Below are 72,089 nucleotides of genomic sequence, written 5' to 3' on the forward strand. Positions count from 1 at the left end.
CTTTCCATACCGCTATAAATATGAGGCTAGGGCTCACAATTTATAACACAAGTTTCAAAGTATTCAAAGTGAGTTTTTGAGAGAAAAATTCAAACACACATCTTGCTCAAATTGCCGAAATTTCATAGTACCTTAAGGGCGATTCTAGTTGGTCAATCTTAAGGCGGATCCGGACGTGCTGTGGACTATCTACGGAGGGACGACACTTGGAGTCCTAAAGACTTGTTCTTGTTCGGTTCGGGCGCAGCTAGGGAAGGCACGCAACAAAGAGTATGCATCTATTCTATGCTAAATGATTATGTGTAAATAATATGTTTTCCTGGGTTTATGGTTTTTCCGCATGATTTATGAATTGTCATATGTATCATAACCTAACAGTGGTATCACGAGCCCCTTATTATTTTCATAATCTAAATTGCATGAACATGGTTAAATATTACAAATTTGCAAGAATTAAAAGGGGTGATTAATTTTCGTAATTGTTAATTAATTGCAAATTGCGTTTATTTAATTATACGTACGCAGTTTTTCGGCAGTTTCTTCGTTACTCATCCAAATCGAGTGATTTTTGTGTCAATTCCGCATGTAAAAGGCATTCTAAAATTTTGACAAAAATAGTATTTTTCTGCCGAACCCAGAATTCTCAAATTCGAAGCCTAACTATGACTTTTCGAAGGTTTTAGTTTTTCGAATGCAAAATTTCGTAAATTTAAGATGTTAAATTAAATATTTGCGATTCTTGTTGATAAATCTTGAATTTTTGATTGACCTACTGCATATGTTTAACAAGTTTGAATGCCTAGTCTTGTTAATTATGCAATCTAATTTGTAATTATGATTAATTTGTTGAAAATTAGAATAATTTAGAATTAATTTGATTTTCATAATTAATTGTAATTTAATTAGAAACCTATGATTAAAAACCACCATAAAAATTGTAAATTTACGATAAATTTTAAATTTTTATGACCTAGACTTGAATCCATAACAATCGGAAATCAATTGGATAATAAATTTTCGATTTTTCGCCCTAAAATTATGAAATTAATATTATTTATTAATTTGTCATTAATTTTATAAATTTTAAATTTTTATGCGATTCGTTCATATAACTTGCACGCACGAAGCAATGGACGCTTCGTGTTACCCTTAAGGGGTGTTGTATAATGCGGGCATGCGACGACGAGCAAGGGAGCTCGTCGCCCGTGCGGCACGAATGCAATGAGCAAGGGCGTAGTGCACGAGCACAAGGCAGCAGCCCTGCCTTGTGTCGTGTGCCACGAGCAATGGACGAATGGGCATGGGCGAAGGGCGAGCCAAGGCAGTCGCGTGTGGGCAGCAAGCGAGCTGCGCCACAACGCGCGCTGCCTCGCACAAGAGCGCGCAGCCTCGCGCGCAGCGAGCGCAAGCTCGCGTGCCACGAGCGCTGCGCCCAGCATTACTCGCGCGCACAGCGAGCGATGTCGCCCGCCCAGCGAGCGATGTCGCCCGCCCAGCGAGCGATGTCGCCCGCCCAGCGAGCGATGTCGCCCGCCCAGCGAGCGATGTCGCGCCCCAGCGAGCGATGGCTCGCGCGCCCAGCGAGCGATGTCGCGCGCCCAGCGAGCGATGTCGCGCGCCCAGCGAGCGATGTCGCGCGCGCGCACTGCGAGCGATAGCTCGCGTGCGATGAGCGCTGGCGCGCGCAGCGAGCACCAATGCGTGCGGAGGCTTGCGATAGGGAAGCAGCAGCTATGCGACGAGCGCATGGGCTGCGCGCACATGGCCAGCAATGGCTGTGTGCGTACGGCCCATGGGCGTGCAACGCGTAGGGTGTTTGCGTTACGATTAGATCGTTTTGAATGTTTAATTTGAAAATTTCAGTTCACGTAATTTTAATTAATTTTAAAATTAATAATTTGAATTATTTTCTTGGATTTTAATTTTGAATATTATAATTATAATATATGTTATTTATTCTAATTATTTTACTAAAATTAAAATCATGAATTAATTTAAATACGACTGAAATTAAATTAAATTTTTGGATTCAATTATAAATCGATATGAGCTTTAAATTTTAATTAAATTTGTATGTTTCCGGTTGGACTAGAAATACATTTTTATGTTTAAAAATTGGGAAAGCATATGAATTTATTGGTTTAAGTGGGAGCGCTTTTTAGTCATAAACTCTTGATTAGGTCTACAAATCCTTAAGGTTAAAACAACTTGATTAGAATTAATAAGGACTGAATAATTGGTAGATTATTGGTGCCCTTGATTAATTGCTGCAAATGTTTACGTGATGCATAATGTGTTTTACTAACCAGCTATGTGGGCCATTCATGATAATGAATGGGTGAATGGTATATATTGTATATGTACTGTTTTGCAGGTTATGAAGTGACTAGTATGGCCCAAATAGGATAGAAAATATGGTCTGCGTACCATTAATTTGAATGTAATTGGTCTAAAGTACCAAAGTTATTTTTCAATTCAAATATGGTCTGCGAACCATCAAATAGTTGTAATTAGTTATAGCTTATCCTATTTGAAGAAAATGGTGCCTCCCACGGAGATTTTCAAGACGGACTTTGAAGTCAAAGCTTCAAGATGAAGTCGGGCCATACTAGATCACAAATATCTTATGCATGTTTTAAGTTATTTATTGTTTTAAATATGTCTTAAAATGCATGAGATCAAAAGCTTGATTATGTTGCATGATTAAGGATTTTAGTTCACTTAAAATCTAACCAACATAGTAAGAGCCTTAAGTTCCAAACTTAAAAATTGAGTTAAAAGGTGCCATGCCAAAATATACACTTGCTTGGATATCCTTTACATCAATCTAGTAATAGTTTTCGCTCAGCGAGGTGTTACTTATTGGTCCTAAAGGGGCAAGGTACACAAATAATTGTGAGTACATGTTAGTTTTGGTGAAACTCAACGATATAAGTAAGGAGTCCTTTTATGTCGTGGCAAATTCGATAGGTTTACCTAATAAGTTCTTAGACGTACCTATCAACCAAGAATAGTTTCTAGACTATTAGCAAAAGGCTTTTGCTTACCTAAGATGTTCTAGGATTAAGTCGACAAACTGTGCTTAGTTCTTCAATGATTTTAGGATCTTGGAATCATTTTATTCACACCTGCCGGAACACATAATTTGAATAAAATGCTTAATAAACATTGAATTATGCATGTATGCTAGAATTTAAGTTTATTAAGAGAAACTGTGAATGGTTATTTATTTGTTTATTCTTTTCAATTGTAGTTTTTAATATGGCAAACAACAATTCATTCAACATTCGATCAATTCTCGAAAAGGAGAAGTTGAACGGGAAAAACTTCCTTGACTGGCAAAGGAACTTGCAAATAGTTCTTATGCAGGAAGAAAAGGAGTATGTCCTAGATGAGGCGATGCCCGAAGCTGCAGGCGACGGGGTCACTCAGGCAGCCCTCAATCGTTGGATTGATGCCAACAAGGATGTGAAATGTCTAATGCTCGCCACCATGAGTGCGGATCTGCAGAAAACGTTCATCAACTCAGATGCTTTCACAATCATTAGTGAGTTGAAGAACATGTTCCAAGATCTGGCTCGAGTCGAAAGATTCGAGACTCATAGGCAAATTCTTGAGACCAAGCTTAAGAAAGGCGAGCCCGTAAGTCCACATGTTCTCAAAATGATTGGACTCATTGAGAATATGAGTCGGCTGGATCAGCAATTTTCTCAGGAAATGGCTATAGACACCATCCTCCATTCTCTTCATAGCGGGTATGATCAGTTCAAACTGAACTACAGTATGAATAGTCTGGACAAAACGCTCACTGAGCTTCACGGTATGCTGAAGACCGCTGAAAAGACGCTCAAAAGTGATAAGCAGGATGTGCTTATGGTGCGTGGGGGCAAGTTCAAGAAATCTGGAAAGAAGAGGAATGCTAAGAAAGGTGGCAACAAGGCCAGCCCAACTAAGCAAACTGGCGCCAAATCTGCAAAGAGGAAGGTCAGTCAACCCACTTCTGAATCCGAATGCTTCTACTGCAAGAAGAAGGGGCATTGGAAGAGAGATTGCTTGAAGCTAAAGGAAGATCAGAAGAACGGAACAGTCGTTCCATCTTCAGGTATTTTCGTTATAGACTGTATACTTGCTAATTCAACTTCTTGGGTATTAGATACAGGTTGTGGCTCACACTTATGTTCCAATCCACAGGGACTAAGAAGAAGTAGAAAGTTAAGCAAGGGTGAAGTCGACCTACGAGTGGGAAATGGAGCACGGATTGCTGCATTAGCTGTAGGAACTTACTATTTGTCGTTGCCCTCCGGGCTAGTTTTGGAACTGGAAGAATGTTTCCATGTTCCAAGTCTTACTAAAAACATCATTTCAGTTTCTTGCTTAGATGCTAAGGGATTTTCCTTTATAATAAAAGACAATAGTTGTTCGTTTTATTTTAAAGAGATGTTTTATGGATCTGCTAGATTAGTCAATGGACTTTATTTATTAGATCACGACAAACAAGTATATAACATAAATACCAAAAAGGCCAAAAAGGATGATTCAGATCTCACCTATCTGTGGCATTGTCGATTAGGCCATATAAACTTGAAACGCTTAGAAAGACTTCAAAAGGAAGGAATTCTAGAACCATTTGACTTAGAGGATTATGGTAAATGCGAATCATGTTTACTTGGCAAAATGACAAAGCAACCTTTCTCTAAAGTTGGAGAAAGAGCAAATGAACTATTGGGTTTAATCCATACAGATGTATGTGGACCAATGAGTACAAATGCTAGAGGTGGTTTCAGCTACTTTATCACTTTCACTGATGACTTCAGTAGGTATGGTTATGTCTACCTAATGAAGCACAAGTCTGAATCCTTTGACAAATTCAAGGAATTTCAGAGTGAAGTAGAGAATCAATTAGGCAAGAAGATCAAGGCACTGCGGTCTGATAGAGGCGGTGAATATCTGAGCTATGAATTTGATGACCATCTGAAAGAATGTGGAATTCTATCAGAATTGACTCCTCCTGGAACACCACAATGGAACGGTGTGTCAGAACGGAGGAACAGAACCTTGCTAGACATGGTCAGGTCAATGATGGGTCAGGCCGAACTTCCATTAGAATTTTGGGGACATGCACTAAATACAGCTGCACTCACTATAAATAGAGCTCCGTCTAAAGCTGTCGAAAAGACTCCATACGAATTATGGTTTGGAAAGCCTCCAAATGTGTCTTTTCTTAAGATTTGGGGATGTGAAGTATACGTCAAACGATTAATTTCAGACAAACTTCATCCAAAATCTGACAAATGTATCCTTGTGGGCTATCCAAAGGAAACAAAGGGGTATTACTTCTACAATACATCTGAGAACAAAGTGTTTGTTGCTCGAGATGGTGTCTTTTTGGAGAAGGATCACATTTCCAAAATGACAAGTGGGAGAAAAGTAGACCTCGAAGAAATTCGAGTCGAACAACAAACTCTAGAGAATGCTCAAGATGACATTCAAGATGAAACTCAGAGATCTTTAGAAGAATCTGGTGAGAATCATGGTCAATCTAGAAATGTTACCCCGCGTAGATCGCAAAGATATAGATCTCAACCGGAAAGGTACTTGGGTATTTTGACGAACGAGAGCTATGACGTTCTATTACTTGAAAGTGATGAACCTGCGACTTACAAGCAAGCTATGACGAGCCCTAGCTCCAAGCAATGGCAAGAAGCCATGCAATCTGAATTAGACTCCATGTCTGAAAACCAAGTATGGGATTTGGTCGATTTGCCAGATGGCTACCAAGCCATTGGAAGCAAATGGGTTTTCAAACTGAAAAAGGACAAGGATGGGAAACTTGAAGTTTTCAAAGCTAGATTGGTTGCAAAAGGTTACAGGCAAGTCCACGGTGTGGATTACGATGAAACCTTTTCACCAGTTGCAATGCTAAAGTCTATTCGAATAATGTTAGCAATCGCTGCATATTACGATTACGAAATATGGCAGATGGATGTCAAAACTGCTTTCTTAAACGGCGTTTTAACAGAAACTGTGTTTATGACACAGCCTGAAGGTTTTGAGGATCCAAAGAATGCTAAAAAGGTATGCAAGATAAAGAAATCAATCTACGGATTGAAGCAGGCATCCAGGAGCTGGAATATACGTTTTGATGAAGCAGTCAGTGACTTTGGTTTCATCAAGAACGCGGACGAATCTTGTGTATACAAGAAGGTCAGTGGGAGAAAAATTGCTTTTCTAGTATTATATGTCGACGACATATTGCTTATCGGAAATGACATTCCTATGTTGAACTCTGTCAAGATTTGGCTTGGGAAATGTTTTTCGATGAAGGATCTAGGAGAAGCACAGTACATATTGGGCATCAAGATTTACAGAGATAGATCTAAAAAGATGATTGGACTTAGTCAAAGCACTTATATAAATAAGGTGCTTGATAGGTTCAAGATGGCGGACTCCAAGCGAGGCTACCTACCCATGTCTCATGGAATGACTCTAAGCAAGACTCAGTGCCCAAAAACACTTGATGAGCGTAGACGAATGAATGGGATTCCATATGCATCATTGATTGGTTCAATAATGTATGCTATGATATGTACACGCCCGGATGTTGCGTACGCACTCAGTGCTACGAGCAGATACCAGTCAGACCCAGGAGAGGCGCATTGGACTGCTGCCAAGAATATTCTGAAGTACCTGAAAAGGCACAAAGATGACTTCCTGGTCTATGGTGGAGATGATGAATTAATTGTTAAAGGCTATACGGACGCAAGTTTCCAAACCGACAAAGATGATTTCAGATCACAGTCTGGGTTTGTCTTCTGCCTCAACGGAGGAGCAGTAAGCTGGAAAAGTGCTAAGCAAAGCACCATTGCGGATTCTACAACTGAAGCGGAGTACATTGCTGCACATGAAGCAGCAAAGGAAGCTATATGGCTAAGGAAGTTCATAGGAGAACTTGGTGTAGTCCCCTCCATTAAAGGACCAATAGCCCTGTATTGTGATAATAACGGAGCTATTGCACAGGCAAAAGAGCCTAGACACCACCAGAGAGTCAAGCATGTACTTCGTAGATTTCACCTTCTACGAGAGTTCGTTGAAAGAAAAGAAGTCGAGATAAGCAAAATTGGAACTGATGACAACATATCAGATCCATTAACTAAACCTCTGCCGCAAGCGAAGCACAACTCGCACACTGCAGCTATGGGAATCAAGCATATTGGAGAATGGCTTTGATGTCTCTATTTAATGTTTTAAAGTTTTAGAGTTTAAATCTTTGTAAAACATTATTGGTTAATCATTCACAATAAATGAAAAGAATTCATTTTTCCATTTAATTTGTGGTTTATTAAATGATGAGTCCCTTCAACTTGACGATATATTCAAGATAGACTGTCAGGACCAGTCCTGTGACTAAGAAATGTCTATCAAGTGAACTTGAATGTCAAAGGTTGAAAATGGTCCCTAATCGGAGTTTTCTATAAAATTGGACGCATAGAAAACGTTAGACGATTAGAATGCAAGATGACTAGTAGTTCTGTTTCTTGAACTATGTGGACATGGCAATGTCATAATCATTTGCATAGATACTTACTTTGGGAAGACTAGTATCGGACAAGACCTATGAAACTTTACTGTAAGAGATGAAAGTCTGTCATAAGTAAATTTCATTAAATTATTAGACACTAAATCCTCAATACCTGAGTGATTTGAGATTACTTGTTTGAGAACTGGTTGCTTTGACGTTGACCAACCGTCGCACCGTAAAAGGAGGCTATAAAGGCAACGCTCAGGTAATCACCTATCAAACGAAGTCTAATCTCAAGATCGCAAGATTGGGATTGTCCTCCCATAAATCGGGATGAGATGCTTAAAAGTTGTACAAGGCCACTCGGAGAGCTAGAAACTGTGAAATGCATGGCCGTGCTCGGATGAATCATAGGCTATGATTATCTGTTTATTTGATCAGTTGAACTCTGAAACCGAGGAACACCTCTGGACATAATAAGGATGACAACTCTTACCTTATGTTCAAGAGCAAGCATCGAGCGACAAAGGAATTAGGAAATGCACACTTGTCCCTAAGGACAAGTGGGAGACTGAAGGAAATAATGCCCTTGGTCCAAGTATGCATTCTATGTTAAGTCTAATAAATGCGGTTCAGTATTAATTGACAAGTTAATAATTCAGTGAGATCAAGTGAGCTGAATGCCTAGCTAGAGGCCGCTTCAGTTCAAGTGGAATTAATGATATTAATCCACAGCTTACTCTTGACTGAACCCGTAGGGTCACACAAATAGTACGTAAACGGATCAAGTATCTAATGGCATTAGATACTCTATCTATGAATATTCGGAACCGACGGATCTTGGTTTCAGTGGGAGCTAAGATCGTCACAGGCAAGAAATGAATACTCCGGAAACGATGATATTGCTGGAAACGGAAATATGGATCGTATCGGAAATATAAATATTATCCGAGTCGTAGATGTTGCCGGAAACGGAAACATGGTACGTATCGGAAAATATTATCGGAAATGGAAATATTGCCAGAATCGGAAATATTGCCGGAAACGGAAATATTGTCAGAATCGGAAATATTACCGGAATCGGAAAATAATTCCGGAAACGGAAATATTAAATATTTGTTCGAAACGGAAATTAATTCCGGAATCGGAAATATTAAATATTGTTCGTACCGGAAATGAATTCCGGAATCGGAAAATTTAATCGGAAGCGCATCGTACGAATAAGCATCGGACGAGGCCTGCCGGACGAGGCCCAGCACGAAGCCAGGCCATCGCCCAGCAAGCCAAGCGCGCCGCACAAACAGCAAGGCCAGGCCCAGCAGGCTGCGCGCAGCGCGCGCGGGCGCTGAGTGGGCTGCTGCTCGCGCGCACGCATGAGGCCCATCGTGGCTGTCGTGCGTGTGTGTGCAAGTGTTTGTGTTCGTGCACGTTTCCTAAAACATGCAGAGTTCGGTTAATGATTAAATTCCTAATTCTATTTGATAAATTAATTAAATTAGAGTTCTTGTAGGATTCTAGGTTTGATTAATTTGTATCTGAATAGGATTTCGATTCCCTTTCCATACCGCTATAAATACGAGGCTAGGGCTCACAATTTATAACACAATTTTCAAAGTATTCAAAGTGAGTTTTTGAGAGAAAAATTCAAACACACATCTTGCTCAAATTGCCGAAATTTCATAGTACCTTAAGGGCGATTCTAGTTGGTCAATCTTAAGGCGGATCCGGACGTGCTGTGGACTATCTACGGAGGGACGACACTTGGAGTCCTAAAGACTTGTTCTTGTTCGGTTCGGGCGCAGCTAGGGAAGGCACGCAACAAAGAGTATGCATCTATTCTATGCTAAATGATTATGTGTAAATAATATGTTTTCCTGGGTTTATGGTTTTTCCGCATGATTTATGAATTGTCATATGTATCATAACCTAACACTAATGAAGTAAAATAATGAAGAGTCATTGTTGAATTGTTTAATTGTTCAATTGTTTGTATGTTGTGTCTTGTGTAGAGTCTTGAGTCGCCTTGAACATAATATACTAATTAACGTAAAGTGTAACCCAAAGAGCTTCAAAACTCTTGGAACGTATATACCTTGAGTACGAACAATGGGGGGAGTCTTGCCGGAAAACTTGTACTCCTAGAATGATACAAGACGTTGTTTCATTCTTCTTTTATGCCGTTGTGCATTGAAATTCCTGTCGGTATGGCCCGACTGTCGGTGTATGGTTGGCTCCCATCACCCTTTTCTTTCCTTTTGGGGATACTTTACTTTACCCGTTCGAAGCTACTTTTTATTAATCTGTGAGTCAAGAGTCGTGTCAAGTGTCGAGTCTTGTCTCCATGGTTGTTTGTTTATTACATGGCTTTTGCATGTGGATTATTTAATTTGTCGAGTGAAGCATGTTAGGATAGAATGTTGTTCTAGCTTGTTCGTGCTCAGCTTTCGCTGACTCCGTGCTTCATGTCTTCTCGTCATGGCCTTTGCCTTAATTACCCTATGATGATCCATCAATTGCATTTGCGTTGTTGGGGAGTAGATTTATAATAAAGCAGGTTGTAGAGATAACTTGCGAGAGAAGTTATCGTGGATTCGAGTTGAGAGTTTATTTCTTCCGTATTTTATAAACTCTATTTTTATTTAGTCATGACTACTACTAATACTACTATTTACAGTTAATGGATTTGAAATAGGCTAATACTTTGGATTTGGGCCTCAACGGTTCCAACTTGTTTTAATGACCATTAACTTGGTAATTCCTATGTTTTAAGTTGGAAAATATTTTATAAAAACCAAGGAATTATTAGGGTGTTACAAAGTGGTATACTAGAGCTTAGTTTCAGTCCTTCTTTGTAGTGAGTAATAATACAAAGTGGTATTTGCAGAGCTCTAGTTTGAGAGCTGCTTTGCATTAATTAATAGTGCAAAGTGGTAAATCCTTAAACTACGATTGCGGAACTTTAGGAATTTTTCGAAAATTATTTTCCTAAAGTCAAAACGTGTTTTTGAGTACTCAAAATTTTGAAAAGCCAAATACCAATTATTTCAAGTTTTTGAAAATTACTAATGTTATTTTAATTATTCGAGTTTCATTAAATTCGAATTATTTTTTTTTTCGAATTCCGAAATATTTTCGGATTTTTCAAAAAAAATAAAATAAAAAAAAAAATCCGAAATAATTAATTAATTAATTAATTATTCCTTTTAATTATTTTTGAAAATAATCGAGTTAATTAATTAAAATTATTCGATTACTTATTTTAAATTTTCGATTTTAATTTTAATAATTTCGTGTATATTTGAAGTTATTTATTTAAATTAATTTCGAAAATTTTTATTTACTCTAAGTGAGGAAAGGGTAGATTAAGAAGGGCATATTTAGACTAAGTATGCATTTAAGTTAAGTATGCATTTTAATCAAGTGTTTATGTGATTATGCCTTGATTATGTGATCTTTTACTTAAAGTTTGATCATGTTTTGTTTTGCTTAGTGTGATTAATTGCATCACGATTCATGAATAAGCATGTACTTGTGCATTGAAATTGTATGGCTCAAGGAACTTACTTTGTTTTTGGAACACTTTAGTAAGACTTTGTAGTTGCTAATTTTCAGGATTTAAGATGTTGATTTCAAAGTACGCAAACCTAGGAAACCTAGAGAAGCTAGACTGTGAAACCCCGCACATTTATGTGAAGAAGATCGAGTTTGCTTGCAACTATTTTGCTACAGTGGAGAACCTGCCCGAACTAAGGAAGAAAGATGTTATGGCAGAAATGGTTATTCGTTGCTTACCTTCTAGGAACCCATACATAGAGCTTAAGAATCGATTTCGTGATATGCATTTGGAAAATGGTATTCCTAACTATTACAAGTATGGTACTCTAGATGGTAGATGGAGATATGCTTTGGAGATTATGACCACAATTATAGAGCATGAGGAGGAATGTTTTGATGATGGTAAAACTGTGGAAAACATCAACCTTACAGGATTAGATAATGACACAGAAACTCAGATGGATGAGGATAGTGATGATGATGTTGTTGAGATTGAGAACCCTAATCCTATCATCCCTGAGCCTACTATTGAGATCTCTAGTGAAACAGAAATTGAGCCAGAGACTAACAATGATGAAGTGAACAGTGAGCTACAACAGAACAATGAGGATATGGAGTGTGAGTCTGATCAAGAGGAAGACTTTGATGACTTTGAAGGCCATGAGCACTCTTCACCAGTTTGGGGAGGAGGTTGGATAGTAGATTAGCATTTTAAAGACTTTTCTAATGTAATAGCTAGTGCTTGAATTTTAGTGAAGTAATAAAGTAGTAAACTACTATTTATGGTTTTAGTAGTTCAGTTTTGTGGTTTTTCGAATAAAGTACGATCCAAAGGATTGGTTCGAAATTTGCTCGATTCTGTTGAATAATTAGGTTAAATTCCGACTTATAGGTATATTCTATTTTTTTGATTATTTTTTTCATTAATTTTGTTTTTTTTCTCTTAGATCTCAATGTCTTTTTATAATTGAAACATATACGGAAGGTTTTGTTGAATGTTATGTGTTTTTAATGGTTTATTTCAACAAATTGTGGTTTCTGCTGGTATTTTTTCTTCTGATTGTTGTCTTTGCAATTGTCGATAGATTATTAAACTTGATTTTTTTGGCTTTGTGTTTGCAGGTGATTTCAGGTTGGATAATTCATAATTGCAACTTAAGTAATAATTCCTCTCTTCTTTCTCAAAAGTTTTATTAATCAGATTTTTTGTGAATTTATGCTTTTAATTGTGCCTTATTGTCTAAATACAAGAGAATATAGTTTGTTATTATATGAATGTTGAATTTTTAAAGAGTTTCATGTGTAATTGAATTTGATCGAATTAATATCTTATTACATATTTGTTTTAATTTCTATCTGGATTGAGTTTTTTTGGTGTATTTCTATATAATTTTGATGTTACATTGCATTCATGTGTGACAGAGAGTACTCACGAGTGCTGTTATATGATTTTGATGTTATATTGCATTCAGGAGTGTTGTTATCCTAGGAAACTGCTAGTTCAATTAACAATTTTTGATTTGCTTTGTTTGGCAGAGAGTACTCCATGCAGCTGAACGCATCTCGGATTAAGGTCCTTCAAGCGCAAGATGATTTAGTTAACTCCATGAAAGAAGAAGCAGCCAAAGAGCTGCTCCGTGTCAGTGGTGACCATCATCATTATAAAAGGCTTTTGAAAGAGCTCGTTGTTCAGGTTAGTTGATATTTTCCATATGTCTAGTCTTGTATTATTGACTTGCATGGAATACCTTGGTTGCTTACTTGCTTCCATGAGCTTTTCACATTCCTTTTCTGCTGGTATATGGAATTCCTTGTCTAAAGTGATTAGTTGAACTTGTACTTGAGCTGTAATGATGTCATTTCCTGTTATATCCCTTGAATGCTTCTTAATTATAAAGTAGATGACTTCTCCAGCTAGGTGATTGTTGGCAGTTAAAAGATAATGTCTTGTGATTTTTTCAGCTACATTTATAATGTTTATTTTTAATTGAAATAGCCCGGGCTGTAATAATCCGTTAAAATATTCCTTTTCCTTGTTGACAGAGTTTGCTTAGATTGAGAGAACCTGGTGTCTTGTTGCGCTGCCGAGAGGATGGTGTGCACCTGGTGGAGCATGTTCTCAATTCAGCTAATGAAGAATATGCTGAGAAAGCAGAAGTAGACACTCCTGAGGTTATTGTTGATAGCATCCATCTCCCAGCAGGTCCTATTCATCACAAGGCACATGGTCTTCATTGGTAAGTGCTAGGAATAGTACGAGATAACAATCTAGACAAAGCACACACAATATTAATAACGTGGTATACCCACGTCCCAACTTGTATTATTAATCAAAACTGTTATTAATAATACAATCAATCAACCTCACAGGTGTTTCTCTCAAACTTTGCTCAAGCTCAAGATCTCAAGCATATCAATCATAATGGTATATAAATCCCTATTTATATACCCCAACTTCCTAACCCTAGCCCTATTATTAGGAAACACAATATTTTACTTGAATATTACCATTTAGGAGAAACCAATATACTAACAAATCTATCCCTAAAATACAACTCGTAAAATAGGAATACAATAACATAATATATCTCCTAAATAAATATCTAGTAATATACCATAACTGAAACTCATTGCCATATTGGGTTTAATATTAACAGTAAGTTTACATTTACAATATTTCAACTCTGGGATGGAATAAGTTGATTTGGCTGTGTAAAGTGTTGCCACTTCATTTTGAAATTTGCAGGCAGACTTAAGTAGGTTTGTTGCCGAATTGTCACTGAAAAGTTTTTGATTGAAATCACTTTTTTCGTAATTGTATTGCATGTTGTATAATTACTGCGCAAGTGGTGTAATTGTATTTTGTCTTGTTTCTAGCTCTGGAGGTGTCGTTCTGGCTTCTCGAGATGGCAAAATTGTGTTTGAGAACACTCTTGATGCAAGATTGGAGGTCGCATTCAGGAAGAAACTTCCTCAGGTGATTTATGCTTTCACTCTTATCTGTAATGCTTTGTGCTTGTGATGTAGGAGTAGTTTTCATTCTCAAACTATTGTAAACAGTTCCATGGCTTGTGGAGCTGCACTGTCATATTGTCATGGTGGGTAACTAGGCCGTATACATAATCAACACTACTCGGAAACTACCTCCTTTTCTGGAATTATTTGTCACATTGTCACAACCCCTTGAAATCAAGAATCGACATGTTTGTACTTGTGAGGGGGTCGAAAAAGCACGACGCTAATGCATGACCTCGTCCCTCGTGGGTGTGACGATTCTTTTTATTCAATCAAGTGTAATTGGATTTCCTGTGAGTCTAGTAATATAGGAGTCGCCATTCAGTTTTTAACGACAATGAGAAAAACTGACAAAACCCGGTTATCGTGACATAAAGGGAGTGCAATTATGTTTGACCACGACGGCCGTAGGTTCCCTTGTGATCCCTGGTGTGGGGATCTCTCAACATACACCCGCAAGGTAGAGATTGAGGGTTCGGGGGACTGTAACTACCGAGAGGAGTACTTCGCTCGTCGATAACTACAGAGGCAGGATATCCTTACTAGCTCAGCATAAATAATTGAAGGGACATGCGTTAACTATTAAACTAATCTGAGTTGATTTTAGCAATATGCAACATATAATACTAGATCGATCGTGATTACCTGATTTAAGTAGTATTAAGGGACCTAGCATGATAATCCAATTTCCCAAAAATATTATATTTGTTAGGCGTGATAGAACAATCAGATTTAGTTAGTTTAACAGTTCATAAAAAGGGCGAGGAAATCAATTAAATCATCGAGAAGGGGCACATTACGACGCACCCTTGAGAGGTGCGTCACGGTTCTCAGAAAACTAACCACTTTGACTTTGCTATTTCTCCTTTTTATTTAACGAATCTCAAATTAAGGGACAGGATACGTTCTGTTCGATTTATGGATCGATTGCGACAGAACGCGTGAACAATTTCGCAGCATGAGGCTTAGGCTAAGGGTCGGAGTCAATACTCAGAATATAATTGTGTGTTGTGTGTTCTTTTCACGTCGAATTTGGGGCTGTATTTATAGGGAAGAGTTCGTGGAAAGATAGTATTGCAGAGTTCTAATCCACAAAGAATTAGGAAAAAACACGTACCCAGGTATTTTCAGCGCCCAGGCCTGGGCGCCGAAGATTTCGGCGCCTAGAGCCAGGCGTTGAAAATAGGGTCTGGGCTGTTTTCTTAGTCAGATTCGGATTCCTGAAATCTGTAGAGTTTGAGACGTAATTGAGTCTTTTAGTGCGTATTAACCTTGCGACGGGATGCGTCTGGGCCCGTTACGAACTCTAGGCTCGTTAGGATTTTAATTAATACGTAACTCTTATTTCCGAATCATATTAGGAATAGGATTCTCGCAGTTTTCTATCTCATTTAGGATTTATGTTGGAGTGCAACACCTAATTCTGACAGGTTTCTATCTTTTATGACTTGCCACTTTTAGAAACTACCCTTTACGGCAGTTACTATTTTTAGCAGGTTTCAATAAATAGCAGGTTTCTATAAATAGCAGGTTTCGGGTGAAATGAAAAGGGGAATTGAGATTCGTTTATTTTATAGGAGATGCGTTGTCAAGTGGAGATTTATGTTTTCATCATCGAACCTTTCCCTTTCGGGAATGGGGACAAAAGTAGGTGTCTACAGTTAGCCCCCACTTTGACTGAGTCTTGGAGTAAGACGATGGTCAAAGTACTAGACGGAGTGCGTCACACAAGCCATGGTGTATGTGACCTGTTTTGCGAGGGTCTCAAGAGCCCCCGAGTGATAACATTTGACTTAAGGGTCATCACTTTGAAGTGTCGACATATCCCTCACGTGTCATTGGGATTTGTCAACTGATAGTATAGAAACTCCCTTACTTTGTCATTGGAAGTATCTAAAGAGGCGTAGAAACTCCCTCACTTTGTCATTGGGAGTAGCTACAGATGTTTTCGAAATCAAAGCCATAAAGTGTAATTGGACCTGGCCAAGCCCAACCACGAGGTACAAATGTTTTTAAAGATTCTCATTTTCAGGGCTAGCTAAACGAGAAAACCCCCTTGTTTTTATGGGACGTAAAACGAAAGAAAATCCAGCACATCGCTCTTTTTTGGAAAAAACGGAAAACCAATCCTTTTAATTTTTGGAAAAGGGAAAACCAGAAAAAGTTATCGCTGCAGCGATTAAGGACCTACGCGACTTGTGACGTAGACCCCGCCGGCTAAAGATGGCGAACCTGTCCGCTAAGGGTGGACACCCCGTCCGATAGAAGTGGACGAATCTATTTTTGAATATTTGAAAATAAAGACCTACGCGGCTTGTGACGTAGACCCCGCCGGCTAAAGATGGCGAACCTGTCCGCTAAGGGTGGACACCCCGTCCGATAGAAGTGGACGAATCTATTTTTTGAATATTTGAAAATAAGGACCTACGCGGCTTATAACGTAGACCCCGCCGGCGATGGCGAACCCGTCCGCTAAGGGTGGACACCCCGTCCGATAGAAGTGGACGAATCTATTTTGTAATTTGTTTTATGTTGTTTTTTTTTTTTGAAAATAAGGACCTACGTAGTTTGCGCCGTAGACCCCGCCAGCTGAAGATGGCGAGCCTGTTTCATTTTGTTTTTGGAAGATTCTATTTTTCGAAAACTGAGGACCTGCGCGGCTAGTGACGCAGACCCCGCCCTCTGAGGGTGGGCGAGCCCTGTCTGCTAAGGGTGGACGTCCCTGAATTCGTTTTTCTATTTGGAACTCGCGCGGTTCGTGGCGCGATCTTGCCCGATTGAGGTGGGCAAGTCCCTATTTCATTTGTTCTTGTGATTTCTTTGAGAATTTCTTTTCTTATTCATTCTCGCAGGAGCGAATTCTTTCGAGGGATGCTCGGGTTTAGTTGTAACCTGAATGTGGGTTGACAACGTGCTTAGACGGACCACTGTCTTGTGGTCATCATCTTTCATGGTTTTGAGCTAGTCTTTACGGCTCAATCTTGCCACTACTTGGGTCCTTTATTAGGGGACTATGTATAAGCATCAACGGCGACCTTTGTCTTGAGGTCGTAAACCGGTTTTATTTTTTGAGACATCCAAACACGGAACTTCGTACAGCGTAATCTGAGAATATTGTTTTTACTTTGCATATATATTTTCCTTCGAGCCTCCAAGCACTCGTGCTTGACAGTCAGTTCTTGTCAAAGAGATTCTTTGGGGATATGCATTCTGTAATGTCCTTGATCATGTTTGGGATTGTACTCGTAAGTGCGAGCGATCTTTGTAGTGGTGTGCTACTCTTGATAAAGTCGTGAGGTGCGACTTTCAGTAAGAAATCGGCAACTTTCAAGTCAAATGAATATGGCAGGGCCCTATAAAAGTCAGAGAGGGTCTGGGATCATTTTCTGCGCCCAAGCCTGGGCGTTAAAGATTTCGGCGCCCAGCGCTGGGCGCTGTAAATGATTTCTGGCGAGGTTTCTTGGTGACATAGTTGGCCTCTTGTTCGTTCGCTTTCTTTTTTCGTCTAGAGATTCTTTTTTGGAATGAACCGTTCATTTGAGATCACCATTGATTGGTGAATAATTATTTCTCGAGAAACCGTAGCCTAATAGTGGACCAACGGTGTTTATTATTTCCTTATTCGTTCGCCATTTCTTAGAACGATTGTGGGATTAATTTTCAACGCCCAAAGTCAGGCGTGGGTTTTGGCGTCGGAGTTGATTATTGGGCAGATCTGCCTCTTTTCCGTTCGCTTATTTCACTTGGAGATTCTACGTATTCTCTTCTCTATTGTTTTTTCTTTATTTTTGGAACGTAGAATTTTATTAGAGATCACAATGAGCTGAGTGATCGTGATGATTTCTCGAGAAGCCGTAGCCGATTGGTGGACTATGGTGTTTATCGCTTTGGGGCGATTATTTAAAGGAACTGTTGCTCTTAAGGTGTACAGTTATTGCAATAGTCGGGCGAGTCTATATGGCCCGAGGAACATACCTTGAGGTGTAAGACTTTGATCGCTCTTATATTTTTTGAACGTGTTCGTGAATGATGATATGTATGTGCGAACGAGTGTTCATAGAATGGCCGTTGTGTGCAGTCCATTAATTAGTTCGCTTGAATCATCTTTTTTTTTTTTTTGAGCAATGACTGATTTTAAATAGTTTGCTTAGAAGCTTGATAGGGGTCAGGTCCATTCATGAAGTGGGCTCAAACATCGCCCTTTCGATTGTTCGAACATTTGCTCCGAGATTTTTTTATTTTGCTATGGTTGTTTCGTAGCTTGGAGCCCCCAAGTATGCATGTTGGGATGCTTCCTTTTGGCGTACGATTTTTGGTAGGTTCTTTTGAGAAAGATGCCTTGGGGTTCCGCCCGTGTAGGTGCGAGCTATCCCTTCCGTGGTAGGTAATATTTTGCTACTTTTAATCCTTAATGTAGAAGTCGTGTGGCTTGCATTTTGAATTTGGGCGATAAGTAGTCTTTGCCTCTTTTACACATGCTCTTGGTCGTGCCTGCATTAGTGCAATATGCCTTACTCTCTTTTTTAGACTTGTACCGTGGGATGGTTGAACTTATGGTGCAACGTAGGCTTGTGTGGCCTAACGGCGTGTCTTAGAACATTCCTCTAAGCGTTAGGATATCATTATTATTTTTGCATTGGAGTACTTCATCATGCCTCGTTCAGGTGTTCGAACAAGTGTAGCACCTTCCGCATGGGTTTGCACGGCTTATTACTTCGTTCGATGCGAGGATTCATAGATGTTTTTTGTTTTTTTTATATATGGGCAAAACTTGGCTAGAAGAAAGAATCAGCGCCCAGGCTGGGGCGTTAAAGATATTGGCGCCCAGCTCTGGGCGTTGAAAATGATTTCTGGGCAGACAGTTTCTTATATTTTTTTATTTTTATCCTTGGTTTTTCTTTTGCTTTTGCTTTGGAACGAGGTAGACTGTGTAACGGGCGCTTGTAGGGCGAGCGTTATGTGCAGTAGTTCGATCGGAGTGTTGGTGACTCGCGATTTTCAGTTACCCTTGTTAGTGGGGTGACTTTATATTCTAAGTAGTGCTTTAGAGTTTGGGAGGGGTTGTAGCCATTCTAAGGTTCGTTTTACACGATTAAAGCTTAGGATTGTGCCCCTATGATGTATGTATAGCATTAGCGTCGAGAATTTGCGATAAAATCGTCATTTCGAGCATTTTTAGAGTGTTTTTTTTCAAGCCCCCAATTGTAGCTACGGGATTGGCTTGGTGCTATAATGCTGGGCATACGTTTTTATGCATTCATGGTGACATGGATCATGAATAGTTTGAACCAGACTCGTTTAGTGCGAGGTACGTTCGAGTAGTAATTTGCTACTTCTCTTGTAAATGTCGTATTGTGCGACATTGCCATGGTCAAGGTAGTCACATGTTGAAGTGTGCCTTGACCAAAATCTAGGTGCCTTTCTTTACCCATAATCATATTTAGGAATCTTTTTGACTCACTTGCAACATCAAGATAAACACATACTTAGCTTAAACCAACGACACTTTATTATGTTCGAAGAATTATTTGAAAATTATTTAAAATCCGAGTCCTATTCTGTACAATCCGAGGTGTCCTAAGTAAGTTTGACTTATAGAAGGGTTCGTACGGATTACATGAGTGAATCAAAATACTGTTACGATTTTTGGAATGCTGTCTAAGGATTTGCTGGAAGGCAGGGTGCAGGCGTCAAGATATACCTGTGCCCGTTTGGCACATGCTTTAGGCTTTTAGGGCTATCTTTTCCAGAATTGCGGGAATATAAACCGTTTTCAAATTGACTTAGATTTACTTGGTGTATGTCTGCACAAAAGGTCAAGGTATACTTAGTTCTTTCCCTAGCTCTTCCATTTCAATTTTTTAGCCCCCAGTTGCTGTTATGTCTTCCCATTAATAATGCTTTCAGATTTCGATTTTAGATGCCCGTGTCACATGTCTGAGTAGGGTGAGCCTCAGTTAAGTGCCAAGTCCTATTGACAATGTCTGATTTTTTTTCAAAGGGGATTTGCAAGCATTTGAATTACTATGAACGGGTGCCCTGAGTTCGAAGGAACGATGGGGTGATGCCGTAGAACAATCTCTTTATTGCAAGCTTACTGCCTTTACTACTTGTCGGCGACTATAACTATGTCTAGGGGTGAAAGAAGGTCTTTAAGCGAACGACTATGTCTAGTGGTGAAAGAAGGTCTTTAAGTGAGTTAGTTCGCTTTAGGGAGGGTCAAGTCGAGTACTTTAGAGGTCATGGACGCTTGCGCTAGCCCCCACTTAATTGAGGCAAAGCGATCTTTTGAGTCTTAGCTAGGTGTCTAGGAGTGTGAGTGCTCTTTCTGGCAAGGGTACGTGCCCTTATTATTTTTCGATGTGTGCTCATTAATTTTGGCATTTTGATGACTTGGATTCTTGCTTTGACTTAAATTTTTCTTTCGACTTGGATTGCAAATAATTAAACTTCAATAAGGGACTTTTAATTCATGTTATTCTATAGGCTTTAACATCTTTGCAAATTGGTTGGACCGAATCATGGATTGCCTACGTATCCGCCTTAAATAGATTTAATTTGGAATCAGGTCTTGCGTAGTTCTTAGCCTAGAAAATGGTTTCTTAGAATGCCGATTTTAAGCAAGTACGTTCCGAGGTGGAAACATATTATTTGAAATGGTAGAATAAGTGAAGTTTATTATTATTTAAATCTGCTGCCAAAAATTCGTTTTATATTTTTTTTTGAGTACATGTATTTTTTGGTGGTACTTATACGTGTTGTACCCCTCCAAGTGTTCGTTATTTTTCCGTGCATGTGCGGATGAAATGACGAGCACTTCTGGACAAAATTTTAGCAATCAGAGAGATTCAGCGCCTAGGGTGGGGCGTCAAAGTTTTCGGCGCCCAGGTGTGGGCGCGGGAAATGTTTTCTGGGCGGATCTTTTTGGTGCGCTAAATGCTTCTTTTCCTTTTTAGACTAACTTTAGAGGCGCTTTGCAAAGTTTGCTTTTATATTATTTACATTTTTTGTACTTTTCATTGTCTTTTTTTTTTATATTTGTGACTCAAGACGGCTTGAAAGATGGGTTGAATGAGATAGGGTAATTTGTATAGGTATTGGTCAAGCATAAGGATTACATCTGCTAGGATTCCATTTTACGGCCTCAGGCTAGTGTCACGAGTTTACATCAATCAAGGCCAATGAGTAGCATAGGGATGGCTCAAGGGTATATCAACAGGACGTATCCAAACAAGTTATATGGTCATTATGCTAATGGTGGTGTAAGAGAAGGTTTGGACTTTGGAAATGATGGGCATGACGCACGTGTCAATGGCCGTGCGTGGTTTGCGGTTGATAACAAGTTCAAAAACAAGAGTTGAGGTAATGGTTTCATGGGTTATGGCAATGAGAACATGGATGGGTTAAATGAGCTGAACAGGGACCCCAGAGCGAAGGCGTCTAAGAGCATAAGGATTGGAAAGGGTAGATATCGTAAAATCTTATGATTTGGATTGGTTGACTCGATTCTCTTCCTTCGTTTACTTGGGTAAATTTCGCACTTTGGGAGGTACGGGCTAAGTATTTCATGGCTCGCTCTTTTCGCTCTCCCTTTTCTCTTTCTATTTTTTTTTTTTGCTCGGGATTTCCCCCCAACATAAATCCTTCAATCAAAATTTTTTATTTGGGCTAAAAGGTAGATGGTTGTGGTCTTTGAGTCACGAGGCGAGACTGAGTGAGCCTCGTTTGGTAGGCCTATAGTGGACCTTTAATTTTAGCAGTCCTAGGGTGGACCTTTAATTGCCTTACTTTGCAAGCGTATTTAGTCGTTTCTTAAAATGTGCAAATAGCGTAGATTCGAAATCTTGTTTTTACCTTATTGAAATTTAACGAAAGAATTGCATCGAAAATAACCTTTTTTGCTTCTTTTCAGATTCCAGTTTCTGGGATTTAATTGGAAGTTGTGATTTAGACTCGAACTTTCATTAACTTTTCTGATTATAACCCGTGTATGAATACAAGGAGGTGGCCTAGACTCAAAATAATGACGTGGCGTGAGCCTATAATACTTGACCAAGCAACTTTCAGGTTTAGATATTGGACCATAACTTTCGTTGGTTGACATTTTAGATTTTAACCCTTGGGTGTTCATTTGTCATGCGCCATTTGCTTAATATTGGCGAGGTAGTCAGTTGGGGAGATCGAATTTTTATTTTTGCAAGACTAGAATCATTAGTGCGGCTTCCCTCTTAGTGTGTATTGCTTTACCCCAATGGTAGCCTTATGGTATGCCGATTTGGGTATTTTCATGGTTGGTCATGTTGCATTCATGGAAAATCTTTTAGTCCGTACTTAGTAGTATTTCAAGGAACGAGTGACTCGAGAGGACTATGATAGTCGTGACCCAATGTGATCATAAGCCTTGAGGCCATTAATTTTGGTTGATGGTATTGACACCTTAGGTTCACTTTGGGGGTTGTGCGACTATGGGGGAGTACTCCATGCAGCTGAACGCATCTCGGATCAAGGTCCTTCAAGCGCAAGATGATTTAGTTAACTCCATGAAAGAAGAAGCAGCCAAAGAGTTGCTCCGTGTCAGTGGTGACCATCATCATTATAAAAGGCTTTTGAAAGAGCTCGTTGTTCAGGTTAGTTGATATTTTCCATATGTCTAGTCTTGTATTATTGACTTGCATGGAATACCTTGGTTGCTTACTTGCTTCCATGAGCTTTTCACATTCCTTTTCTGCTGGTATATGGAATTCCTTGTCTAAAGTGATTAGTTGAACTTGTACTTGAGCTGTAATGATGTCATTTCCTGTTATATCCCTTGAATGCTTCTTAATTATAAAGTAGATGACTTCTCCAGCTAGGTGATTGTTGGCAGTTAAAAGATAATGTCTTGTGATTTTTCAGCTACATTTATAATGTTTATTTTTAATTGAATTAGCACGGGCTGTAATAATCCGTTAAAATATTCCTTTTCCTTGTTGACAGAGTTTGCTTAGATTGAGAGAACCTAGTGTCTTGTTGCGCTGCCGAGAGGATGGTGTGCACCTGGTGGAGCATGTTCTCAATTCAGCTAAAGAAGAATATGCTGAGAAAGCAGAAGTAGACACTCCTGAGGTTATTGTTGATAGCATCCATCTCCCAGCAGGTCCTATTCATCACAAGGCACATGGTCTTCATTGGTAAGTGCTAGGAATAGTATGAGATAACAATCTAGACAAAGCACACACAATATTAATAACGTGGTATACCCACGTCCCAACTTGTATTATTAATCAAAACCGTTATTAATAATACAATCAATCAACCTCACAGGTGTTTCTCTCAAACTTTGCTCAAGCTCAAGATCTCAAGCATATCAATCGTAATGGTATATAAATCCCTATTTATATACCCCAACTTCCTAATGTAGACACCTACTTTTGTCCCCATTCCCGAAAGGGAAAGGTTCGATGATGAAAGCATAAATCTCCACTTGACAACGCATCTCCTATAAAATAAACGAATCTCCATTCCCCTTTTCATTTCACCCAAAACCTGCTATTTATGGAAACCTGCTAAAAATAGTAACTGCCTTAAAGGGTAGCTTCTAAAAGTGGCAAGTCATAAAAGATAGAAACCTGTCAGAATTAGGTGTTGCACTCCAACATAAATCCTAAATGAGATAGAAAACTGCGAGAATCCTATTCCTAATATGATTCGGAAATAAGAGTTACGTATTAATTAAAATCCTAACGAGCCTAGAGTTCGTAACGGGCCCAGACGCATTCCGTCATAAAATTAATACGCACTAAAAGACTCGATTAAGTCTCATACACTCCGGATTCTAAGAATCCGAATCTGACAAGGAAACGGCCCAAACAGCAATTTCAACGCCCAGCCCTGGGCGCGGAAATTGCCTGGATCCTATTTCCAACGCCCAGAGCTGGGCGCCGAAATCTTTGACGCCCAGCCCTGGGCGCTGAAAATACCTGGGTACGTGTTTTTTCCTAATTCTTTGTGGATTAGAACTCTGCAATTCTATCTTTCCACGAACTCTTCCCTATAAATAGACCCCTAAGCCTCTCGCTGCAAAACTGTTCACGCGTTCTGTCGCAATCGATCCATAAATCGAACAGAACGTATCTTGTCCCATAATTGAGATTCGTTAAATAAAAAGGAGAAATAGCAAAGTCAAAGTGGTTAGTTTTCTGAGAACCGTGACGCACCTCTCAAGGGTGCGTCGTAATGTGTCCCTTTTCGATGATTTAACTGCTTTCCTCGCCCTTTTTATGAACTGTTAAACTAACCTAATCTGATTGTTCTATCACGCCTAACAAATATAATATTTTTGGGAAATTGGATTATCATGCTAGGTCCCTTAATGCTATTTAAATCAGATAATCACGATCGAATTAGTATTATATGTTGCATATTGCTAAAATCAACTCAGATTAGTTTAATGGTCAACGCATGTCCTTTCAATTATTTATGCTGAGATAGTAAGGATATCCTGCCTCTGGAGTTATCGACGAGCGATGTACTCCTCTCGGTAGTTACAGTCCCCCGAACCCTCAATCTCTACCTTGCGGGTGTATGTTGAGAGATCCCCACACCAGGGATCACAAGGGAACCTACGGCCGTCGTGGTCAAACATAATTGCACTCCCTTTATGTCACGATAACCGGGTTTTGTCAGTTTTTCTCATTGTCGTTAAAAACTGAATGGTGACTCCTATATTACTAGTCAATTGGGTGTAAACTCACAGGAAATCCAATTACGCTTGATTGAATAAAAAGAATCGTCACACCCACGAGGGACGAGGTCACGCATTAGCCTCGCGCTTTTTCGACCCCCTCACAGTGGCGACTCCACTGGGGATAGTGAAGGAAATACTCGTGCTTGTAGGTAATCAAAATAGCCGAAGGGTGAAACGATCCTACCCTGCATTTATTTCCCCATCAAGTTGGGACGACCTGAAAATCAGCATATTAATGTGAACGGGCAGAACCGCATAACGAATCTCGGCTCCCTCGGGAGTTGGGACTAAGGATACCTTTTTCCGCCAATAGGGGGGTGCATACGCCGCGCATGTTGCCCACTCGGTACTTGTGCAGGTAGTACACCTATCCCGAACCCAATCGCTCGCTCATTAGGTCCCTCTCGCCTGCATGCCCCCTTGGCTTGCACTTGCGGGTTGGCCTCTTGGGCGAAATTCGTCTGTTGAAGACACTACCTCGACCGGGGCATGTGTTGGATCTACGATAGAAGCGGTACCAAGCCAGGCGCAAATAAACTACCCATAGAAGCCTATCATAAACTACGTGACATATTTAATTTTCAAATCCATGTTTGTAATGTAGTTATCTGTAGCGAACTATGTGACTATGTTATGATTGTATGTACGAATAATGCTAGACAAATAATGCTAGAAAACCAACGACCTTAAAAATTGCCCAAACATTCATGAACCAATTGGCCAAAGAGTTATACCAATATACGTGTTCCGCAAGCCCGAACGATCGCCACAAAAATAAGCGACGCTCGGGATGGCCTGTAACGAATCCCACAAACGCTGCACAACGCGTAAAGGATGTTATAAGGCAAGCACGCAAAACTAAAGTCGCAAAAACAAAGTATAAGCGAACAGAAAACGAGAACCATCCAGGGATGCATTTTCAACGCCCCTGGCTGGGCGCCAAAATTTCTAACGCCCACTGCTGGGCACTGAAGTTGCTGCCTGGCCTTTTGGTCAGGCACAGCAGCCTCGGTGCCCGCGCATGAAAAAATATACGTAGCAAAAAAAAACTTTTCGTAAAAATTGCTGCAGGGGCGTATGAAAAGGCACTCGACTCTAAAAGCGACTAAAAAAAAAAAATAACTCTTGTTTCATTGTTAGGCCTCCTACGACGACAATGCTCGGCACCAAAACCGAGCATGCTAATTAAACGACCTTGAATGTCACATGGGCAAAGTATTCAAAAATAATGTTCAAATGAAGTTTTTAAGGAAAAATAATGTTCGAATAAAAAGTAAATCCGAGTCTAGACTAGGCTATGCCAAAGTACAATCCAAATCCTAAGTCCTAGTTGTCTTATCCATAGAATCGGTCCTAAAGCTTGGTGTCGTTCTGCAAGTTAAAAGGTTAAACCATATTGAGTCTCCCTTCCTAACATTTAAATCAATAAGCACCCATATGTAATTGTCATCCCTTGCTAAGAGTCCACGACCTCAATACTCTCTCTCACCAATAAAAAGAATGTATTATAGTATTTGCGAAATGGAAACGGTCACATTCTGGAAATCATTCCCCCATGGTCGCACAACCCCCAAAGTGAACCTAAGGTGCTAATACCATTGGAAAAGAAAAAATTAATGGCCCCAAGGCTTATAATCACATTGGGTCACGGCTATCATGGTCCTCTCGAGTCACTCGCTCCTTGAAATACTACTAACTACGGACTAAAAGATTTTCCATGAATGCAACATGACCAACCATGAAAATACCCAAATCGGCATACCATAAGGCTACCATTAGGGTAAAGCAATACACACTAAGAGAGAAGCCGCACTAATGATTCTAGTCTTGCAAAAGTAAAAATTCGATCTCCCCAATTAACTACCTTGCCAACATTAAGCAAAATGGCGCATGACAAATGAACACCCAAGGGTTAAAATCTAAAGTGTCAACCAACGAAAGTTATGGTCCAACTAGCCTAAGTCTGAGAGTCGCTTGGTCAAGTATTATAGGCTTACGTCATGTCGTTATTTTGAGTCCAGGCCACCTCCTTGTATTCATACACGGGTTATAATCAGAAAGATTAATGAAAGTTTGAGTCTAAATCACAACTTCCAGTTAAATCCCGGAAACCGGAATCTGAAAAGAAGCAAAAAATTATTTTCGATGTAATTCTTTCATTAAAATTCAATAAGGTAAAAACAACATTTTGAATCTACGCTATTCGCACATTTTAAGAAACGACTAAATACGCTTGCAAAGTAAGACAATTTAAAGGTCCACCCTAGGCCTACTAAAATTAGAGGTCCACTATAGGCCTACCAAACGAGGCTCACTCAGTCTCGCCTCGTGACTCAAAGACCACAACCATCTACCTTTTAGCCCAAATAAAAAATTTGAAGGATTTATGGTGGGGAGAAATCCCATGCAAAATGGAAAAAATAGAAAGAGAAAAGGGAGAGCGAAAAGAGCAAGCGATGAAATACTTAGCCCGTACCTCCCAAAGTGCGAAATTTACACAAGTAAAACGAAGGAAGAGAATTGAGTCAACCAATCCAAATCATAAAGTTCTACGATGTCTACCCTTTCCAATCCTTATGTTCTTAGACGCCTTCGCTCTGGGGTCCCTGTTCAGCTCATTTAACCCATCCATGCTCTCATTGCCATAAACCAAGAAACTATTACCTCGACTCTTGTTCATGAACTTGTTGTCAACCGCAAACCACGCACGGTCATTGAAACGTGCGTCATACCCGTTATTTCCGAAGCACAAACCTGCTCTTGCGCCACCATTAGCATAATGACCATATAACTTGTGTGGATACATCCTATACCCTTGAGCTGTCCCCATGATATTCATTGGCCTTGGTTGATGTAATCCTCGTGCTCGACTAATACCTACACAAATTAGCCAATCTCATTTAACCCATCCTTCAAGCCGTCTTGAGTCACAAATAAAAAAGAGACAAATGAGAAGTACATTCTACGCTCAATGGAAAAATAAAAAAATATGTGAATAATAAAAAAGGAAACTTTGCAAAGCGCCTCTAAAGTTAGTCTAAAAAGAAAATGAAGCATTTAGCGCACCAAAAAAGATCCGCCCAGGAGTCATTATCAGCGCCCAGAGCTGGGCGCCGAAATCTTTAGCGCCCCTGCCTGGGCGCCGAATCTCCCTGCCTGCTAAAATTTGTCCAGAAGTGCTCGTCATTTTATCCGCACATACACGGAACAATAACGAACACTTGGGGGGGTACAGCACGTATTCAGATATACGTACCACCAAAAAAATACATGTACTCAATCAAAAAAATATAAAACAAATTTTTGGTTTACGGCAAAGCAGCAGATTAAAATAATAATGAACTTCATTTATCTCATCCTATTTCAAACATTACGGTTCCACCTCAGAACGTACTTGTTTAAAATCAGCATTCTAAGAAACCATTTTCTAGGCTAAGAACTACGCAAGACCTGATTCCAAATTAAATCTATTTAAGGCGGATACGTAGGCAATCCATGATTCGGTCCAACCAATATTAAAGCCTATAGAAAAACAAGAATAAAAAATAGAGTCCCTTATTGAAATTACTTGCAACCCAAGTCGAAAGAAAAATCAAAGGAAGAATCCAAGTCATCAAGATGCCAAAATTAATGAGAATACATCGAAAAAATAATAAAGGGCACGTATCCTTGCCAGAAGGAGCACTCACACTCCTGGGCACTTAGCCAAGACTCAAAAGACCGCTTTGCCTCAATTGAATGGGGGCTAGCGCAAGCGTCCATGACCTCTAAAATACTCGACTTGACCCTCCCTAAAGCGAACTAACTCACTTAAAGAATTTCTTTCACCACTAGACATAGGTCGTTCGCTTAAAGACCTTCTTTCACCACTAGACACAATCATGATCGCAAACAAGCAGTAAAGGCAGTAAGCTTGCAAAAAAAAGAGAATTGTTCTACGGCATTGCCCCATCGTTCCTTCGAACTCAGGGCACCCGTTCATGGTAATTCAAATGCTTGCGAATCCCCTTTGAAAAAAACGACAGACATTGTCAATAGGACTTGGCACTTAACCAAGGATCACTCTACTCAGACATATGACACGGGCATCTAAAATCGAAATCTAAAAACATCGTTAATGGGAAGATATAATAGCAACTGGGGGCTAAAAAATTGAAATGAAAGAGCTAGGGAAAGAACTAGGTATACCTTGACCTTTTGTGCAGACATACACCAAGTAAATCTAAGTCGATTTGAAAACGGTTTATATTCCCGCAATTCTGGAAAAGATGGCCCTAAAAGCCTAAAGCATATGCCAAACGGGCACAAGTGTATCTTGACGCCTGCACCCTGGCCTCCAGCAAATCTTTAGACAGCATTCCAAAAATCGTAACAGTATTTTGATTCACTCAAGTAATCCTGTGTGAACCCTTCTATAAGTCAACTTACTTAGGACACCTCGGACTGTACACAGTAGGATTCGGATTTTAAATAATTTCCAAATAATTTTCAAAGACTTCTTCGAACATAATAAAGAGTCGTTGGTTTAATCTAAGTATGCGTTTATCCCGATGTTGCAAGTGAGTCAAAAAGATTTCTAAATATGATTATGGGTAAAGAAAGGCACCTAGATTTTGGTCAAGGCACACTTCAACATGTGATTACCTTGACCATGGCAATGTCGCACCATACGACATTTACAAAAGAAGTAGCAAAATCACTACTCGAACATACCTCGCACTAAACGAGTCTGGTTCAAACTATTCATGATCCGTGTCACCATGAATGCATAAAAACGTATGCAAAGCATTATAGCATCAAGCCAATCCCGTAGCTACAATTGGAGGATTGAGAAAAACACTCTAAAAATACTCGAAATGACGATTTTATCGCAAATTCTCGACGCTAATGCTATACATACATCATAGGGGCACAATCCTAAGCTTTGATCGTGTAAAACGAACCTTAGAATGGCTACAACCCCTCCCAAATTCTAAGCACTACTTAGAATATATAAAGTCACCCCACTAACAAGGGTAACTGAAAATCGCGAGTCACCAAAACTCCGATCAAACCACTGCCATAACGCTCGCCCTATAAAGCGCCCGTTACATAGTCTACCTCGTTCCAAAGCAAAAGCGAAAGAAAAAATCAAGGATAAGAACTGTCAAAATATACCCAGAGATAATTTTCAACGCCCAGAGCTGGGCGCCGATATCTTTAACGCCCCAGCCTGGGCGCTGAATCTTTCTGCTATCCATGTTTTGCCCAGATATAAAAATGAGAAAGAAACATCTATGAATCCTCGCATCGAACGAAGTAATAAGCCGTCCAAACCCACGCAGAAGGTGCTACCCTTGTTCGAGGACCTGAACAAGGCGTGATAAAGTACTCCAATGCAAAAATAATAATGATATCCCAACGCCTGGAGGAATGTTCTAAGACACGTCGTTAGGCCACACAAGCCTACGTTGCACCATAAGTTCAACCGTCCCACGGTACAAGTCAAAAAAAAGAGAGTAAGGCATATCGCACTAATGCGAGCACGACCAAAGAGCATGTGTAAATGAGGCAAAAAAAAATCACTTATCGCCCAAATTCAAAATGCAAGCCACACGACTTCTACATTAAGGATTAAAGGTAGCAAAATATTACCTACCACGAAAGGGATAGCTCGCACCTACACGAGCGGAACCCCAAGGCATCTTTTTCGAAAGAACCTAAATATCGTACGCCAAAAGGAAGCATCCCAACATGCATACTTGGAGGCTCCAAGCTACGAAACAACCATAGAAAAATAAAAAAATCTCAAAGCAAATGTTTGAACAATCGAAAGGGTACGATGTTTGAGCCCACTTCATGAATGAGCCTGAACCCTATCAAGCTTCCAAGCAAACTATTCAAAATCAGTCGTTGCTCAAAAAAAATGAAACAATTCAAGCAATCTGATTAATGGACCGCACACAACGGCCATTCTATGAACGCTCGTTCGCACATACATATCATCATTCACGAACACGTTCAAAAAAATATAAGAGCGATCAAAGTCTTACACCTCAAGGTATGTTCCTCGGGCCATATAGACTCGCCCAACTATCGCAATAACTGTACGCCTTAAGAGCAACAGTTCCTTAAAATAATCGCCCCAAAGCAACAAGCACCGTAGTCCACCAATCGGCTACGGCTTCTTCAGAAAATCATCACGTTCTAAAAACAAAGAAAAAAACAAAAGAAGAGAGAATACATAGAACTTCCAAGTGAAATAAGCGAATGAACAAGAGGCCAACTATGTCATCAAGAAACCTCGCCAGAAATTATTTTCAGCGCCCAGCGCTGGGCGCCGAAATCGTTAACGCCCAGGCTTGGGCGCCGAAAATTATCCCAGAAGGCCCCTAACTTCTATTGGGCCCTGCCGCATCCATTCGACTCGAAAATTGCCGATTTCCTTACTGAAAGTCGCACCTCACGACTTTGTCAAGAGTAGCACACCACTACAAAGATTGCTCGCACTTACGAGCACGATCCCAAACACGGTCAAGGACATTACAAAATGCGTATCCCCAAGGAACCTCTTTGACAAGAAATGACCGCCAAGCGCGAGTGCTTGGGGGCTCGAAAGAAAAAAATATATCTTAAAAGAAAGTATGCAAAGTTAAAACAATATTTCCAGACTACGCTGTACGAAGTCCCGTGTTTGGATAATCTCAAAAGAAAAAGAACCGGTTTACGACCTCAAGACAAAGGTCGCCGTTGATACTTATACATGGTCCCCTAATCAAGGACCCAGGTAGTGGCAAAATTGAGCCGTAAGGACTAACTCAAAACCATAAAGGATGATGACCACAAGACAATGGTCCGTCTAAGCATGTTGTCAACCCACATTCAGGTTGCAACTAAATCCGAGCATCCCTCGAAAGAATTCGCTCCTGCAAGAATAAATGAAAAGAAATTCTCAAAAGAAATCACAAGAAAAGAAATGAAATAGGGACTTGCCCACCTCAATCCGGCAAGATCGCGGCACACGAATCCCTAATCGAAAAGACGAATTCAGGTTCGCTCACCTCCAGCGAGCGGGGCGTCCACCCTTAGCGGACAGGGCTCGCCCACCTTCAGCGGGCGGGGTCTGCGTCACTAGCCGCGCAGGTCCTCAATTTTCGAAAAATAAAGTTTTCAAATTCAAAATAGGCTCGCCATCTTCAGCCGGCGGGGTCTACGTCACAAACCGCGTAGGTCCTTATTTTCAAAAAAAACAAACTAACTTCAAAACAGACTCATCCACTTCTATCGGACGGGGTGTCCACCCTTAGCGGACAGGCTCGCCATCTTTAGCCGACGGGGTCTACGTCATAAACCGCGTAGGTCCTTATTTTCAAAAAAGCAAAACAAATTTCAAAATAGATTCGTCCACTTCTATCGGACGGGGTGTCCACCCTTAGCGGACAAGGTTCGCCATCTTTAGCCGGCGGGGTCTACGTCACAAACCGCGTAGGTCCTTATTTTCAAATTTCAAAAACAGATTCGTCCACTTCTATCGGACGGGGTGTCCACCCTTAGCGGACAGGCTCGCCATCTTTAGCCGGCGGGGTCTGCGCCATTAAACCGCGCAGGTCCTTAGTCGCTGCAGTGATAACTTTTGCTGGATTTTCCTTCGTTTTACGTCCTATAAAAATAAGGGTGCTGGATTTTCCTTCGCTTAACGTCCTATAAAAACAAGGGTGCTGGATTTTCCTTCGTTTTACGTCCCATAAAAACAAGGGGGTTTTCTCGTTTAGCTAGCCCTAAAAATGAGAATCTTTAAAAACATTTTTTACCTCGTGATTGGGCTTGGCCAGGCCCAATTACACTTTATAGCTTTGATTTCGAAAATATCTGTAGCTACTCCCAATGACAAAGTGAGGGAGTTTCTACGCCTCTTTCGATACTTCCAATGACAAAGCGAGGGAGTATTCTATACTATCCGTTGACAAATCCCAATGACACGTGAGGGATATGTCGACATTTCAAGTGATGACCCTTAAGTCAAATGTTATCACTCGGGGGCTCGTGAGACCCTCGCAAAACAGGTCACCTATACCATGGCTTGTGTGACGCACTCCGTCTAATACTTTGACCATCGTCTTACTCCAAGACTCAGTCAAAGTGGGGGCTAACTGTAGACACCTACTTTTGTCCCCATTCCCGAAAGGGAAAGGTTCGATGATGAAAGCATAAATCTCCACTTGACAACGCATCTCCTATAAAATAAACGAATCTCAATTCCCCTTTTCATTTCACCCAAAACCTGCTATTTATGGAAACCTGCTAAAAATAGTAACTGCCGTAAAGGGTAGCTTCTAAAAGTGGCAAGTCATAAAAGATAGAAACCTGTCAGAATTAGGTGTTGCACTCCAACATAAATCCTAAATGAGATAGAAAACTGCGAGAATCCTATTCCTAATATGATTCAGAAATAAGAGTTACGTATTAATTAAAATCCTAACGAGCCTAGAGTTCGTAACGGGCCCAGACGCATTCCGTCATTAAATTAATACGCACTAAAAGACTCGATTAAGTCTCATACACTCCGGATTCTAAGAATCCGAATCTGACAAGGAAACGGCCCAAACAGCAATTTCAACGCCCAGCCCTGGGCGCGGAAATTGCCTGGATCCTATTTCCAACGCCCAGAGCTGGGCGCCGAAATCTTTGACGCCCATCCCTGGGCGCTGAAAATACCTGGGTACGTGTTTTTTCCTAATTTTTTGTGGATTAGAACTCTGCAATTCTATCTTTCCACGAACTCTTCCCTATAAATAGACCCCTAAGCCTCTCGCTGCGAAACTGTTCACGCGTTCTGTCGCAATCGATCCATAAATCGAACAGAACGTATCTTGTCCCATAATTGAGATTCGTTAAATAAAAAGGAGAAATAGCAAAGTCAAAGTGGTTAGTTTTCTGAGAACCGTGACGCACCTCTCAAGGGTGCGTCGTAATGTGTCCCTTTTCGATGATTTAACTGCTTTCCTCGCCCTTTTTATGAACTGTTAAACTAACCTAATCTAATACCCCCTCACACCTAACCCTAGCCCTATTATTAGGAAACACAATATTACTAGAATATTACCATTTAGGAGAAACCAATATACTAACAAATCTATCCCTAAAATACAACTCGTAAAATAGGAATACAATAACATAATATATCTCCTAAATAAATATCTAGTAATATACCATAACTGAAACTCATTGCCATATTGGGTTTAATATTAACAGTAAGTTTACATTTACAATATTTCAACTCTGGGATGGAATAAGTTGATTTGGCTGTGTAAAGTGTTGCCACTTCATTTTGAAATTTGCAGGCAGACTTAAGTAGGTTTGTTGCCGAATTGTCACTGAAAAGTTTTTGATTGAAATCACTTTTTTCGTAATTGTATTGCAAGTTGTATAATTACTGCGCAAGTGGTGTAATTGTATTTTGTCTTGTTTCTAGCTCTGGAGGTGTCGTTCTGGCTTCTCGAGATGGCAAAATTGTGTTTAAGAACACTCTTGATGCAAGATTGGAGGTCGCATTCAGGAAGAAACTTCCTCAGGTGATTTATGCTTTCACTCTTATCTGTAATGCTTTGTGCTTGTGATGTAGGAGTAGTTTTCATTCTCAAACTATTGTAAACAGTTCCATGGCTTGTGGAGCTGCACTGTCATATTGTCATGGTGGGTAACTAGGCCGTATACATAATCAACACTACTCGGAAACTACCTCCTTTTCTGGAATTATTTGTGACATTGTCACAACCCCTTGAAATCAAGAATCGACATGTTTGTACTTGTGAGGGGGTCGAAAAAGCACGAGGCTAATGCATGACCTCGTCCCTCGTGGGTGTGACGATTCTTTTTATTCAATCAAGTGTAATTGGATTTCCTGTGAGTCTAGTAATATAGGAGTCGCCATTCAGTTTTTAACGACAATGAGAAAAACTGACAAAACCCGGTTATCGTGACATAAAGGGAGTGCAATTATGTTTGACCACGACGGCCGTAGGTTCCCTTGTGATCCCTGGAGTGGGGATCTCTCAACATACACCCGCAAGGCAGAGATTGAGGGTTCGGGGGACTGTAACTACCGAGAGGAGTACTTCGCTCGTCGATAACTCCAGAGGCAGGATATCCTTACTAGCTCAGCATAAATAATTGAAGGGACATGCGTTATCTATTAAACTAATCTGAGTTGATTTTACCAATATGCAACATATAATACTAGATCGATCGTGATTATCTGATTTAAGTAGTATTAAGGGACCTAGCATGATAATCCAATTTCCCAAAAATATTATAATTGTTAGGCGTGATAGAACATTCAGATTTAGTTAGTTTAACAGTTCATAAAAAGGGCGAGGAAAGCAATTAAATCATCGAGAAGGGGCACATTACGACGCACCCTTGAGAGGTGCGTCACGGTTCTCAGAAAACTAACCACTTTGACTTTGCTATTTCTCCTTTTTATTTAACGAATCTTAAATTACGGGACAGGATACGTTCTGTTCGATTTATGGATCGATTGCGACAGAACGCGTGAACAATTTCGCAGCGTGAGGCTTAGGCTAAGGGTTGGAGTCAATACTCAGAATATAATTGTGTGTTGTGTGTTCTTTTCACGTCGAATTTGGGGCTGTATTTATAGGGAAGAGTTCGTGGAAAGATAGTATTGCAGAGTTCTAATCCACAAAGAATTAGGAAAAAACACGTACCCAGGTATTTTCAGCGCCCAGGCCTGGGCGCCGAAGATTTTGGCGCCCAGAGCCAGGCGTTGAAAATAGGGTCTGGGCTGTTTTCTTAGTCAGATTCGGATTCCTGAAATCCGTAGAGTTTGAGACTTAATTGAGTCTTTTAGTGCGTATTAACCTTGCGACGGGATGCGTCTGGGCCCGTTACGAACTCTAAGCTCGTTAGGATTTTAATTAATACGTAACTCTTATTTCCGAATCATATTAGGAATAGGATTCTCGCAGTTTTCTATCTCATTTAGGATTTATGTTGGAGTGCAACACCTAATTCTGACAGGTTTCTATCTTTTATGACTTGCCACTTTTAGAAACTACCCTTTACGGCAGTTACTATTTTTAGCAGGTTTCCATAAATAGCAGGTTTCTATAAATAGCAGGTTTCGGGTGAAATGAAAAGGGGAATTGAGATTCGTTTATTTTATAGGAGATGCGTTGTCAAGTGGAGATTTATGTTTTCATCATCGAACCTTTCCCTTTCGGGAATGGGGACAAAAGTAGGTGTCTACAGTATTGTTGTGCAATACAAAACCTTGCGTTATGTTATGTCTGTCATCATCCCATGTTCAGACCCCGTATACTATAAAACCATTTTGATTTAGGAAAAGTGACAACTTTTTTAGACACCTAAATAGTATATGTGATGAACTCCAGATGGTAGGAACTAGGAGTAGATTTTTGGAAAGAAATGAATTGTTTCTGGGTTTTTTTTCCTTCTTCCTGAGTTCTTAATGAAGTGTTTCTGGGTTTTTTCATGCTTGGAATTGCTTATGTTTTGACACCTGCTTGGAATTGCTTATGTTTGTGGAATTGCTTATGTTTGTGGTTGTCTTCAACTTGACTTCAATTGTTTTTTGGAGGTTTTAATACTTTCTCCTAGAAGGTATTACGAGGCTGTACATTATTTCTTAGTACTATTAGTTCTTCATTGCTTCAATGGGATGGTTGCATTGACTAATTACTCCTACTCGGTAGATAATTAGCACTAACCTATTAGCTCAAACTAGCTTTTGAGCCCGTTCAAGGAACGGACGGTTGTATATTGGTTGTTCCGGGATGTCTTTTGAAGTTTTAATTAGTGAGTACTTGTAATTTTTGGTAACATATTAATTAAATAGAGGTGTAATTTAAAGGTTGGAAAAAATATAAAAATCATAATGATGAATAAACATTGGATGTAAAGTGGTGGAATGGAAGAGACTAATAGTATAGTAGATTATTAATAACTTGATGTTGAATAAGGAAAATGGAGTGGTGTAGACGTCCCCATTCCCGAAAGGGAAGGTTCGATAATGAGAACATAAAATCTCCACTTGGCAACGCATCTCCTATAAAATAACGAATCTCAATCACCCTTTTCATTTAGACCAAAACTGCTATTTATAGAAACCTGTTAAAAATAGTAACTGTCGTAACGGGTAGTTGCTAAAAGTGGCAAGACATAAAAGATAGAAACCTGTCAGAATTAGGTGTTGCACTTCAACATAAATCCTGAAATAGATAGAATTTTCAAGAGGAATCATATTCCTAGTATAATTCGAAAATAAGAGTTACGTATTAATTAAAATCCTAACGAGCCTAGAGTTCGTAACGGACCCAGACGCATTCCGTCATAAAGTTAATACGCACTAAAAGACTCGGATAAGTCTCAAAGACTCCGTATTCCACGAGTCCAAATCTGACAAGGAAATACGGCCCAGACCCTATTTTCAACGCCTGGCTCTGGGCGCCGAAATATTCGGCGGCCAGCCCTGGGCGCTGAAAATACCTGGGTACGTGTTCTCTCCTAATTCTTCTTGGATTAGTGCTCTAAAATTCTATCTTTCCACGAACTCTTTTCTATAAATACAGCCCCAAATTCGACGTGAAACACACAATTCATATTCTGAGTATTGACTCCAACCCCTAAGCCTAAGCCTCACGCGGCGAAATTGATCCCGCGTTCTGTCGCAATCGATCCAAAAATCGAACAGAACGTATCCTGACCCTTGTAGCTGAAGAATTAACCCCGGATACTGGAACCTTGCCAGGAAACTTGAGATTCGTTAAATAAAAGGAGAAATAGCAAAGCCAAAGTGGTTAGTTTTCTGAGAACCGTGACGCACCTCTCAAGGGTGCGTCGTAATGTGTCCCTTCGCATGATTTAATCGCTTTCATCACCCTTTTATAAAACTGTGAAAATATTAAATCTGATTGTTCTATCACGCCTAATAAAGATAATATCTTGGACAATTGAACTATCATGCTAGGTCCCTTAAATCAATTTAAAAAAGATAATCATGATCGATCTAGTATTATGTGTTGCATATTGCTAAAATCAATTCAGATTAGTTTAATAGTTAACGCATGTCCCTTCAATTATTTATGCTGAGCTAATAAGGATATCCTGCCTCTGGAGTTATCGAAGAGCGAGTACTCCTCTCGGTAGTTACAGTCCCCCGAACCCTCAATCTCTACCCTGCGGGTGTACGTTGAGCGATCCCCACACCAGGGATCATAAGGGAACCTATGGCCGTCGTGGTCAAACATAATTGCATTCCCTTTATGTCACGATAACCGGGTTTTGTCAGTTTTTCTCATTGTCGTTAAAAACTGAATGGCGACTCCTATATTACTAGTCAATTGGGTGTAAACTCACAGGAAATCCAATTACACTTGATTTGACAAAAAGAAACGTCACGCCCACGAGGGACGAGGTCACGCATTAGCCTTGTGCTTTTTCGACCCCCTCACAGTGGAGACTCCACTGGGGACAGTGAAGGAAATACTCGTGCTCGTAGGTAATCAAAATAGCCGAAGGGTGAAACGATCCTACCCCGCGTTTATTTCCCCATCAAGTTGGGACGACCTGAAAATCAGCATATTAATGTGAACGGGCAGAACCGCATAACGAATCTTAGCTCCCTTGGCATGTTTCATCTCGGGAGTTGGGACTAAGGATACCCATCACCAACCGGGGGGTGCATACGCTTCGAATGTTGTCCACTCGGCACTTGTCGCTAGTAGTACACCCATCCCAAACCCAATCGCTCGCCCACTAGGTCCCTCTCATTGGTGCATGCCGCCTTGGCTTACATCGTGATTGGCCTCTTGGGCGAAATTCGTCTGTTGAAGGCACTACCTCGACCGGGGCATGTGTCGGATCTGCGATAGAAGCGGTACCAAGCCGGCGCAAATACTACCCACAGAAGCCTATCATAAACTACATGACATATTATTATTTTGCCTCGTGGTGTAATGTTAGTTATGTGAGCGAATTATGTGATTGTGTGTGACAAATAATACTGGAAAACCAACGACCTTAAAAATTGCCCAAACATTCATAAACCAATTGGCCAAAGAGTTATACCAAAATACGTGTTCCGCAAACCCCAGGCGATCGCCACAAAAATGAGCGACGCCTAGGATGGCCTATAACGGATCCCACAACGATGCACTACGCGTAAAGGACGTTATTAGGCAATCACGCAAAATCAAAGTCGCATAAACGAAAAGATATACGCAAACGAAAGACGAGGACCAGCCAGGGACGCATTTTCAATGCCCCTCGCTGGGCGCCAATATTTCTCACGCCCTTCGTTGGGCGCTGAAGTTGCTGCCTGGCCTTTTGGTCAGGCACAGCAGCCTTGCTGTGATTTCCCTAAACCCTTCGTTCAGGATGGCTTGCTAAAACCCGGATTTGGAATTTTCCATAACTGCCATACCTTGGATGAGGCACCTCACCTCACCAAGACCAAAACAGCTGAAATATTGGACAACCAGGCTCTATGGACATTGTTTAACGAATCGAGGCCTATGGAGGACGAGACTGTGACGACTACCCTAGCTTTACAAGATGAAGGTTTCGATCCAACCCGGTTAATCTCTCCTGCACCAACACTAGAAGAGGCCGAGAACGGATGGGTGAAGACATGTCAGTGGGTTAACACAAAGGGAATAGAATTCAAGATGAGTACCGGCGAAGGACCAAAGTTTTACGAGACTAAACCCAAGGCTTGAGCCATAGAGAGCACCTTAGTAAAGAAAAACACCTAGTAGTTCTTTAGATTGATAGAAAAATAAAGGCTTTAGATGGTCCTAAGACCCCTTAGAAGATAGGCAAATTTTATTTCAGTGTGTTTTCCTTACTTTCCAAATTAATAAAGGCGTAAGATTTCTCCTAAAAACTTTTATTCTAACACTAAATAAGCACCAAACGTACTTGCAAATACAAAAACAAAAAAAAGCGGCCCACTCTAGGCCCAATAAACAAGGCCCACTCGGTCTTGAATCGTGACATTGAAATTCAAAAAAAATCCCAAAATGAACCACACTATCATATTACCAAAACATAAGGGTCTAACCCATGCAACCCAAAGAAAACAAAAAGAAATCAAATCCAAACAATGCAAATGTTGCTCAAAAAAAATTCATAAAAAAATAAACACCGCCCCCCACGTCAACGTGCACCTCGGCCCACTCAAAAAGCCTACACAAAGATCTTCATATCTTCCGCACACTAACCCCATTCTCAAAACCGTTTCGAGTCATGAATAGAAAAAATTAATCCGGACAAAAATGCGTCACACGCTAACAGTCAAAAAAGCCTCTGAAATAGCGTCAAAATCGATTTCAATACGAGTAAAAAAGTAAAAAAAAAAAAAAAAAATAATTAATGCAAGAACATGTGAAGAAAAGCGTCGGAAAAAAAAACCGCCCAGAAATCATCTTCAACGCCCAGGGCTGGGCGCCGTAATCTTTGACGCCCCAGCCTGGGCGTTGAAACTCTCTGCCTGCCAAATTTTGCCCAGAAGTGCTCGACATTTTATCCGCACATAACGGAAAAATAACGAACACTTGGGGGGTACAGCACGTATTCAGATATGCGTACAGAAAAATAGCCGTACAAAAAAAAAGGGAAAAAAAAACACATGGAGTTTCATTTTTATGTGCAGATACACGGCTTACGGCAAGAACAGCAGATTAAAATAATGATAAAACTTCACTCATTTCACCGATCAAATAATATGCTTCCACCTCAGAGCATATCTATTAAAATTCGGCATCCTAGAATTTATTCTAGCTAGAACTACGCGCGACCTGATTCTAAGTTAAAATTATTTAACAAAGATACGTAGGCAATCCTATTTATGGATTCGGTCCAGTCAAGTAAAAAATATATACGTTGTGCAAAAGTGTTAGGCATGAGCAAATATATAAAAAATGAAAAAAGAGGAGAAGCAAAAAATGAAAGTAAAAATAAAATACGCCTTTATTAAAAAAGATAAGAAGGAAAACAAAAGTGCTAAGGAATGAAAAACAAACACAACTGAAATAAATAAAGGGCACCTACACCCTAGCAAGAACTACACTACTCTAGTTCTTCCGGATCATCAAATAAAGTCTTGTAGAGGGCAATGTTCGCGGGGTCCACCCCTACAGGTTTCTGCGCTGCCCCTATATCAACCTCCATAAGAACCGGCTCCTGGACACTAACTTCCAAAGATGCCAAGGCCTCAGAAACATTCTCAGTTTGAACAGTTATAGCCCGCTCAGCCTCAAGGACACAAACGATGGTGGGGGAAGGATTATCAACATCAACTGGATTAGTCACTGGTCCTACTAGCGGCTGAGCTTTCCTAACCCATACATTGTTCCGGCGATGATCTCCGCGAGAGCTTGCATTTCTTTTAGCAACGGCAGGCCCCTTCATATTAGGCATCTTCTTAGGCCTAGAATTGGAACGGGGAGGAATTTCCTTTCGCTTTCGATCAGGACGAGCTTTCACAGTCTTAATACCATGGGTGCGAGGATTGGCAGAATCACGGCCCTCATACCTAACCCGAATACGAGGTATCAAAAGCTCAGCCGGCTCCCCATTTCGAGCCTCGGTCCTCACATCTTTATCATCGGAACTCATCCACAACTTGTAGTTTTCAGAAAGACCCACAAAGCCATTTGTAGCCACGGCCCAACGCGGGAGACCATCATAATATTTAGCCCATGCTTGAACCCGTGCTTGTGAAAAGGCCGCTACTTTAGGTGGTACTATATCAGAAAATGGGATAGTCTGCCTTAAGCCGTATTGACGCATGACTCGGTAAGGAAAGATGTAAATGGGCCGAGATAGCCCCAGCAAAGATACATAAACTGACACATCAGAACCCCCCGTCATAGTAGTCAAATCACACCACGGTACCACCCACTTAATAGAACAGATACCATGAGTAAAAAAGGAAGCCCACTCGGCCTCGTCCTGGCCTCGGTGGAAATACTTTCGATTACCCAAGGCTATAGGACGATAATGTTTAGGATCGGCAGGAGTTTCTAAAAGCCTAAGTCGTTCCATGAGCCAAATCTGCAGAAGGAACGGGTACGATCAGATCAAAAAAATAATAAATAAACAAACGAAACCTGGGGCGCAGTTTCAACGCCCAGGAATAGGCGCCAAAAGTTCTAACGCCCAGCCCTGGGCACTGAAAATCGGCTCCAGGCAGGACGGACGAAAAAATATAAAAAAAATATGTGTGCGCAAAAGAAAATCGATTACCTGCAGCAATAGGGGGCTCCCCTTAAAAAATTCAGATTTGGCATTCTTCTTCAACTCATCCGCACTGAGCAAAGTCTCGGCAACAACCAACGGCATGATAGAATAACAACTTTCCATCTGGCTAATCAAGGGGATCAACCTTATGTCACCGAACTCGCCATTGTTATTCGACAGCAAATAATGGTTCAACAAGCAAAATACAAGAGCTCGAATGTTCAATTTCTGTTCGGTCATATTTTTACTAGGTCTAAAGTGATGTTTTACAAGCTTTGCTAAATTAACCTCATCACCCACAACAATCTCAGCGAGCATGTTAGCATCTAGTCCTAGGAAAGCCCCTATGGTTGTTTTACCCTCTTCAATGGTGACAGGGGTGGCAGGAGTAGCATTAGTAGGATAACCAAGGATCGCAACAAATTCATCTGGCAAAGGACATATTTCATTGCCCCGAAAGACAAAAACATGGTGATCAGAATCCCAAAAGCTCAGGGCTGCATACAGAAAGTTATAATCAATATTAATTTGTTGTAAGCCTAAAAGTGCCTCTAAGTGGTATTCTTTCAACAAAGCCTTTTCTGTAGGAGTAAGGGCTCTTAGCCAACGCCTAACAGCTCGTTGGAGGGAGAAGGGAGGAATCGACATGACAAAAGCGGAAGGATTAAAGCTAAGCAATTACAAGAGAGAAGAAGATTGAGATTGATGGAAAAGAAGGACGTATCTAACCCCTATATATACATGGAGACATCAAGTGACATCCTGATCCCATTCGGAAACGCGTTAAGAAATCCGAAAACCAAAAGTTGCCAGGATAAGACTTTCAGCGCCCACGGCTGGGCGCCGAAATGATTAACGCCTAGCCTTGGGCTCCGAAAATACAGCCCAAGGCCCGGATCCCGCAAAACGCGGAGCAGGAAAGGACTTAAAACCGTGTTGGTAGGCACGAGGCCCTATTGAAATCAAGATCAAGCCCAAAAGCACCTTTAGCACCCAAATAGTGAAAATGAATGTTAAAACTTGTCGAAACTTAGACTCGTCTCGAGGAATATATGTGTACATTTTTTCAAAACGAATATAAGCAAAATAAATATCAAGGTCATTCTTCGAAACACCAAAAAATATTATTAAAGTCGTTGGTTTCTCAAATATAAAAAATGTTTGTTTATCAAAAGATTAATCCGGGCCAAGCTAAACCTGATATTATTGAAAAATAAACTTTGTCGCCCGGAAAACGAAGTCGCACTCCACGACTTCGTCAAAATAGCATACCACTATAAAGGTCGCTCGCACATACGAGCATGATCCCAAACATGATTAAAGGGCGTTATAAAATACGTACCTCTCTTGGCAAGAAATGACCATCAAGCACGAGTGCTTGGGGGCTCGAAAGAAGACATAAACTTTAGCGGAGAGTATGCGAAGTTAAAATCATATCCCCGGACTACGCTATACACAGTCCCGTGTTTGGATAATCTCAAAGAAAAAAATGGATTTCGACCTCAGAATAAAGGTCGCCGTTGATACTTGTACATGGTCCTCTGATCAAAGACCAAGTGGTGGCAAAATCGAGTCGTAAAGACTAGCTCAAAACCACAAAAGAAGATGACCACAAGACAAGGGTCCATCTAAGCCCGTTGTCAACCCACATTCAGGTTGCAACTAAATCCGAGCATCCCTCGAAAGAATTCGCTCCTGCAAAAATGAATAAGAAAAGAAATTCTCAAAAGAAATCACAATGAACAAAAGAAATAAGAACTTGCCCGTCTTCAGCGGGCAAGATCGCGTCACGAACCACGCGAGTTCCAAATCGAAAAAACGAATTCAGGGACGTCCACCCTCAGCGGACAGGGCTCGCCCACCTTCAGCGGGCGGGGTCTGCGTCACTAGCCGCGCAGGTCCTCAGTTTTTGAAAAAAATCTTCAAAACAAAAAAAAAACAGGCTAGCCATCTTCAGCCGGCGGGGTCTACGTCACAAACCGCGTAGGTCCTTATTTTCAAAACATAAAAACAGATTTGTCCACTTCTATCGGACGGAGTGTCCACCCTTAGCGGACAGGCTCGCCATCTTCAGCCGGCGGGGTCTACGTCACAAACCGCGTAGGTCCTTATTTTCAAAAAAAATACAAACAAATTTCAAAATAGATTCGTCCACTTCTATCGGACGGGGTGTCCACCCTCAGCGGACAGGCTCGCCATCTTTAGCCGGCGGAGTCTGCGCCACTAACCGCGCAGGTCCTTAGTCGCCGTAGCGATAACTTTTTTCGGTTTTCCCTTTTTCCAAAAATTAAAAGATTGGTTTTCCGTTTTTCCAAAAAAGAACGATGTGCCGTATTTTCCTTCGTTTTACGTCCCATAAAAACAAGGGGGTTTTCTCGTTTAGCTAACCTTGAAAATGAGAATCTTTAAAAAATATTTTACCTCGTGATTGGGCTTGGCCAGACCCAATTACACTTTATAGCTTTGATTTCAAAAACATCTGTAGCTACTTCCAATGACAAAGTGAGGGAGTTTCTACACATCCTTAGATACTTCCAATGACAAAGTGAGGGAGTTTCTACACATCCTTAGATACTTCCAATGACAAAGTTGTTGGATATTAACAACCATTATTATTTTTAGTTAAAATAATAAATCAATGTAATCCTTAGAATGCATGCATGCAATGTCTTAAAATTGATAGGAAAGAAAAGTTTGCTAATTTAAACAACCTATATTAAGCAAACTAAAAACTATATAAACGTAGGTTATATTGTTTGTAATAATCATCCCAAAAACAAAAAGAAATATAAAGGAGAGAGAGAGAGAGAAAATCTTTAAAAGAATTTTTAGAGAAAAATTCTTGGGTGTAATTGGGGTGCGTATAGGTTGTGAGTTACAATAAGTGTTGTGAACACTTGTGTATTATTTATCTTTTCAGTAAAAGTTTTGCACGGTATTTAGAGATTATAACACTTATCGGATAATCAATTTGTTTGTGTGTGTTATTTTAAATATTATTGTTATTCCTACTAATCTAATTCATTAGGAAAGTTGCATAATTTCCTAACAACTGGTATCAGAGCCGAGTTGGTAAATTCTGTTCGTATCCATATACGAATTGTCAAATACGATCCAACAAAGTTAGATTTAAGTGGGAGCAATGGCTGCAGATGAAGGAAAGATAAATCTCGAGAAATTCGATGGTGCAGATTTCGGATTTTGGAAGATGCAGATTGAAGATTACCTGTACCAGATAAAGCTTTATGAACCTCTCTCGGAAACTAAGCCAGAGGGAATGAAAGATGAAGATTGGAATCTTCTTGACAGACAAGCCCTCGGAGTTATCCGATTAACGTTATCGCGCAATGTTGCTTTTAATATAGCAAAGGAAAAGACTACGGCAGGTCTTATGAAAGTTCTCTCAAATATGTATGAGAAGCCATCAGCCTCTAATAAAGTTCATTTAATTAGGCGGTTATTCAATTTGCGGATGACGGAAGGTGCATCGGTAGCTCAACATCTCAACGAACTTAATTCAGTCACAACTCAATTAAGTTCAGTCGAAATATATTTTGAAGATGAAGTTCGAGCATTGATACTTTTGTCTTCATTACCAGATAGCTGGAGTGCTACAGTCACAGCTGTGAGTAGCTCGTCAGGAAGCAATAAGTTGAAATTTGACGACGTTCGTGATCTGGTTCTCAGTGAAGAGATCCGACGGAGAGAGTCGGGTGAATCATCAACCTCTTCAGTATTGCATACAGAGTCAAGAGGAAGAAATTCAACCAGAAGGAATGAACATGGAAGATCAAGCTATCAAGGTAAATCTAGAAATTGGAGATCAAAATCAAGGACTCCCATTAATTCAACAAGCTCGAAAACTATCGAGTGTTGGAATTGTGGGAAGATTGGGCACTACAAAAATCAGTGCAAGAGTGCACCGAAAAATCAAGAAGCAAAGGCAGAAGCAAATATCACTTTTACCTTGGAAGGAGATGATGCGTTGATATGCTCTCTAGAGAGCAAGGAAGAGTCTTGGGTGTTAGACTCTGGAGCATCATTCCACACTACTTCGAAGAAAGATTTCTTCGAGAGGTATGTCCCTGGAAACCTTGGGAAAGTATATCTTGGTGATGATCAACCTTGTGATATTGTTGGTAATGGTGTAGTGAAGATTAAGTTAAATGGGTCAGTTTGGGAGCTGAAAGATGTCAGGCATATTCCCGACCTAAGAAAAAACTTGATCTCAGTCGGGCAGTTGGCTAGCGAAGGCTACACTACAAACTTCCAAGGTGATAATTGGAAGATTTCAAAAGGTGCAATGACAATTGCGCATGGTAAAAAGAGTGGTACTCTTTATATGACAGCAGGGGCGTGTTGTTCACACTAGTAGAAAAAACCCTTATTGCAGCGGGCTTTTAGACCCCTGTTGCAGCGTACATCGTATGCTGCAACTGGGGGGCCTGCAACAAGTCTGAACTTGTTGCAGCGTACATGTTCGCTGCAAAAAGTGATTTGTTGCAGCGGGCTTTTAGATGTACGCTGCAACAAGTGCCAAAAAATTGGCAAAATTTTGGACTTGTTGCAGCGTACATATAAAAGCCCGCTGCAACAGACCCAACTTTTTGCAGCGTACATTTATTTGTACGCTGCAACAAGTCTGAATTACTCAATTTTTTGCAGCGTACATTTATTTGTACGCTGCAACAAGTCTGAATTTTTGCGAAATTTTTTTCCCTTGTTGCAGCGTACAACATATATGTACGCTGCAAAAAAGCACTTTTGGCGGGAAAATTCTAATTTTGTTTAGGGATACCTAGAGTGCCTTGCACTAAATATAGAAACCTGTCAAAACAATAATAGAATAACGCAACCTGTATAACAAATATAAAAACAACAACTGGAGTTTTGTATACTATATATCCCAAAACCAAAGTGCACATATTACATTTAAATATATGTTCCAATTTCAACATAAACATACATTTTAATATAAAATTTATTCTATAACAACTAAACCAACTCGATCAAGCGCGCTAAAGCCAATAATAAATACTTGTTGGTAAAAAACTTAGCCCATTGCTCACGAACCACATCAAATTCCTCGCATAAGGCGCAATCCTCGGAGTGTAGACCTTTACAAAAACAGAAATTTAAATTAAACATTAGATTAAATACAAATTAAATATCACATTTTAACATTCAAGAAACTAATGACAATGTCCTAATAGTCTAAAATGAGTCCTTAGGTTCTTTAGTTCAAAGTTGGGAGCGAAAATGTCATTTTAGCCTAAATATGACCTATAACGACCCAATGAGTCTATAGGTGCATAAATAGATTGGAACGAGTCTTAGATCGTTAAAATTATGCATATTAAACATGTAATAAGTTTTAAATGAGTCCTTAGGTTCTTTATTTTAAAGTTGGGAGCGAAAATGCCTTATTTTAGCCTAGATATGACCTATAACGATCAAACAAGCATTAAATGGGTATAAGTAGATTAGAATAAGTGCTAGAAACTCAAAACTAAGCTTATTAATCATATAATAATTTAAAAATGAGTCCTTAGGTTCTTAAGTTCAAAGTTGGGAGCGAAAATGTCATTTTAGCCTAAATATGACCTAAAACGACACAATGAGCCTTAAATATGCATAAATGGAATGGAACGAGTCTTATAAAGTTAAAATTATGCATATTAAACATGTATTAAGTTTAAAATGCGTGCTTAGGTTCTTTATTTTAAAGTTAGGAGCGAAAATGCCTCATTTTAGCCTAAATATGACCTATAACTATCAAACAAGCATTAAATGTGCATAAACATATTAGAATAAGTCTTAGAAACTTAAACTAAGCATATTTATCATATAATAAGTTTAAAATGAGTCATTAGGTTCTTAAGTTCAAAGTTGGGAGCGAAAATGTCATTTTAGCCTAAATATGACCTATAACGACACAATGAGCCTTAAATGTGCATAAATGGATTGGAATGAGTACTAGAAAGTTAAAAATAAGCATATAAAACATTTAGTAAGTTTAAAATGAGTCCTTAGGTTCTTTGGTTCATAGTTGGGAGCGAAAATGTCATTTTAGCCTAAATATGACCTACAACGACCTAATGAGCCTTAAAGGTGCATAAATAGATTGGAACGAGTCTTATAAAGTTATAATTATGCATATTAAACATGTATTAAGTTAAAAATGAGTGCTTATGTTCTTTATTTTAAAGTTATGAGCGAAAATGCCTCATTTTAGCCTAAATATGACCTATAACTATCAAACAAGCATTAAATGTGCATAAACAGATTAGAATAAGTCTTAGAAACTTAAAACTAAGCATATTTATCATATAATAAGTTTAAAATGAGTCATTAGGTTCTTAAGTTCAAATTTGTAGCGAAAATGTCATTTTAGCCTAAATATGACCTATAACGACACAATGAGCCTTAAATGTGCATAAATGGATTGGAATGAGTACTAGAAAGTTAAAAATAAGCATATAAAACATTTAGTAAGTTTAAAATGAGTCCTTAGGTTCTTTGGTTCATAGTTGGGAGCGAAAATGTCATTTTAGCCTAAATATGACCTACAACGACCTAATGAGCCTTAAAGGTGCATAAATAGATTGGAACGAGTCTTATAAAGTTATAATTATGCATATTAAACATGTATTAAGTTTAAAATGAGTGCTTAGGTTCTTTATTTTAAAGTTAGGAGCGAAAATGCCTCATTTTAGCCTAAATATGACCTATAACTATCAAACAAGCATTAAATGTGCATAAACAGATTAGAATAAGTCTTAGAAACTTAAAACTAAGCATATTAATCATATAATAAGTTTAAAATGAGTCATTAGGTTCTTAAGTTCAAAGTTGGGAGCGAAAATGGCACTTTAGCCTAAATATGACCTATAACTACACAATGAGCCTTAAATATGCATAAATGGATTGGAATGAGTTCTAGAAAGTCAAAACTAAGAATATAAAACATTTAGTAAGTTTAAAATGAGTCCTTAGGTTCTTTAGTTCAAAGTTTGGAGCGAAAATGTTATTTTAGCCTAAATATGTCCGATAACGACCAAACAAGCCTTAAATGTGTATAAGTAGTTAGAATAAGTCTTAGAAACTTAAAACTAAGCATATTAATCATGTAATAAGTTTAAAATGAGTCCTTAGGTTCTTTAGTTCAAAGTTAGGAGCGCAAATGCCTCATTTTAGCCTAAATATGACCTATAACGATAAAACAAACATTAAATGTGCATAAATAGATTAGAATAAGTCTTAGAAACTTAAAACTAAGCATATTAATCATGTAATAAGTTTAAAATGAGTCCTTAGGTTCTTTAGTTCAAAGTTAGGAGCGAAAATGCCTCATTTTAGCCTAAATATGACCTATAACTATCAAACAAGCATTAAATGTGCATAAACAAATTAGAATAAGTCTTAGAAACTTAAAACTAAGCATATTAATCATATAATAAGTTTAAAATGAGTCATTAGGTTCTTAAGTTCAAAGTTGGGAGCGAAAATGTCATTTTAGCCTAAATATGACCTACAACGACCTAATGAGCCTTAAAGGTGCATAAATAGATTGGAACGAGTCTTATAAAGTTAAAATTATGCATATTAAACATGTATTAAGTTTAAAATGAGTGCTTAGGTTCTTTATTTTAAAGTTAGGAGCGAAAATGCCTCATTTTAGCCTAAATATGACCTATAACTATCAAACAAGCATTAAATGTGCATAAACAGATTAGAATAAGTCTTAGAAACTTAAAACTAAACATATTAATCATATAATAAGTTTAAAATGAGTCATTAGGTTCTTAAGTTCAAAGTTGGGAGCGAAAATGGCACTTTAGCCTAAATATGACCTATAACGACACAATGAGCCTTAAATATGCGTAAATGGATTGGAATGAGTTCTAGAAAGTCAAAACTAAGCATATAAAACATTTAGTAAGTTTAAAATGAGTCCTTAGGTTCGTTAGTGACATTTTAGCCTATATATGACCTATAACGGAAAAAGAAGTCTCGAATGTGCAGAGATAGATTGGAACGAGTGTTGGAAATTTAAAACTAATCATATTAATCATGTAATAAGTTTGAAATGAATCCTTAGGTTATCTAGTTATGAATTGGGAGCGAAAATGACTTATTTTAGCCTAACTATGACCTATAACGACCAAAGTCTCAAATGTGCATACATAGATTAGAATGAGTTTTATAAAGTTAATATTATGCATATTAATCATGTAATAAGAATAAAATGAGTCATTAGGTTCGTTAGTTCAAAGTTGGGAGCGAAAAATGTCATTTTAGCCTAATTATGACCTATAATGGCCAAACAAGTCTCAAATGTGCATAAATAGATTGGATTGAGTCTTGGAAAGTTAAAGCTAATCATATAAATCATGTAGTAAGTTTGAAATGAGTTCTTAGGTTCATTAGTTCAAAGTTGGGAGCGAAAATGTCATTTTAGCCTAAATATGACCTATATAGCCAAACAAGTCTCAAATGTACATAAATAGATTGGATTGAGTCTTGGAAAGTTACAACTAATCATATGCCTATTTCCACCCAAATCCAAGAACAACCTATGCCTATTTCCAAAAAAGAAAAAGGGAGGGAAAGAAAAAGAAAGATAATACAAGAGCATGTTAAAGACCAAAAAATAAAAACAAGTAGAAACTTAGCCGATTTTCATATTAGCTTTATGACTTATTTTTTCCCCACATGGAATCCTTCTTCAGCTAATTCCATTAATTAATTAAATGAGAAAACAAATTAAATAATTAACCAACACCAAAGTACATGCAAGAAACAAAATTAGATGTCTTACTTTTTTCCTCAACCGGCTTTTCCTAGCAGTCTATAATAATAAATCTTTAAAGATGTTACAAAAATGAAGCTACAAGATGTCAAATAGCATGAAAAGAGAAGAGTGAACAACTTCTAACCTTATGATCAGTCTCCTTCGATCTGTCACTCGAATGATAATGACATTGCTTCTGCCCTATCCCCACTAGCTTGAACTCAGGGGTCTACATTTTGCTAAAGCAGAACAATAATACTACTTTAAGTTTCAAACCACAGATAGGGTTTCCTTCCACTTCGAGGAAGAACAAACAGATAAAAACCATCTTGCCAAAGAATGACAGCACCTCCTACAAGGCATCTTATTTAAATACTCTGCCATTACCTATATATAGCTATAATAAGACAAGCAAGTACAAAACAACAAATACAGACCTACAAAGTATTGAGTAACTATAATGTTGTGGTGGTGGGGAGTATAACAACAGGGGCCAGCTTTAGATTACAAGGAACTCACCATCATCTTCTCTGACGTTGGATTGAGGAAAGAAACTCTGGCGGAAGAAGAACCATCCAACTGAACAATTTGACCATTATACCAACGCCCATCGGTGTGGCGGAATCTACATTTTGATCCAATAAAATAACTTGGGTCTCCCAATATTTCTGCCTCAACATTAGTAGAATCTAATGGTTCTACCTCTAAGTCTTCGCACGGAAGTTGGGAACCACCCAACTTTGCTGGATTTATAAGCTCGACCGCAGCGTCTTTATGGGAATATATAGAGTCCTGCACAGCTGAATCAACTTCACGTAACAGCCGGGCACGTTTTAGGTGAAAAAGTCCTTCCGCTGCATCTTTAATGGAAGAAACAAGCTCGTCTTGGACCTGCATCAACATACAGCAATGTGTTGATTCAAGAAACCAGCCAAATGAGCATGCATATACAATTTCACTTCTGCTATCCCTTTTTGTATGAACAAGAAAAAAAGTTGGAGAGGAAGCTGATATGCTGAATAAAGCAAGAAACTGGACACTCGCATCTTTATCAGTATTTATCACTCTATGAGAACAACTGCTATCACGAAGAACATTACAGAAAAACACAGATATCCTACGAAGAACATTACAAAAAGGTAACAAGTACGGAGTAAAATACATTGATCACCGACATATCAAAATGTTCCTTAAGGCCTGAGATTAGACCTGAACTCCTGGTGGTTTATTTCCTGAAAACAAAGGCTAGAAGAATAAAATAACACATGGCACCTGCCTCCTTTCACCCTATTATTCACCACAGAACCGTGCTAGAAGGGTGATTGTTGTTTTCTTAATCTCTCATAAATTATTCTCCAAATATCCATTCCCAAGCTCAAACCTCTCAAAAACCTGAGCCTTTGGAACCTAAAAACGTCAAATCAATTGTAGAACAAGTACAAAAAACCCACAAGAAATCAACCAACCAACACCGTAAAATTACACAATGACATTCCTTAGGTTTTCTGCTAAAAAATCACTTCATAAGCTTGAAGCTTGACACCAATTAATCTACAGAGTAACGGAATGCAATTGAAAACACAACGAAAGCTAATGTGAGCTAATTGGTATTCACAAAACCCATTTGTCTCCAGATTAATGTTGCATAATGAGCATAGTTTATGACAAAACAAACAAAATTCTAGGTTAATCCCAAAAAAAAAAAACAAGAAAAAGGGTCATCTAACATCTATTGCAAACAAATGTTCAAGGGTAATCCCCAAATAACCAATATAGTCATATTTACAGACCATAAATTATTAGCAAGATGGATTTTAGCTTAATTAGAGCGTCAAACATGCGATTCAACATGATGAATTGAAGCAAATTTATAAAAATAGAAGCAGAAATCGATCATATTAGGAATACCCTAAATTAAACCTAATAATAAAACATAATGGTAATTAAATTGAAGGATAGAGAAAAGGATTACACTAAGAAGCTCAGAGCTTTTTCCCTTAAACGAAAATCAAAACGAAAATCAAAACGAAAATCAAAACAAAAATCAAAAACGAAAATCAAAACGAAAATCAAAACGAAAATCAAAAACGAAAATCAAAAACAATAATCAAAACGAAAATCAAAAACTAAAATTGAACCCTAATCTGAAAACGAAAATAAAAAACGAAAATAAAAATTGAACACACCATAGCAAAACCACCGGAACCACGACGCCGAGCAACCACCGGAACCACGACGCGACGGGGAAATGCTGAACCCCCGGCCGACCAAGAATATAACCTTTCAGTGACAGGCCGCGCGAGAATTGAACGGGATGGGGGAGATGAGGCTAGAACACCACACACCGGCGAAGACAGCGACGCAGGGCTGAGCAACGCTTGGGTTCGACGGCGACGTAGGGCTGAGTTCGACGGCGACGCAGGGCTGAGTTCGACGGCTGAGTTCGACGGTTTGTTTGGATATTTGTTTAAGGGAAAAATCTTGGAGCAGAGAAAGAACAACGTACGTTTGAGCCCGCTCGTTTGAGCGCGGTTTGTTGCATAGGAAAGTAAATTTTTTTGAAACGCGGACTTGTTGCAGCGGGCAATAACATGTACGCTGCAACAAAGTCGGGTTGTTGCTGCGGGCTTTTATTTTGTACGCTGCAACAAACACATTTGCTGCGAACAACTAAAATGTACGCTGCGATAACCCTTTAAAGGGTTTGACCCGCGTTGACCGACTGGTTGTTGAAGCGTATTTATACATGTACGCTGCAACAAGGGGGCTGCAACAGGGGTTTTTTCTACTAGTGTCAGTTGCAATTGCAGTGGGAAATGAAAATTCCAAATTGTGGCACCAAAGACTTGGCCACATGAGTGAGAAAGGGATGAAGCTTATGCATTCGAAAGGAAAAGTTCCAGAGTTACAGTCTGTTGAAGTAGACATGTGTGAGGAATGCATACATGGAAAGCAGAAGAGGGTAAGCTTTCAGACTAGTGGTAGAACCCCAAAGAAAGAAAAGTTGGAGCTTGTTCACTCCGATGTTTGGGGACCAACAACTACTTCATCCATCGGAGGAAAGCACTACTTTGTCACTTTTATTGATGATCATTCTCGAAAGGTATGGGTTTACTTTCTAAAACATAAATCTGAAGTGTTTGAAGTTTTCAAGAGATGGAAAGCTATGGTTGAAAATGAGACAGGTCTGAAAATCAAAAAGTTCAGAACTGACAATGGTGGTGAATATGAAGACACCACGTTCAAGAAGTTTTTCTATGATCATGGAATAAGGATGGAGAGAACCGTACCTGGTACACCTCAACACAATGGTGTAGCTGAGCGTATGAACCGAACGTTGACAGAAAGAGCCAGAAGCATTCATATACAGTCTGGTTTACCGAAGCAGTTCTGGGCAGAAGCAGTCAACACAGCATCTTACTTGATCAACCGAGGACCATCAACTCCGTTAGAATACAAAATACCAGAAGAGGTATGGAGTGGAAAAGAGATAAGTTTATCTCACTTAAAGGTATTCGGTTGTGTAGCATATGTGCATATTAGTGATCAAGGCAGGAATAAGCTTGATCCTAAATCTAAGAAATGTACTTTCATTGGATATGGTGGGGATGAGTTTGGATACCGCATCTGGGATGATGAAAACAAAAAGGTGATCCGTACTAGAGATGTGATTTTCAATGAAAGAGTTATGTACAAGGATAGACACAAAACTGATGCCAGCGACTCAGTACAGAGTGGGCCGATGTTTGTTGATGAAGATTATGTCCCGGATAGTACAATGACAGAGTCAATTGTAAGGGAACCTCAACAAAATGAATCCATTGGACAAATCACTATGCCACAGTCCAACATGCCACAATCTTCTAGTCTGGGACTAGTATTGAGGAGGACTACTCGTCCACATGTGCCAAACAGAAAATATATGAATTATCTGTTATTGACTGATGAGGGAGAGCCTGAACGCTATAATGAAGCATGTCAGACCAGTGATGCTAGCAAGTGGGAGCTTGCAATGAAAGATGAGATGCAATCTTTGATCTCAAACCAGACATGGGAACTAATTGAGTTACCCATAGGTAAGAAAGCCCTTCACAATAAATGGGTATATCGAGTGAAAAAGGAACATGATGGTTGCAAGAGATACAAAGCTCGATTAGTAGTCAAAGGATTCCAACAGAAAGAAGGAATTGACTACAATGAGATTTTTGCACCTGTTGTGAAACTCAATACCATCAGAACAGTGTTGAGTATTGTTGCCATTGAAGATCTTCATCTTGAGCAATTAGATGTGAAGACTGCATTTCTTCATGGGGATCTGGATGAAGAGATATATATGCATCAACCAGAAGGCTTCTTAAAAAGTAAGAAAGAAAATATGGTGTGCAAACTTAAGAAAAGTTTGTATGGCCTAAAACAAGCCCCGAGACAGTGGTATAAAAAGTTTGATAGCTTTATGCACAAGGAAGATTTCCAGAAGTGCAACGCAGACCACTGTTGCTACATTAAAAGATATCAGTCCAGTTATATCATCTTACTACTTTATGTCGATGATATGTTAGTAGCAGGTCCAAATATGGATGATATTAAAAGGTTGAAGCAGCAACTGTCTAAGGAGTTTGACATGAATGACTTAGGTCCAGCAAAGAAGATTCTTGGAATGCAAATTACAAGAGATAAGCATAAAGGTACTTTGCAATTATCTCAATCAGAGTACATCAAACGTGTTTTACAGAGATTCAATATGAGTGAATCCAAGCCAGTTAGTACACCCTTGGCAAGTCACTTTCGGTTATCCAATGATCAGTGCCCTCAGATGGAGGATGATAAAGATTATATGGCTAAGGTTCCTTATGCATCAGCCATTGGGAGTTTGATGTATGCAATGGTTTGTACAAGACCAGATATTGGACATGCAGTGGGAGTTGTTAGCAGGTTTATGTCAAATCCGGGAAAAGTTCATTGGGAAGTAGTGAAATGGATTTTGAGGTATCTACGAGGTACCACAGAGAAGTGTTTGTACTTTGGTAAAGGTGAATTAAAAGTACAAGGTTATGTAGATGCAGACTTTGGAGGTGAAGTCGACCATAGAAAGAGCACCACCGGCTATATATTCACAGTTGGAAATACAACGGTTAGTTGGATGTCGCAGTTACAGAAGATTGTTGCTTTATCCAATACAGAGGCTGAATATGTAGCAGTAACTGAAGCCAGTAAAGAGATGATATGGCTTCAAGGTTTGTTAACTGAGTTGGGATTCAAGCAGGAGAATAATGTTCTATATAGTGATAGTCAGAGTGCGATACACTTGCCAAAGAATTCAGCATTCCATTCTCGAACAAAGCATATTGGGCTTCGATATCATTTTATCCGATCTTTACTAGAGGATGAAGTGTTAAAATTGGAAAAAGTTCAAGGAACTAAGAATCCGGCAGATATGTTAACAAAGGCGGTGACTATTGACAAACTAAAGTTATGTTCCACTTTAGTTGGCATGCATGAGTAACATACGAGAAAGTTGTACTACATGGAGTAAGGTGTGAAGACATATTAAAATCAGTCTTCAAGTGGGAGATTGTTGGATATTAACAACCATTATTATTTTTAGTTAAAATAATAAATCAATGTAATTCTTAGAATGCATGCATGCAATGTCTTAAAATTGATAGGAAAGAAAAGTTTGCTAATTTAAACAACATATATTAAGCAAACTAAAAACTATATAAACGTAGGTTATATTGTTTGTAATAATCATCCCAAAAACAAAAAGAAATATAAAGGAGAGAGAGAGAGAGAGAAAATCTTTAAAAGAATTTTTAGAGAAAAATTCTTGGGTGTAATTGGGGTGCGTATAGGTTGTGAGTTACAATAAGTGTTGTGAACACTTGTGTATTATTTATCTTTTCAGTAAAAATTTTGCACGGTATTTAGAGATTATAACACTTATCGGATAATCAATTTGTTTGTGTGTGTTATTTTAAATATTATTGTTATTCCTACTAATCTAATTCATTAGGAAAGTTGCATAATTTCCTAACAAAAGTGAGGGAATTTCTATACTATCCGTTGACAAATTCCAATGACACGTGAGGGATATGTTGACACTTCAAGTGATGACCCTTAAGTCAAATGTTATCACTCGGGGGCTCGTGAGACCCTCGCAGAACAAGTCACATACACTACGACTTGTGTGACGCACTCCGTCTAGTACTTTGACCATCGTCTCATCCCGAGACTCAGTCAAAGTGGGGGCTAACTGTAGACACCTACATTTGTCCCCATTCCCGAAAGGGAAGGTTCGATGATGAGAACATAAAATCTCTACTTGGCAACGCATCTCCTATAAAATAACGAATCTCAATCACCCTTTTCATTTCGACCAAAACTGCTATTTATAGAAACCTGCTAAAAATAGTAACTGCCGTAACGGGTAGTTGCTAAAAGTGGCAAGACATAAAAGATAGAAACCTGTCAGAATTAGGTGTTGCACTCCAACATAAATCCTGAAAGAGATAGAATTTGCAAGAGGAATCCTATTCCTAGTATAATTCGAAAATAAGAGTTACGTATTAATTAAAATCCTAACGAGCCTAGAGTTCGTAACGGGCCCAGACGCATTCCGTCATAAAGTTAATACGCACTAAAAGACTCGGATAAGTCTCAAAGACTCCGTATTCCACGAGTCCAAATCTGACAAGGAAATACGGCCCAGACCCTATTTTCAACGCCTGGCTCTGGGCGCCGAAATATTCGGCGGCCAGCCCTGGGCGCTGAAAATACCTGGGTACGTGTTCTCTCCTAATTCTTCTTGGATTAGTGCTCTAAAATTCTATCTTTCCACGAACTCTTTTCTATAAATACAGCCCCAAATTCGACGTGAAACACACAATTCATATTCTGAGTATTGACTCCAACCCCTAAGCCTAAGCCTCACGCTGCGAAATTGATCCCGCGTTCTGTCGCAATCGATCCAAAAATCGAACAGAACGTATCCTGACCCTTGTAGCTGAAGAATTAAGCCCGAATACTGGAACCTTGCCAGGAAACTTGAGATTCGTTAAATAAAAGGAGAAATAGCAAAGCCAAAGTGGTTAGTTTTCTGAGAACCGTGACGCACCTCTCAAGGGTGCGTCGTAATGTGTCCCTTCGCATGATTTAATCGCTTTCATCACCCTTTTATAAAACTGTGAAAATATTAAATCTGATTGTTCTATCACGCCTAATAAAGATAATATCTTGGACAATTGAACTATCATGCTAGGTCCCTTAAATCAATCTAAACAAGATAATCACGATCGATCTAGTATTATGTGTTGCATATTGCTAAAATCAATTCAGATTAGTTTAATAGTTAACGCATGTCCCTTCAATTATTTATGCTGAGCTAGTAAGGATATCCTGCCTCTGGAGTTATCGAAGAGCGAGTACTCCTCTCGGTAGTTATAGTCCCCCGAACCCTCAATCTCTACCCTGCGGGTGTACGTTGAGCGATCCCCACACCAGGGATCATAAGGGAACCTATGGCCGTCGTGGTCAAACATAATGGCATTCCCTTTATGTCACGATAACCGGGTTTTGTCAGTTTTTCTCATTGTCGTTAAAAACTGAATGGTGACTCCTATATTACTAGTCAATTGGGTGTAAACTCACAGGAAATCCAATTACACTTGATTTGACAAAAAGAAACGTCACGCCCACGTGGGACGAGGTCACGCATTAGCCTCGTGCTTTTTCGACCCCCTCACAAGTGGAAGAGGCATTAGAAGTTGTAAAACATAGAAACAATAAAGAAAAATTGAAAAAAAAAATGATGGATGAAAGGAGAGATGCCACATGGCTTCTATTAACCTATGGTAAAAATTATAATGATGAACTAGCTCTTAAGTCCGTTCCAAGAACGGGCAATTTGTGGTTGTTAAACTGTCTTTTAAAATTCAATTTTTTTGGAGAGCTAGCTTGTATTTGAGTAGGAATATATGATTTAAAAGAGGTGCGAAATTTGAAGGTTAAAAGAATATACTTCATAAAATTAAATTAAATGATGAAATTAATATTAAGTGTCAAAGAAAGAGATGAAGTGGAAAAGATTGAATAACGATATATAAATTAAAATGGTTAATCGATGTTGAATGGAGAATATGAAGTGGAAAAGGTGCTAGAGTCATAAAATATAAGAAACAATTGGGAAAAAAAATGATGAATTAAAAAAGGGGATGCCACATGTCATCTATAGATTTATGGTTTTGCTTTTTAAATACTAGGTATAGATAAATATTGGATGTAAAGTGGTGGAGTGAAAAAGACTAATGAATATAGTAAACTATTAATAACTTGATGTTAAATAAGGAAAATGGAGTGGAAGGGGCATCAGAAGTTGTAAAAACATAGAAACAATAAAGAAAAATTGGACAAAAAAAAACAAAACAAAATGATGGATGAAAGGAGAGATGCCACATGGCTTCTTATACTGAGATGACACATGGCTTCTAATAACCTATGGTTTTCCTTTTTAAATACTAGGTATAGATGGGAGAGCATTGTGCAAATGCGCAAAGATATGGGTTCGAATCCCATGTAGGTTAATTTATTTGATGTATTGGCTAATATTTAAAAGAGAAATAGAAATTAAAAAAGCAAAATAGAACAAAGAGGGCGAAAAAAAGTTGCCCTATTTGATTTTATCAAGGAGGGCGAAAAATATTGCCCATCAAAGAGGGCGAAAAATATTACTTGCCCTGCTAAGCTAATACAACGAGCAAGGGCGAGATTTACATCAAGGAGGGTGATATTTTTCGCCCTCTTTGATCTTATATGTTGTAGTGTTGTTTAGTTTGAGTTTCACACATGATCATCACCATCTCCAAAATCACTAACCTCCGCTTTCCATCTATTCAACTGAATGCAAATCTTGTAACCATGGCTGACTTTATGCTTGCTTTCCGTTCAAGTCTTGTTGATGGCTGAATTCTCCAATAAAGCATCAGTTTTCGTTTGCAACTAATTGCATGTTTAGGTTCAATGAAACAGTGGATTAACTATTAGTTTTCAGATTACAAATTTGGAGGGAAAATCGTTGATATCACTATTTGTACAAGGAAAGCCAGATCACGTAGTATGCATATATGTCAATGAACCGAAAGTGTAATATTGATAGATAGTGTGAAATAAAGGAGGTAAGCTTATGATAAAGCAAAGTATCTATTCCTCGGAAATTGCCTATTTTATTTAAGCACAACTGTATAAATGTATTCTATACGTACATTGCAATAAGAAAGTAGTCCATATATACTACTGTATGTAGTATGTAGTATGTAGTATGTAGTATGTAGTATGTAGTATGTACCATACAACCTCAGCCTCTTTACATGATCTACATTTGTACCACTAAGCTATAGGGTAATTAAGTAAAGACATAATGGAGATAAGAAAATTTAAGAGCTGTACTGTACATAACCAAAGCTCTGGACAAGAGAATCAAGTTTATGCAGACTTGACTACTTGAGCCTTCCTTTTATTAATAGATAAAATTACTATTCAATGTAGTTAGAGATCGAAGCTGTGGCTATTGAAGTGGAAAACCGGATTATTTTGCTTCCTGCTTAGGCTGTGAGATCTTATTTCCTTGGCAACCGTTGATGTAAGAGTTTCAGGACCACAGACTAACACACCAACATCAACTGCCCCCCAATTCTCTGACAATGATTCAAAAATTTCTGCAATAATATTTGTAATCAACCAGTTAATCAGAAATGTATGCCCATAATGCCTTCAGAGATGCATTAATATATACATACATACACATATGTATATATAGTTTCTTTTATGTTCTATATATATATATCCTACAGATCATCAGTCTATATATGTTGCTCGACTTAGTTGTTTAGGCTCCATTTTTTCACTATATGATCTTATCTGAACTCATTTTACTTGTGAAATTTACTTGGAAGCCTTTACCTAAACTTGGTTTTCCTGTAACTTGAGTTGACTTTTGAGTTAAAAATCACCGTAACTTTCAACATTTAAAAAAATATGAAGAGAAGGGAATGAAATGTACCTTTGAAATCAGGCCTACATCCATAGCGAAGAGTAGTTGAATTAACAAGATATTCTTGATTAGAATTCTTGTGTTCAACGGCCACATCATGAAGCGCCATGTTAGATATGTTGGTATCACATTCTTTACCCTCGGATGCTAACATTCTTCGCTCCCATAGATGCCAAAGAGCCACAGCTAAACCTCCAAAAATGAAAACACCAGCTAGCATGCATATCACTACAAGAAGCCCCTTGTACCACCAAGCATATATACCATAAGGATTTATATAAAGCGCGTCCAACAGAGCCAGGAAGACCATGAAGCCAATTGAAGAGGCAATGATATAAATCCCAGACCATATGTTATCTCCAGTACCAACCAAAACTGATATAGCAGATCGTTTTGATATGGGATATACACACGAGTTCATAGCTCCAAATGCCTTCCCCTCTTCCTGTTAACAACTAAGTAATGTATTATTAATTTATGTATATGACAAGTGAAACCAAAAGAAAATGATCAAGGATAACTGACCACTTTAGGTTCTGATTGTCGAGTGACATAAATTTGAATGTCGAGATTCAATGCATCGTAGAAAATAGGGTCTATGGAATCCATATTTATCATTGATAGAAGTGGTATCTCGTCTGAGTTTTTGATGGCCCAAACAATGAATATATTTTTCGGCATGCAAGATTTTCCCTCTTTTAGACGGTGCATTACATCACTTAACACAGCAAGGAAAGGAGAAATACCAATGCCACCAGCCACTAACACCAGGTACTTGTACCTATGAAACCAGAAAGTTTTTAATTTAATTTACAGAAAAGTTTAAGCAATTCTTAGATAGTAGAGTATAGGACATACGTCAAGTGATATGGAGATTCATGTCCGTAAGGCCCCTCTACAGAAGCAGTTGCCAACAGTTTAAGCTGAGATTCCAGCAGTTTCTGAGGTTCATTTTCATTATTTGAGACTTTTCCTTTAAGCTTGTCTGTCCACTCTCCAAGAACTTTTATGAGAACTGAAAGATGGTTTTTGCCTTCAAGAGGGCTAGACGATACACTGAAAGGATGCCACTGAAGCCAAGATAGTTCCCTAACTTGAAGGAAGATAAAGCTGAGAGCATTATACCTAAGACCTGCAATTGCAACTGTCAGTAATATATAAAAAAATGAGCTGGGGTTTAAATGTTTAATAAACTTACATGCAGGTTTAGAAAGCACTAGCTCCACAGTTCCACAAGGAAGTGATGTGGCTGATATTATATCAACAGTCTTACGAGATTGGATGAATCTCAAGAAGCGATCAAGCATGAAGAGGAATATTCCTCCAGCACCCATACAGTATATGAAGTCACCAACATGCATAGCAAAGAAGATAACAAAGACAACATAGAGTTGGTGGGTATAGAAAAATAGCTCAAAGTTCCACTTCCTTACTCCAGGGAGGGATGTCACCCACATCAATATGCCAGATGTAAGGGATATTACACCAGCCAGGTTCGCCACACCAATATCTCTCCATTCAAATGTCTGTGGAGAACCAGATATATGTAAACAATCAGAATCAGTTTCATAATTGCTCATCTTAAAGGCAACATGAATGATTGAATACTCACTTGTTCAAGTAGTCGACCCTCCATTGCCCAGGCAATCACATAAAACAATCCATGGAGAGTGAAGAGGACCATAGTAAGATGTCCCAACCAAACATGATATCTGGTGGCATGCTCAAAAGGGATGTCTATAAGGCGAAGAAGAATAGATCCCCTCGATATGGGAAGAAACAGAAGTGATAAGCAAAACATTCCAATTAGTCCAAGGTTAGCTCCTGCTTTCTCCAACATCAAACAGCTGAAATACAAGAATGAATTCAATGTACTATGCTAACTAGGTTAAGAAACCCAGTAGTATCAATAGTACCAGTAGTAATTGTTTACATTACCTCTTGAAGAAGAAAGTTTCTTGATATGTAGATATCACATTCCAATTGTGTATGGTATAAACAACACAAGCCCAGATAACGAAGACAACAACCAGGAATATCCCTATCAACTCTGCAGCTGTCACTACCCCAAATGGTCCGTCTACCAGTACAGGGAACGTCCATAGCCGGAAAGCTGGACGTTTAAAAGCCTTGCTCCTACAAACATAACACTAACATTAATAAACAAACCAGACAAAGAATATTGACAGTTTTAAGCTGCTGCAACACTTGGATGCGTTCCCATATCATTCCGAGAGAGTCCAAGTAACATATCAAGTAGCAAAATACAGAAAACATACTCTTGAATCTCGTCCTCCTCCGATATGATAAGATACAATATGGCAAGAAATGCTAATATCAGTACTGGTGCAGTGAAAGCAAAAAACAAACTTCCTGCAAATTATGATCAAACCAGAAATTTCTTTAACAAAGAAAATGGAACAGTTTAAGAAAAATGCAATCGATCAGTTAACAAACCTGCCAAACCGAAAACGGTTCCATCAGTAGCACCAATCCATATCTTAGTAACAAAATGACTCATGAATTCTGAAGGATAAAGAAACATAAGGGAAACCCAGGCAATAAAAACCACCCATATTAACAATTTGATAACCCTTTTTGCTGTTGATTTTACTAAATAGGCTACTGTTTTCTTCTCAACTTCAGGTGTTTTCAGTAGTAAAGGTGCATCACTAGAGTATTCACCCATACTGGAAAAACAAACTTAGATTTTTTCTTTTTGCTCTTATAAACTAGAATTTTCACCAAATTTAAAAGATTATCAATTGAAAAACAAACAAATTCGTGGACCCACATTCATTTTCATCTTAAATGTTTGGTAATGACCCATCTAAATTTATAAACCATATTACTAGGAAAATATTAAAAAGAATCCAAAGCATATATAGCCGCTGGTGGCCTTTTCATGTAAAAACTAAAAAGGGATATAATCCGGTGTTGGAACAAATGAGGCCACTAAATTTACAAAGTATTTTCGTAAAATTTTAGGAATATTATCCAAAAGAATGGGTACAAGTTTTTCCAAAGAAATATTTATAGTTGCCAAGATTTGTGTTCTTGGCAACATCAAAAATCTCATTGGCAAAATCAAAGATGAAATATTGGAATTTTAGCCCAATTGAAAATTTAAGGCTGAAAACAACATTGGGAGATGAAATATTGGAATTTTAAGCCCAAAAAATAAAATAAAATTATGATCAGAAATGAAAATTAATAAATTTGGTGGTTCAAATGATGTGGTCATAATTTCTTTGGTAGGAAGCACAATCACTGATTAAGCATGTACTATAGAATGGTAACCACATAACTAAAGATGAAGGAGAGAGATAGCATATAAAACTGAAGAATGGACCTACCAGAAAGAAAGGTTTCGTACATGTATGGGAAATAAAACTAACCGTCACGAGGCATTTGTTCGTACAACAACTTAGAAATCAGTTAGTGCACTAAACTTAGACTCAACTCTTACCCGGTTATTGTTATATACTTGAGGATAATGCACTTATTATAGAAAATACTTCATCCGTTCTTGTTTATATGACACAATTTCATTTTTGACACTATTCACACAAACTCTTTTGATTTCCTTTTGTGATTTATACATAGGAAAAAACATAGTCGTGTGGGTCTTGTTAGATTCGTCTCAATAAATAGTTTTTAAATATCTACATTTTATAATTTTTTCTTATCCACAATGGTACTCCTTCCGTCCCTTAATACTCGGACCGTTTTGACTGGACACGCTTGCCAATGCACAACTTTAACCACAAATATCTTTAACTACATATTATAAAAACTTATAAAAAATATTAATATTTTGAAAATATATATTAAGATGAAACCAACAATATATTATATACTAACATTTGTTTTCATATATACTAGAAATAAAATAGGGTCAAAGTTAATTATGTGAATAGTGATAAAAGTCAAAACGGTGCGAATATTAAGGGACAGAAGGAGTGGATATTAATGTTAGAAATCGTGCATTGTCAAACGTGACTAAATAATTGTGCCATTTAAAAAAGAACAGAGGAACTATAATACCATATGTAGTATAATAAAGGATTGTGTTATATGATACGGAGTATGAAATAAAATGTCTAAAAGGCTTAAAAAACCTTATAAAATATAGGATATCTAATTTGTAATATAAACAAAGGCTTATGCCATGAATAATATGAGAAAATCAAATATAAACATTCTCTATAATTTAATAATAGTGGTCGGTAAAGATTTGTATCTTATCATTTATATGATGTACGGATTATCAGATCAATTTTTTAGCCGTCTCTTGAACGTGTAAGTTTTTTTATTCACCTTATTAGTAATTTTTACGGATTTTTCATGAAATACCCCGAGTTTTGGTGTAATTCACCGAATGTCCCCCGACTTTTAAAAATTCATAAAATACACCTATTTCAATATGTAACGTACTAAAAACCTATATTCAAATCTTAATACACCAAATATCTTTAATGACGTCATCAAACATATAATCAACCAATTAACGTCTAATTAACCCATTTAATCCCTAATTAACACCCCTAATCAACTCACCCAAAAACAAACTTAATTAACCCATCAATTAACCCACCCATTTATTTTTATCCTTCTCCACCGAGCTAAAACCACCGGAAGGCGAAATCTCTACAATCTCAGCCTTTCTCATCCTCTTGGGGATCGAATCTACTTGTGCAAAAGTACGAAACCAATATTAGCAAACATTTACTAACCACGGAAAATATGCTTTGCTCAAGGAGACTTTCCACCTTGAGCCGCCGCCTGAGAGGTACAGGGAGAAAGGGGCACAGTTTTGTCCTCTTCCGGGTGAAGGCCTTCCCCTCCCTTGGGAGACTGGCCAACATCCTTCCCAACCATCTCTTCGTTGGCGGCCTCAGCAACCAACTTGGCATCTACCGCCGCCTCGGAAGACGTCTTCTTGACTTCCACGCTACCCGCTCGGGACGCCTCACCTTTCTCTTCCACCTCGGCCTAATTGATACTCCCAACCGCTTTGGTAGCAGAAAGACTCCCTTTTTTGGGCGAAGAATTTCCCAAGTCCACAACGACGGGTGGTGCCATTGGAGTGGCATTAGTCGCACTAATGTTTGGAGGAACTCCTTTCTTCTTGAAAAAAGGATGCTTAGCCTGAGGCGGCGCCAGGGTCGAACTCGACCGTTTAATAGAGGTGGACGTTGCAGACTTCTACAAAAAGAAGACGACATATAAAGTGTATAGCATACTGCAAAATTTATAATCAACTAAAGATAAATGTGCAAGTAACATCTGACATAATTTGGGAAGATCACCATGGGAAGCCTCATCACTCTTTTTTGAGCTCTCTTTCTTCTTGGCCACAACGACACGAAGGACCTCGTCAGCATACACCTTAGATAACCACTCAAGTAAGTCAACTTTCGCCTTGTCTTCTAGGGATAATCGACTCATGGCTAGCTCTGCATAACCCAAGGAGAACAGTAAGAAAGAAGAAAGAGAGACTTAAACATCAGAATAGAACACAAGACTAGGTTACCTCTAGGCATATATGGACACAGGCCAATAGCTGCAAGAAATACTCTTTTAGTAAAATGAGCTACCTGAGGAAGCCAACTATTTGTCACCCATGCATGACCATTGGGAGACATCATGTACATCTCCGCTTGAAACAAAGGTTGTACCAGTCTCCATTCCCTCAAATAAAGCAGTTGAAGGATATCATTGTTTGAAATAAAGCGCGTCCTAAGATTCCAACGGTTAAGACGTCTACAAAGGGTGGCGTCCTCCATATGAATATTAGACCATTTTGTCCTGCACCACACCTAGTTGGACGACTTTCCTACCACTGTTTTGAAGACCTTCTGGCTGTAAAGGGTTAACCATCCCTGTGGTGAACGGGTGAAAGGCGCAATGTCCATAAGTTTAACGAACGATGGGAAAGAAGGGACAACACCATTCAACTCGCACTTGCTATAAAGCCAAAGATGTTAGCCCAGGAGTTAGGAGTTAGCTGGGCCAGGCCAATGTCATAACCCTTCAAAATCTTGAGCACGAAAAGGATGTAAGGGAAACCTAAGTCCAAGTCTAAAGGCGGAAGTATAGACGGCGACCTCGCCCGAGAATAGACGGTCCATAGTGCTACGAGAATTAGGACACTTGAAGCTGAAGCCGCGAGGCAAAAAGACAAATCGGGAAAATTCACGCCCCTACTTAACTAAGTACCGAAGCCATTTTCCACTAGGAAATATGTCAAACGGAAAAAGATCCAAGTCCTCCCTCCCAGAAACCATGGGAGGTGGCCGCCTGGTTACTTCACTATCTGAGGAGCTGGACGAATCATCCTCAAAGTCCCCTCTTGGAACTGGGGGACGGCGTGCCATGCTTTTATGTCTCCTTGGAGGATGGGTCTCTTTAGCACCTCCTCTCTCGGGTCACCGTGAAGATTCAGCCCCCCTCCTCACTACGCGAGGGAGGTTTGAAAAGGGAACAAAACTCTCTCAGGGTGCCTCTCATGCACCCACATTGGCCGTCTGCTTAATTCGAGCCATGACTTCCTACATAAGGAACAGGACGTCAAACTTAAAAGGGAAGAAAGGCAGCAGAGACTTCGTCAGATAAAATAGTTAAGGAATACGTCTGTGGTAATATGGCTTCCCAAAGTTTGATAACGAGAATGCATAAGAATGAAAAGACAATTAAAAACAAAGAAGTGACAGAAGAAGGGTACCTGTGACGATCAAAAAGAAAAGGTAACTGCTAAAATCTTGGTCTCCAAAAATATGACACGAAGGAAAGGCAAAAAAACAAAAGCATTGAAGAACATTTTGATCCTGGGCAAGACCAAAAGAATCCTCTAAAAAATCTCTCTCTAGCTCTCAGAAGTTATGGAAAGAAAATGAAAGGGTAAAATGAATTCCTATCCCGGTTTATAAAGAAAATCTAAATCTTGGCAGATGTCAACACATGGCACTCATGCAAGTCAGAAAAAGTCAAGAAAAATGCACTAACGGTCCAAAGCATCCTTCTTGAAGGGCTAATGATGTGGCTAAAAAGACTTATCCTCCGTGAACCAATCGTAACGCAACATGTGTCACCTTCCATACCCTGTGTCATACACTATGGATATAATATAAACCTTGTAACTGGATTACAAGGTAAGAATGGCCCAAGACAAGAGGAGGCCCAAAAAACTAACCGGGCCACTGGAACCCTCTACCTCCATAATTGATAAGGACACATGTCCTCATCTCCAAGGTTAATAAACAGATAAACTAGGCTTTTAGGAACAAATCTCAAAACCCTAGCCTTATAAATAGCTTAGATCCCAAGGAAAAAGAGGCAATCAATTGATATCCCACCTGTCTTAATTATTCTGCTCTAACTTCTCTCTAAACCACTTTCTCTCTCTAACAAATTCTTACTTAGGCATCGGAGGGAACATTCCTATGGGAATATTCTTGTTTTGTAGGTTGTAAGAAGACTGTGCCAGCGCATACCTGATACCTCCGTGTAAAGGGTGACACGCCAGGACCAACAAAAGCCCACATCAGGATGTACAATAAGATGACCAACATTAGCTATCCAATCTGTTGCCCTATTTGCTTCCCTGAAAATATGTTGGATGTGAAAACTATGAAACTGTTGGAGGAGTAGCTTGATATCATTAATGATATTTTGGAGCTTCCAAGGGATTTTCCAAACACCTTTAACTGCATTAATAACCAGAAGATTATCACCTTTGATGTTGAGGCGGATTGCTTCCTGAATACCTTTGTGTAACCCCAGAGGTTCTGCCATATAAACTTGTGTGTTTCCCATATTGAAGGGGACTGGTGAACTAGTTTTGACATTGTTGTCTATGAGGATGATACCTGCTGCTACTGAAGTACATTTGCATGAACCGTCAAAGTTGAGTTTGAAGGCTCCCGAGGGGGGAGGAAGCCATCTCACCATAATGGGTGGTGAGATGGTCGGGTACCGAAGGTGGTACCGGAGGTGGAAGGATTAGAAATGGGGGTACTGTAGACACCTACTTTTGTCCCCATTCCCGAAAGGGAAGGTTCGATGATGAGAACATAAATCTCCATTTGGCAACGCATCTCCTATAAAATAACGAATCTCAATCACCCTTTCATTTCAGCCAAAACTGCTATTTATAGAAACCTGCTAAGAATAGTAACTTTCGTAAGAAGTAGTTGTTAAAAGTGGCAAAGTCAAAAAAGATAGAAATCTGTCAGAATTAGGCGTTACACTCCAACATAAGTCCTAAAAGAGATAGAATTGGCAAAATGAATTCTATTCCTGCTATAATTCGGAAATAAGAGTTACGTATTAATTAAATTCCTAACGAACCTAGAGTTCGTAACGGGCCCAGACACATTCCGTCATAAGTTGATACGCACTAAGATACTCGGATAAGTCTCAAAAGCTCCGTGTTTAAGAGTCCAAATCTGACAAGAAGGCTCGGCTCAGATCCTATTTTCAACTCCTGGGTCTGGGCGCTAAAAATACCTGGGGCCGTGTCGTCTCCGAATTCTTTTTGGATTCGTATTCTAAAGATCTATCTTTTCACAAACTCTTTCCCTATAAATATAGCCTAAAAACCGACATGAACAACACACAATTCTATAACCTGAGTATTGACTCTAGCCTTAAGCCTAGCCTCACGCTGCGAAATTGATCCGGCGTTCTGTCGCAATCGACCCAAAAGTCGAACAGAACGCATCCTGTCCCTTGTAGCTGATGAATTAAGCCTAAATACTGGAACACTGCTCAGAAACCCGAGATTCGTTAAATAAAAGGAGAAATAGCAAAGCCAAGTGGTTAGTTTTCTAAGAACCGTGACGCACCTCTCAAGGGTGCGTTGTAATGTGTCCCTCATATGATTTAATCGCTTTCATCACCCTTTTATAAAATTGTCAAACTATTAACTTGATTGTTCTATCACGCCTAATAAGATAATACTTTGGACAATTGAATTATCATGCGAGGTACCTTAAATCAATCTAAATAAGATAATCACGATCGATTTAGTATTATGTGTTGCATATTGCTAAAATCAATTCAGAATAGTTTAATAGTTTAACGCATGTCCCTTCAATTATTTATGCTGAGCTAGTAAGGATAACCAGCCTCTGGAGTTATCGATGAGCACTCCTCTCGGTAGTTACAGTCCCCCGAACTCTCAATCTCTGCCCTGCGGGTGTACGTTGAGCGATCCCCACACCAGGGATCACAAGGGAACCTACGGCCGTCGTGGTCGAACATAATTGCACTCCCTTTATGTCACGATAACCGGGTTTTGTCAGTTTTTCTCATTGTCGTTAAAAACTGAATGGCGACTCCTATATTTCTAGTCGATTGGGTGTAAACTCACAGGAAATCTAACTACACTTGATCTGACAACGTCACGCCCACGAGGGACGAGGTCATGCATTAGCCTCGTGCTTTTTCGACCCCCTCACAGTGGCGACTCCACTGGGAAACGTTAATGAAATACTCGTGCTCGTAGGTAATCAAAATAGCCGAAGGGTGAAACGATCCTACTCCGCGTTTATTTCCTTATCAAGTCGGGACGACCTGAAAATCAGCATATTAATGTGAACGGACAGAACCGCATAACGAATCTCGGCTCCCTTGGCATGTTTCATCTCGGGAGTTTGGACTAAGGATACCCATCGCCAACCGGGGGGTGCATACGCTTCGAATGTTGTCCACTCGGCACTTTTCGCTAGTAGTACACCCGTCCCAAACCGAATCGCTCGCCCACTAAGGTCCCTCTCATTGGTGCATGCCCCCTTGGCTTACATCGTGATTGGCCTCTTGGGACGAAATTCATCTGTTGAATGCACTACCTCGACCGGGGCATGTGTTGGATCTACGATAGAAGCGGTACCAAGCCGGCGCAAATATTACCCATAGAAGCCTATCATAAACTACGTGACATATTATTTTGCTTCATGTTGTAATGTTAGTTATGAAGGAAATAATGCCCTTGGTCCAAGTATGCATTCTATGTTAAGTCTAATAAATGCGGTTCAGTATTAATTAACAAGTTAATAATTCAGTGAGATCAAGTGAGCTGAATGCCTAGCTAGAGGCCGCTTCAGTTCAAGTGGAATTAATGATATTAATCCACAGCTTACTCTTGACTGAACCCGTAGGGTCACACAAATAGTACGTAAACGGATCAAGTATTTAATGGCATTAAATACTCCATCTATGAATATTCGGAACCGACGGATCTTGGTTTCAGTGGGAGCTAAGATCGTCACAGGCAAGAAATGAATACTCCGGAAACGATGATATTGCCGGAAACGGAAATATGGATCGTATCGGAAATATAAATATTATCCAAGTCGTAGATGTTGCCGGAAACGGAAACATGGTACGTATCGGAAAATATTATCGGAAATGGAAATATTACCAGAATCGGAAATATTGCCGGAAACGGAAATATTGTCAGAATCGGAAATATTACCGGAATCGGAAAATAATTCCGGAAACGGAAATATTAAATATTTGTTCGAAACGGAAATTAATTCCGGAATCGGAAATGTTAAATATTGTTCGTATCGGAAATGAATTCCGGAATCGGAAATTTAATCGGAAGCGTATCGTACGAATAAGCATCGGACGAGGCCTGCCGGACGAGGCCCAGCACGAAGCCAGGCCATCGCCCAGCAAGCCAAGCGCGCCGCACAAACAGCCACGCCAGGCCCAGCGCAAGGCCAGGCCCAGCAGGCTGCGCAGCGCGCGCGGGCGCTGCGTGGGCTGCTGCTCGTGCGCACGCATGGGCGGCCCATCGTGGCTGCCGTGTGTGCGTGTGTAAGTGTTTGTGTTCGTGCACGTTTCCTAAAACGTGCAGAGTTCGGTTAATGATTAAATTCCTAATTCTATTTGATAAATTAATTAAATTAGAGTTCTTGTAGGATTCTAGGTTTAATTAATTTGTGTCTGAATAGGATTCCAATTCCCTTTCCATAACCCTATAAATATGTGGCCTGGGTTCACAATTTATGACGAGTTTTAAAAAGTATTCAAAGTGAGTTTTTGAAAGAAAAATTCAGCCACACATCTTGCTCAAAAGTGCCGAAAATTCTAGTACCTTAAGGGCGATTCTAGTTGGTCAATCTTAAGGCGGATCCGGACGTACTGTGGACTATCTACGGAG

General features: G+C 39.3%; 5 protein-coding genes across 6 annotated transcripts; 2 read left to right on the forward strand and 3 right to left on the reverse strand.

Moving 5' to 3' along the window:
• Positions 1-11,433: 11,433 nt before the first annotated feature.
• Positions 11,434-14,107, forward strand: LOC110789149 (V-type proton ATPase subunit E-like). The gene is made up of 7 exons (XM_021993798.2): positions 11,434-11,545; positions 11,624-11,764; positions 12,197-12,206; positions 12,611-12,767; positions 13,118-13,311; positions 13,952-14,051; positions 14,102-14,107. The coding sequence occupies exons 1-7, from the start codon at positions 11,434-11,436 to the stop codon at positions 14,105-14,107; spliced, it is 720 nt and encodes a 239-aa protein (XP_021849490.2).
• An 8,447-nt stretch (positions 14,108-22,554) lies between these two features.
• LOC110789150 (V-type proton ATPase subunit E-like) lies at positions 22,555-41,925 on the forward strand (the record flags this gene model as incomplete). The annotated part of the gene is made up of 4 exons (XM_021993799.2): positions 22,555-22,716; positions 23,066-23,259; positions 34,267-34,366; positions 41,917-41,925. Coding segments are annotated over exons 1-4 (465 nt in total), but the record flags the coding sequence as incomplete, so codon positions are not given.
• A 9,152-nt stretch (positions 41,926-51,077) lies between these two features.
• On the reverse strand, positions 51,078-53,490 carry LOC110786208 (zinc finger CCCH domain-containing protein 18-like). The gene is made up of 3 exons (XM_056840293.1): positions 53,058-53,490; positions 51,391-51,762; positions 51,078-51,223 (listed from the first exon to the last, which is right to left on the reverse strand). The coding sequence occupies exons 1-3, from the start codon at positions 53,058-53,060 to the stop codon at positions 51,101-51,103; spliced, it is 498 nt and encodes a 165-aa protein (XP_056696271.1). The 5' UTR covers positions 53,061-53,490; the 3' UTR covers positions 51,078-51,100.
• Positions 53,491-60,047: 6,557 nt separating this feature from the next.
• On the reverse strand, positions 60,048-64,268 carry LOC110789161 (ferric reduction oxidase 7, chloroplastic). Of its 2 annotated transcripts, XM_021993815.2 has the most exons (9): positions 63,374-64,268; positions 63,196-63,289; positions 62,855-63,052; positions 62,529-62,763; positions 62,115-62,442; positions 61,775-62,048; positions 61,442-61,697; positions 60,926-61,361; positions 60,048-60,581 (listed from the first exon to the last, which is right to left on the reverse strand). In XM_021993815.2, the coding sequence occupies exons 1-9, from the start codon at positions 63,603-63,605 to the stop codon at positions 60,412-60,414; spliced, it is 2,223 nt and encodes a 740-aa protein (XP_021849507.2). In that variant the 5' UTR covers positions 63,606-64,268; the 3' UTR covers positions 60,048-60,411. The 2 variants fall into 2 exon arrangements, with proteins under 2 accessions (XP_021849507.2, XP_056696272.1); XM_056840294.1 differs by lacking the exon at positions 60,048-60,581 and having other exon boundaries at positions 61,127-61,371; positions 63,374-64,224.
• A 3,157-nt stretch (positions 64,269-67,425) lies between these two features.
• LOC130469686 (uncharacterized) lies at positions 67,426-68,869 on the reverse strand. Its single transcript, XM_056839113.1, has 2 exons — positions 68,420-68,869; positions 67,426-67,470 (listed from the first exon to the last, which is right to left on the reverse strand). The coding sequence occupies exons 1-2, from the start codon at positions 68,867-68,869 to the stop codon at positions 67,426-67,428; spliced, it is 495 nt and encodes a 164-aa protein (XP_056695091.1).
• Between the last annotated feature and the right edge of the window lie 3,220 nt (positions 68,870-72,089).

Source organism: Spinacia oleracea, chromosome 3 (assembly GCF_020520425.1).
Source record: "Spinacia oleracea cultivar Varoflay chromosome 3, BTI_SOV_V1, whole genome shotgun sequence".
In the NCBI taxonomy this organism is placed as follows: Eukaryota; Viridiplantae; Streptophyta; class Magnoliopsida; order Caryophyllales; family Amaranthaceae; genus Spinacia; species Spinacia oleracea.

What these genes read in the sequence shown, in the direction of transcription:
- LOC110789149 (XM_021993798.2), top strand. Translation starts at nt 11,434, where the DNA reads ATGACCACAATTATAGAGCATGAGGAGGAATGTTTTGATGATGGTAAA. An exon ending in TGAAAGAGCTCGTTGTTCAG is followed by an intron (nt 12,768 to 13,117) that starts GTTAGTTGATAT and finishes CCTTGTTGACAG; the next exon opens with AGTTTGCTTAGATTGAGAGA. An exon ending in AAGGCACATGGTCTTCATTG is followed by an intron (nt 13,312 to 13,951) that starts GTAAGTGCTAGG and finishes TCTTGTTTCTAG; the next exon opens with CTCTGGAGGTGTCGTTCTGG.
- LOC110786208 (XM_056840293.1), bottom strand. An exon ending in CAACGTCAGAGAAGATGATG is followed by an intron (nt 51,224 to 51,390) that starts GTGAGTTCCTTG and finishes GATGCCTTGTAG; the next exon opens with GAGGTGCTGTCATTCTTTGG.
- LOC110789161 (XM_021993815.2), bottom strand. Translation starts at nt 63,605, where the DNA reads ATGGGTGAATACTCTAGTGATGCACCTTTACTACTGAAAACACCTGAA. An exon ending in AACCGTTTTCGGTTTGGCAG is followed by an intron (nt 63,290 to 63,373) that starts GTTTGTTAACTG and finishes CATAATTTGCAG; the next exon opens with GAAGTTTGTTTTTTGCTTTC. An exon ending in AGGGTCGACTACTTGAACAA is followed by an intron (nt 62,443 to 62,528) that starts GTGAGTATTCAA and finishes GGTTCTCCACAG; the next exon opens with ACATTTGAATGGAGAGATAT.
- LOC130469686 (XM_056839113.1), bottom strand. Translation starts at nt 68,869, where the DNA reads ATGGTGAGATGGCTTCCTCCCCCCTCGGGAGCCTTCAAACTCAACTTT. An exon ending in GTGTCACCCTTTACACGGAG is followed by an intron (nt 67,471 to 68,419) that starts GTATCAGGTATG and finishes TTCCTTATGTAG; the next exon opens with GAAGTCATGGCTCGAATTAA.